General features: G+C 36.7%; 1 pseudogene; it reads left to right on the forward strand.

The window, feature by feature from the left end:
• The first annotated feature begins 704 nt into the window (after positions 1 to 704).
• Positions 705 to 1587, forward strand: LOC110585110 (annotated as a pseudogene).
• Positions 1588 to 72089: the final 70502 nt, after the last annotated feature.

Raw genomic sequence — 72089 nt, forward strand, 5'->3', positions numbered from 1 at the left:
GCAGGGTCTTTGCTAGGCGCTAGGATGAGGTACTAGGCAAGACTAGGAACATACAAGATGCAGGGGTAACTGCATTCCTTCTAGAGGCTCTAGGAGAGAGTCCATTCTTTGCCTTTTTCAGCTTCTAGAAGCTGCCTGCATTCCTTGGCTTATAACTCCCTTCCATCTTCAAATCCAGCAATTTTATCACTCCAAGACCTCTGCTTCTCTGACTCTGACTCCACCCCCCTTACCTCTTTTACTTTTAAGGACCCTTATGATTATACAGGGCCCATCCGAATAATCCAGAATAATCTCTCCATTTCAAAAAACCTCAACTTAATCACATCTGCAAAGTCTCTTGCTATGTAAGGTAACATATGCAGGGATTAGGATGTGGCCATCTTCTGGGGACCATTATTCTGCCTACCACCCCCTTCCCATACCCCCTGAAGCATTGGGATGGTCACAATCAGACTTTGCGAAGGAGATGCTAAAAGCAATAGGTAAACCCAGCTGGGTGCCACATGCCTTTCCTTCCCTCCCTTCTCCCCTCCCCTCTCCCACTCCCCCCCTCCTTTCAGCAGTTCTGCTTCCTGGTGAATTCTGCAGAGTCCAGAGAAAGACTCGCTGGTTGTCACCTCCTCTGTTCAGGCCTTGACCTTCAGGAGCCTGCTCCCTTCCTCTCCTGGGTCTTCCTGTCCTTCAGTTTTGAAGTTGGTGGCATGGTGGCTGCCCTGGCAGGCTCTCTGAGAAATGTGGCAGAGAAGCCGGTCAGCAGCTACCCAGCAGCCTGAGCTGGGCAGCGTGGACTCCAGACTCACCCTGGTCCAGTTCACCATGTGAGGGGGCAGCATTCAGTTCTACAAGTTAACAAGTATCCACAGGCAGTTTTCTTGGAAGTAGATGTGCCTCAGTGTCAGGAAACAGCTGCTACCAACAGTCTATCAGCAACACTAATATTTGTTTTTTCAAAACAAAGTGAGACTTGACCAATATCAAGGAGTGATGCTGTGGGATTAGAAGACAGAAAAAGTTAAGCAGTACTTAGAAAATGACCCTGGAAGCTGTAGGGACCCAGACATTCCAAAGGGCTGTGTGGATTTAATGTCTCCTATTAACATGCTGCTCATGTCTTAATGAAAGCAAAGAGCATGGGTTTGACCACTGATTCCAAAAGGCATGACCTTGGAATGATTGTGATGAACAGCTACTTATTACTGTAGCACTTAATCAACTGCTAAACTCTATTCAATGAGATTGCAAGGGCCAGCTAATAGTCAGGGGCCTAAATATGTAAAAAATCTTACCAATCTACCCCAATCTATGGGTTTTGAAGAAGCAGAAAGAAGTGACTAACTCAACCTCTGGAAATAATGGAGGATAATATTAAAGAAGATGGCATTGTCCCACTTCATTATTATTAATCTTAACAGTGTAACTATAGTTGTTTGGTCCAATCAAGGTGAAGAAACCATAATTTCATATGTTACCTTTATTGGTACTGCAGTCCAAGCAACAAATATGAATGACTTTAAGCCAGTAGTTGGCAAAAAAGGAGAAAGCCGCACAAGACACAAGAAAACCACACTGAAATCAGGTTTATAGCTCCTGGATAATTGCTTGATTCTCCTCAGAGACTGTCAATATTCCGTTCATTGTTATTACCAATAAATCATTGCTTTTGTTCAGGTGGTATCACTAGTATTTTTATTGTAATCTTGATACATCGCGCAATGGCAAATAAAAAGTCACTCATTTTTGCCAAGCTTAAAAAAAAAAGGCAATAGCTAAAGCCCAAACTCTAAGATGAACTGGCAAATTTGCATTGTTTCCCAATACCCCTCTTTTTAGGGAAGAGTTTTCAAAATCAGAGAGGTGGCAAGACTCTTAGCAGAACTGATGAAACCACCCAGTTCCTGGATAGTCAATGGAAAACCATTATTGGAGAACAGTTTTGCAGGTGACAGCAAACAAGTAGGCAATGACGAATGGTGGTAACAGTTTTTTTCTCAGCAACTGGAAATAGGTGTGTGTTTTGTGTGAAATGAGGGCTCAGTAGTACACACCTGTGGGATCTTCCAGCAGTGGCTGGACCCACACGTTCTGGGACATCCCATCCATACTGATAGCCATAAGTAGTGCCCCTTCATACACTCAAAGGACAACACCAAATGCATGAAAATCCCATGTGAAAGGATATTTCTAGACTATGGATTCATATATTATAAAGGGACTCTTCCCAATTTTCTGCTGAATATTTTGAGCAGAAAGGTGGAATTTGTAAGAGATAGAATGTAATCAAAAGAATTAAGGGATCAGAAAGATGTTCCTAACCAGAAACAGGGGAGAGGAATGGATGCCTGAAAGCTTCTACTGTGATCTCCTTCCATTTAGGGCCTAGGATGTGTGAAGTGAGTCCTAGGACTTCTATGGGGACACATCCTGGAAGAGCAGAAACACTTCTTTGGGGAAGGATACTCTTCTACAAACTTGAGAGTACCCTACATTTCTCAGCTCTGTTCAGGAAAATTAAAGGACAGTTTCAGTTTTATTTTGTTCATAAATGTCTATCACCCTCCCCTCACTCCATGAGATTTCAGGAATAATGCTAAATTGCACATCTGAGAAGTTTGACTCAAATCAATTATCTAAATGTGGGATTGATAAAAACAACTATTTAAGTAGCACTGATAACTGATGAGAAGGATTGTATTGCTTCCCTACTTGCCCCCTGGCCTGAGGTAACCTTTTAATTGTCAAAGTATCATGATGAACTATTTCACAAGAAGATTAAAGATTTCACATCTAGTTCCCAATCCTAAATTTATGCATGTTCAGAGTAGAGATCCTTCTCTTTCAGCCAGGAAACAAATTTCACAATAAACAACTTATTACTTTTTAAAGTATGGTATAGGTAATAAGATAGAGCATAAGGTTAATATTTCTCAGTAGTTTAATTCACAGGGCCTGGTCTATTTGGAAAGGAAAAAAAGAAAACTGTTTTCTTTTGTTTGCTAAACCCTCTTTTTTCCAAAATCCTTCTTGTCTGGGAATGGGGAGGTTTAGATCACTAGCAGGTATCAGGGGGAGACACAGTAGTCAATGCTAAATAGGCAATGATTATTACACAGGATATGTTTATATCCTTTCACACTCATTTTCAAATTTACCATTACTCAATTGAAGTAGATTTCTGTTCAACATTTTCCAGGACCATGTTAAGTAAGACCAATGATATTAGCTACCATTTGTCTACCATGTGGCAGGCATTTTATTATTATTATTATTTTTATTTTTATTAACATATAATGTATTATTTGTTTCAGGGGTACAGGTCTGTGATTCAACAGTCTTACACAATTCACAGTGCTCACCATAGCACATACCCTCCCCAGTGTCCATCACCCAGCCACCCCATCCCTCTCATGCCCCTCCACTCCAGCAACCCTCAGTTTGTTTCCTGAGATTAAGCATCTCTTGTGGTTTGGTTTGTCTCCCTCTCTGGTTTCTCTTGTTTCATTTTTTCCTCCCTTCCCCTATGATCCTCTGTCTTGATTCTCAGATTCTTTATAACAGTGAGATCATATGATACTTATCTTTCTCTGATTGACTTATTTCGCTTAGCATAATACCTTCTAGTTCCATCCATGTCATTGCAAATGGCAAGATTTCTTTTTTCGATGGCTGCATAATATTCCATTGTATATATACCACATCTTCTTTATCCATTCATCTGTTGATGGACATCTAGGTTCTTTACATAGTTTGGCTATTGTGGACATTGTTGCTATAAACATTGGGGTGCATGTGCCCCTTCAGATCACTACATTTATATTTTTGGAGTAAATACCCAGTAGTGCAATTGCTGGGTCGTAGGGTAGCTCTATTTTCAACTTTTTTTAAAAAAGATTTTATTTATTTATTTGACAGGGACCGAGATAGCAGGAGCAGGAACACAAGCAGGGGGAGTGGGAGAGGGAGAAGCAGGCTTCCCTCTGAGCAGGGAACCCGATGTGGGACTCGATCCCAGGACCCTGGGATCATGACCTGAGCCAAAGGCAGACGCTTAATGACTGAGCCACCCAGGCACCCTCTATTTTCAATTTTTTGAGGAACTTCCATCCTATTTTCCAGAGTGGCTGCACCAGCTTGCATTCCCACCAATAGTGTAGGAGGGTTCCCCTTTCTTCACATCCCCGCCAATATCTGTCATTTCCTGACTTGTTAATTTTAGCCATTTTGACTGGTATGAGGTGATATCTCATTGAGGTTTTGATTTGGATTTCCCTGATGCCGAGCGATGTTGAGCACTTTTTCATGTGTCTGTTGGCCATTTGGATGTCTTCTTTGTAGAAATGTCTGTTCGTGTCTTCTGCCCATTTCTTGATTGGATTATTTGTTCTTTGGGTGTTGAGTTTGAGAAGTTCTTTATAGATTTTGGATACTAGCCCTTTACCTGATACGTCATTTGCAAATATCTTCTCCCATTCTGTTAGTTGTCTTTTGGTTTTGTTACTGTTTCCTTTACTGTGCAAAAGCTTTTTATCTTGATGAAGTCCCAATAGTTCATTTTTGCCCTTGCTTCCTTGCCTTTGGCGATGTTTCTAGGAAGAAGTTGCTATGGCTGAGGTCGAAGAGGTTGCTGCCTGTGTTCTCCTCAAGGATTTTGATGAATTCCTATCTCACATTGAGGTCTTTCATCCATTTTGAGTCTATTTTTGTGTGTGGTGTAAGGAAATGGTCCAGTTTCATTCTTCTGCATGTGGCTATCCAATTTTCCCAACACCATTTGATGAAGAGACTGTCTTTTTTCCATTGGACATTCTTTCCTGCTTTGTCAAAGATGAGTTGACCACAGAGTTGAGGGTCCATTTCTGGGCTCTCTATTCTGTTCCACTGGTCTATGTGTCTGTTTTTGTGCCAGTACCATACTGTCTTGATGATGACAGCTTTGTAATAGAGCTTGAAGTCCGGAATTGTGATGCCGCCAGCTTTGCTTTTCTTTTTCAACATTCCTCTGGCTATTTGGGGTCTTTTCTGGTTCCATACAAATTTTAGGATTATTTGTTCCATTCCTTTGAAAAGAGTTGGTGTTGATAGGGATGCATTAAATGTGTAGATTGCTCTGGGTAGCATAGAGATCTTCACAATATTTGTTCTTCCAATCCATGAGCATGAAACATTTTTCTATTTCTTTGTGTCTTCCTCAATTTCTTTCATAAATATTCTACAGTTTTCTGAATACAGATTTTTTGCCTCTTTGGTTAGATTTATTTAGGTATCTTATGGTTTTGGGTGCAATTGTAAATGGGATCAACTCCTTAATTTCTCTTTCTTCTGTCTTGTTGTTAGTGTATAGAAATGCCACTGATTTTTGTGCATTGATTTTATATCCTGCCACTCTACTGAATTCCTGTATGAGTTCTAGCAGTTTTGGGGTGGAGTCTTTTGGGTTTTCCACATAAAGTATCATATCATCTGCAAAATGTGAGAGTTTCACTTCTTCTTTGCTGATTTGGATGGCAGGAATTTTTCTTGTGGTATTTTTTATATTCTCAAGAACCCAACTAGATAGTTGATACACTCATCATTTTATTATGAAGAAATCAAGAATGAGTACATTTGTAGTAAATAACTGAGTTGGAATTTCAACCCAGAGAATTTAATCCCAAAGTTTGTCATCTTTCTATAATGATTAGTTGTCTCATTCAAGGTATATCACTGAAAATATTCTCCCTGAGAGAAGTGCAGTCATCAATGAATTATCCAGGTACTGGGACTGAGTTACACAGCTGATGCTCTAAAGCCCCCCCTTTTTTTTCTTCTTCTGGCTACATCCCTTTGGTCTCTAATATTGGACTTCTTTCTCTTACCATTTAATCAGATTTCTTTTATTTTTTTTTAAAGATTTTATTTATTTATTTGAGAGAGAGAGAGAGCATGAGAGAGCACAGCAAGGGGAGGGGCAGAGGGAGAGGGAAAGGCAGACTCCCCACTGAATAGTGAGTCCTCCACGAGGGATCCATCCCAGAACCCCAGGATCATGACCTGAGCTGAAGGCAGATGCTTAGCAGACTGAGCCACCCAGGTGCCCCTAATCAGATTTCATTAAGCAGAACTATTTTCTCCTTTCAGGGAAAATGAGAACAATTAGAACTTAATCATCCAAAGTCATGAGTTTTCATAGCTATACTTTTGCTAATAGAACAGAATAGAAAAGTATTCAGTTATAATTTTGCAATATTATTGTCACCAAATTTTTCTATTTATGGGAATTTTTAAATATGTACAAGTGACTATGCTGGGATCACAAATGTGTAAATGTGCGCACAGATGTGACAACTTCAACTTGTAGATGCATAGAAGAATTCAATAAATTTATCATAGTCTTCTCATTACTTTTCACCCAGTGGTATCATGTACTAACTAGTAATAGAAAGAATTAGCACTTGAATTATTTATTATTTATTTTCTGGGCGGGGGGGGAATGAGCAGGGGAGGGGCAGAGGGAAAGGAGAGAGAGAATCTTAAGCAGGTTCCATGCTTAGCACAGAGCCCAGCACTGGACTTGATCTCAAGATCCTGAGATCATGACCTGAGTGGAAATCAAGTGTCCCATGCTTAACTGACTGAGTCACCCAGGCCTCCCTTAGCACTTGAATTAATAGCTCTTGCCATGCCTGATGTATGTGTGGTCTTCTTACTAAAGTTCATTTATTTGCTAATATATTGGCTAATACATTTGAGCCATGCAAAGGTAATTTCCATACCTAGAAGATACTGAAGAGTGCTCAAGGTTGAGAGGTTTCCAAACCGTGGTCATCAGTAATCTCTTGGGAGCTTGAGAGGAAAGAGGAGCAGGTAGGCTTAACACCTGCAACTTGGCTTTAGACAAAGCAATTCTGCATCTATATAAAAATAGAAAATGAAAAACATATATATATATGAAATTTTAAAAGATATCTATATAATACATATTTTAAATATTTATAGACATCCCTGTAGGATTTTATTTTAAAAATGGTTTTAGCAGTAAAATGGTTATTTTTGTCCATCCCATTGAAAATTCAGATGATCACTCTGATGCTCCAGACACACAGCTACTAAACCTAAGCCAGAATGCACATTTTTAAAATCCTGCTCTTCCCTAGATTGTTATTTGTGAAAATGTTTTATGAAATTTTATTGGTTGAAGTTTATCATTTTCCTAAACACTTAATTTAGTTTTAACTGCAAAGATACTCTTTTTTTCTTCTTTTTGGGGGGACACATTCTTCTCTTTGGAATTGTTCTTGGAAGTTTAGATTATAAAATCGAAATCCTTTCAGAGGATTTCTGAATAGATAGTTTTTTCTAGAAGAGGTTTTTTTTTTTTCATATAAATTTAAAAAAAAAGATAACTGTGGGTTTAAGTCTTGCTGACTTGTTCTTTTATGCAGCTCAGATGTGGTAAGATAGAGTTTTCCCAACCTAAAACTAGAAGTTTACATTTGTCAAGTATGCTTTTGCTCTTGAGTTGTAATATTTTTGCTTCCTTCAGGATGACATCTAGAAAAATCAGTTAAGTTGTGCTCAGAGGGAAATTCTGTGTATAAGTTTTCTTTTATTTTTTAGAACACATAGCCTGTTTAAGTAAGTTTGCTTATTCTTCCAAGTAAGCAAAGTGTTGAGATGAAATATTTGTTTGACTGAAGGATTTAAATAGGTGTCTGTTTTTAGAATCCTTTCCAGATACTACATTGATGTGTACTTTAAACAGCATTTATCCTAGGGGAGCACCGAGGACCTCTTGTTTATAACTAGAGCCGTTCTGATGCCTGCTATTTCTTGCCACATTCTTAGGTTTCCAAACAATTTTTGTGTTTCTCCCCAGAGATGCAAGTACAGAACAGGGAATGGAATATAGAAAAGAAAATAAATACTTGGTTTCAATATTTTCTCCTTTCTTTCCCTTGACTTCCTTCCACTAACATTTATAAACATATTGGGATATCAAAATGGGAGACAGTAGCAAATAATAATAATAATAATAATAATAACAAAAATGGACCTGGGTCAGGATTTGGATTTGAATATCAGTTTCACTATTTATCAACTGTGTGGTTTAGGGCAGATTATTACATCTCTTCAAAGCTTTTTTTTTTCCCTCTTGTAAAATGAGGATTGCAATACATATGTGGAATGGGTATTAAATTCTATGTCTGATAAATAATGGGTATTCAGAAAAATGTTAACTGAATATGAATGTAATATTATAAATAACAAAGGATCAGTTAACTACAAAATATTCTTTTTTACCATTATGGATAGAACTAGAATAAGTCATTTTTTCTGCAATACATGAAAATTACAATATGCATTAAGTTATAATTATCTAGGGAATGAAGTAATGAACATGCAGGACCAAACATACCTTTTATAGGATGGCTGATTTACCACATAAGATAGGAGAGCATATCCCTGAAAAAATGGACACTAGGTCATGTAACTTTTGGCAGAGAAGTGAAAGGTCAAGAACAATGTGGCTTGGAACTGATAGCATCTCAGTGGCTAGATTCATGGCTTGGTAACTAAATCTAAGAATATTAGTTATTTGGAAAGAGCTTACCAAAATGACGAACAGGGTCACTGAAAGGAAAAGCTAACAAGAGCTTTAAGATAAATTATATTAGCTACTTGATTTTTCCCAGGTTCTACCTACGCACTGATGTTTTGGGAAACCATGTAGTAGAGAAACAGAGCAGAAAGGGAATAACACTTCTTGAATTATGTGTTCCAAAAATTGTGTTAAGTATGTTTTGCACGTAAAAATAAAATCATTCTGTAAATCATCTTCTGATCGGTAACAGAAAAAACATCAAACAACAGAACAAAACAACCCAATCCTCTCATGCTACCAGAAGGATGCTATAAGAAATACAAGCCGTTTCATTACATGCGTATTTAAAATGCTAAGGAGCCTAAATTTTATTTATTTTCATTTCACATCCATGGATATAGAAATAAATGTAAGATCGTAGTGAATGAGAATCATAAGTGAAGTGGTATTACTTTGCTAGGGCTGCCATAACGAAGTACCACAGACTGCGTGGCTTAAACAACAGAAATTTATTTTCTCACAGTTCTGAAAGCTAGAAGTCCAAGATCAAGGTGTCGGCAAGGTTGGCTTCTTCTGAAAGTCATGAAAGGTGGATCTCTTCTAGGCCTTTTTTTTAGACTTGTAGATGGACATTTTTCCCCCCTATGTTTTCACATTGTCTTCCCTCTGTATGGGTCTATGTCCAAATCTTCTGGGTCCAAATCTTATAAGAACACCAGTCATACTGGATTGGAGCCCACTCTAGTGATCTCATTTTAACTTACTTAACCTCTGCAAAGACCCTATTTCCAAACCATAATCACATTCTGAGGTATAGGGGCTCAGTTAAGACTTTAACATATGAATTCTGGAGGTGAGGGGACACAACTCAGCCCATAAGAACTACATTCCTCATTTCTCTTCACAATTCCTAGCAGGAATTGACTTGGTTGTAAGAGATGCTCCATAAATATTCACTAACGATAATTCAAGGACTCTTTGCATCAAATACGCAAAATAAAACTTTGTTGTCCTAAAGATACCATAAATATATAGTTTTATAAGTTAAATCAAAACAGAAACCATCCAAATTAGAATACTTTGGGCATTTGAACCAGGCCAGACCACAAAAGCTAATTTAGGTTTGAGGACTGGATGGAATGATCACTCAGATACAGGGTCATTTCCTCTTTGGTTTACAACCAAACCAGAAACATACAATTAAAGATATATACCAAATGAAGACTACAAATGAATGAATATGGCTCTCTGTCACCTCCTTTTATTCCTACCAAAAACATGCCCAAAGTTTGGTGAGCTTATCAGGTAGACTGAAAATCTCTGAGTTCAGAGGATTCCCAACTGTAGTTTACCTACACTCTTTGGAACTGAAGATCATGGGGATGGATGAGAAAGATAGAGGTGTAAAACTTCATTATTCAAGGATCTACCCTATTTCCAAGGAAATTCTTGCTGAGCCACAATTACATACTTCCAAGTTCTATTTCTTATTGTGTAATTGGGTCTCTTGAAGTTTCAGGGAATAGGCGTGCTCTATAGCAATTTTTCAATGAAGTGTAAATTTGAGTATGTATGAAAAGCACTTTGTAAAATGTAAAATACTATGTCAGTCATCCACTTTGAATGTTATAAATAAATAAGTCAGCTACAATTTTTATATATGTATATTTATATTTATGTATGTGTACACACACACACATTGGTACTGGCTATGTTCCAGGTACTTGCTAAGGATTAAGGATACAGAAATAAAAAAAAAAACATGTTATTCCTTTTGCACGGAATATATAGTATAGCAATTTTGACATAATTTTCATAATGCTAGTCTTATCAAGGCTACATACTACCAAAACAGTTGCAAAAAAAGGCTCAGTAAGCCTCCAGAATTTGGCAACACTTTAGTGGGTTGACTTCCATAATTCCAGGATGCTAAATCGAAACATATTTAGTGGTATTCTATACTTCTCTCTTCTTTATATACAGAGTACACACTCTCTCCAAGTTCAAAAAGAGAGGTTTTCTTTGCCATTTTCTGCATTCTTTTCCATGGCTATAGATTGTGGCACTTTTCAATCTCTTTTTCACAGAAATAGGCAATTTGTGGGACTAGTCATTTGAGAAGAACATAATGTCCCTGAGTCTTGGCCTAAGAAGTGCCAACTAGAGAATGCAAGAGTAGGGACCTTGTATCAGGCTGTACCCAGCAGGCAAGAGTGGGGAATACTCAAATTCTCCATCCACTAATACAGCCACACAGGTTCAGGTGTTATGCATAAACTTTCTACTCGTGGATTGAAAAACTGGGATTCTTACTGTTAAGGGTTATAATTTTAAGGGATTAGACAAATTTATCACAGTGTCTCAGAAATCTACAACAAAAGATCAAGGGTAATTCATTGCATTAACTATTTTAATTAAATCCCCAACCTATCTAACATTTAGAAAACATGTCCTCCATGCTTTTGGCCAATTGTTTTTTAATTGAGATCCGATGAGTTCCCTTTTTGTATATCTTCTGTCAGAACAAACTTGTTATAGCTGCAAAGATTGTGTACCAGTGTCATTAACCCTCCTTCCTTGCCAGCTAATTAAAGCTAAAGAACAAAGTCATAATTCCTCAGACACTAAAGGATGGGCTTTAGGTAGAATTGTGTGGGCTGTGAATTATCTTCAGCAGTAAATTATTGTACAAATAGCCCATTAAAGTCCACTAAAATTGGAAAGGTTAGGGTTAGTACCGTTCTTATCCAAGTCTTGAGTTGCACTGCCCTGTGGTAGCCTGAAGGGTACATCATGTGCCTCATGAAAAAAAGGAAAGCTCTTGTGGTTTTTCTCTTTTCCATTGCACTGTAGGCTGAGCTGAGCATCAGTTAAAAATCTTTGTCAAGAATAACTATTGAGAGTTCAAGAGTTCATCTCTAAAGCGCCAAGAAAGAATATCCTGTTTTATTGCTCTTAGCTGGGCATATATTAGAGCTGTTAGAGATTCTGGTTAAGACTCTTGAGTCTTTTGACTTCTGACAAACACTCTCTGTAAAGAGAAATTTTAGCCTACTGTATTCTAATATGTTATATTGGAATTAACACCTCTCTTCTCACATGGACCTCTGTAAGAAAGAAGTTATTATTATATCCCTGGTAGTCTAGATTACATTTAAATGGGTAAACAAGTAGTTACATTTGTTGTGTGAGAAGTTGGTAAGAGAAGGAGCTAGTGCAGTTGTGAATAATAGTCTTCATGCAAAACAATTTTCCCCCAAGTTTCCAAATATTGATTTATCACCCCAAGAATTTTCCAGACAAATACCTACAGTTTCAGGCTATTGTTCGGTTATTCAGGCACTGATCCTACCTTGAACTCCTTCCCCATTTCCCTGTAGTGTCTACCTCTGTCAGGATTTGTCCTTCCCATGGACAACAACTCACTCCAACCACCTTTAGAGCTTTCTAGCTGAGTCAGGGTTGCTCCAATTTCAAGTTCCCCTTGTCACTCATGTCCCTATGGCTATTTGGATTTTTTTCCCCTTTCTGACCCAATTGTTTCTCCCTATTCTCCTGAGTATTTCTGAATTTTGAGTGCTTGCCTAATCTAAGGACCCTCTAGCTTCCTAATTTTTGTCCTGTGAATCTACTTTCCTGGCCTGTCTCCAAAGTCAATTGTCACATGCTGTTCCAACAAGTTAACTATCTGAACTTGAACAAGTCTCTTAATCTTTTTGGACTCAATTTTCTCACTAAAAATAAGAAGTTCAGTGGTACTTTGAGGCCTTTCATTTTAATGTGTCAATGGTTTTGAGTTGCACTTGAGGTATAAATTCACCAGTTTGGGCCCTGGTTATAGTGACTTTCAAATAAATGAATATCATATGTGAAAAGGGATTTAAACAACCTTTTGTTTTTTGTTTTTGTTTTGTTTTTTAAGAAAGTTGGTTTTAGAAAGTGTTTCTAGGGTAGTATTTTATAAAGGGAAAAAATCTAATAGATAGCTATCTCAGTAGCTTTAAATACTCTAAAGAATAAAAAAAGAATATATTTTATTTTGGCATTAATTATTTACAACTTATATGAGTCTTGATTTTACCTAATTATCTATCTCACACAGTATCAGATTCAAAAAAATATATAAATGCAAATTACTAATATTGGTTTGATTTCCTAATATATATTTTACCTCCTTATACATAGATATTATATTAATGTGAGTTTTCAGAAAAACAAAATGTCTAGATGGAAGCCAGAGGGGTGTTCTGAATCTAAAGGTTTCTGTCTTTAGTTTACTTCTTGCTCTAGGAATTCCCTGGATGATGAAAATGAGGGAATATTTGGGCCTGTGTTATGGAGGCAGATGAATCAAAAAGCCAAAGAAGTAAAAAATTTGGCTTCCATCTAGACATTTTGTTTTTCTGAAAACTCACAGTAACATTTCAAAAGATAATGTCTGCTTTGAAAGAAATGTAAGTTATGATTTGATTCCACATATATAAGTTTCTGGCTCACAAGATGAACTGAATTTCTCACTCTCCTCCTGACTGTTTAGGGGATAAGGAAACACAACTAAGGGGGAAGAGATGGCCTAAGACAACGAACTGGTTTGTCTTAGAAGAAAAAGAAAATGGGGCACCTGGGCGGCTCAGTCAAGTGTCTGCCTTCAGCTCAGGTCAGGGTCCCAAGGTCCTGGGATTGAGCCCTGCATCTGGGCTCCCTGCTCAGCAGGGAGCCTGCTTCTCCCTCTCCCTCTGCCTGCCACTCCCCCTGCTTGTGCTCTCTCTCTCTCTCTGTCAAATAAACAAATAAAATCTTTTAAAAAAAAAAGAAGAAAAAGAAAATGAAGAGACCTAGAAATTTGACATTAAATTTTAGAGCCGTAGAGCTTCACTATTTAAAAAGGGCACATTTGAAATCAGTAGCATGACAAAACTTTCTTAAAAATGGTTTGTGAATCTTAGGTGGGCAATTAGCAAAGGACTTATAAAACCAAGTTATAATTTGGGGCGTCTGGGTGGCTCAGATGGTTAAGCGTCCGCCTTTGGCTCAGGTCATGATCTCAGGGTCCTGGGATCGAGCCCCGCATCGGGCTCCCTGCTCCTTGGGAGCCTGCTTCTCCCTCTCCCTCTGCCTCTCTCCCTGCTCATGCTCTCTCTCTCTTTCTCTCTATATCTCTGTACCTCTGTGTCTCAAATGAATAAATAAAATCTTAAAAAAAAACAAGTTATAATTTATAATCTCAAACTGACAATGTTAGTAATTGATTTTATTCTTTCAAACTTTAGAGAATGACTTAATCAGCACCTGCTCATATGTGAGTGTGTGAGCTCATGTTTGCTAATAAAGAGAAGAGTGATAAGTCAAGCTGACTCACCACTGGTACAAGACATTTTTACTTCTGCCTGAGACAAGAATGAACCTCAGATGAGTTTGCTTCTGGACACACTGCTGATTAATCACTATGATAACATTTAAGTAGTCATTCTACATCATGGATGTTTAAAACAAAGCTTTATTTTCTAGAGATGGAACTCAGTTTTTTTGTTTTTGTTTTATTTTATTTTCACATACTCACTGAACTTACAGAGCTTATTAGGAGTTCGACTATTGGGAATAAATTATTAGAGATGCAGGAAAAAAATTTCCAGCTCTAGGGATCTAAACATAATTGGTAGATTAGAAAAATATACATGGGGCGCCTGGGTGGCTCAGATGGTTAAGCGTCTGCCTTCGGCTCAGGTCATGATCCCGGAGTCCTGGGATCGAGTCCCGCATCGGGCTCCCTGCTCCTTGGGAGCCTGCTTCTTGCTCTGCCTCTCTCTCTCTCTCATGAATAAATAAATAAAATCTTTAAAAAAAAAAGAAAAAAGAAAAATATACATGAAAATCAAATACTAATAGAATAATCCAATTCAGTGATACTTTACAGTTCCTGGAAATTTTCTTATCTGGGTAGATAAGATTGCTGGCTTGCTAAGAATAAACAAGAAAAAAAAAAGGCCAAATTAAATGCCAGCTATTAAGTACTTAAACACATATTTTGTGTCTTAGATGCCTCCTCAGATTTTCACTCAGAACCTAGTTCTTAGTTTACATACAACCTGAATAACTTTGGTCATATCTTACTCCAACTGTAAGAAAGTGGAGGGCCATCTACATGCAAGGACTTTAAGGATATGAAGGAATGAAAGTAGACTACTTATCCCATGAGATAATAAGCAGAATAACTAAAGACTTAAATGCTCACAGGAATCACATCCAAAATGCCCTCTCAGCCTCCCCTCGGCTACACAAAATCAATGTTTTAGAGCACAGTCCAGAAATGTGTGGGCGTAACAATGACTGGAATTATCAAGAAAAGATTTAATACATCCTCTATGTATGAATTTATATGAATGGATTTTAATCGAAAATGGTTTAACTATTGATATTTATTTAGTTAAATCTTACTAATCTCAAAGATTGCATTCTCCAAAATGGCTTTTTCATAAAGTCCATTTAAGGCAAAAATATAAGAATATCACAGGACATTGTGTAAGTTAAGAATCAAGTATGTGGCGATCATAGTATTCTTGTTAGAGTCAAAACTGTCTCTAGCAGATGCTGTATCTGGGGTGTATATTTGAAACTAAACACAATTTTTCCAGGTTCCACAGTAGCACTTTCAGGTAACTTAAATACCATAAAACACACACACACACAAACTAAATAGGAGAGGATCTAGGATGAACCTCTTAGGACCAGTTGGGCAATATGAGACTGAAGAAGTTCAGATGCTCCCATAATTCACCTTAGTGGGGAAGGGGGACATTATCTAGAAATATGAAGGCCAGAGCAGATTTAAAAGGTGTGATCTTTAAACTTTAGTAGCTTCCAGAACCGTGTCTCTAATCCTGAACCGTTATTTCAGTGACTACCAGAAGGAATATCTACAATCTGTACCTTTGCCCAAGATGTCAAAGATGATTCATTCTCCTACAAAAGAGAGAGCCAGAGAATTCTAAGCAATAATGGCTCTTTGGCCAGGCTACCACCTGCTGCTCCCAAGGGAGGCTCATGAACAATCATTTCCAGCATCGCCTCTTTGAAGTTTCTGGTATTTATTTTTCCCATAGGACTTTGGGGCCTTGGCAGCTGGCTAGCTGTATGAGTCTGTTTCGATCATCTCAATTAACAGCTTTTATCAGAGGAGCTGTTCAACTTTGTTTTGGCAGCATTGATGGTACACCATTCTTTTTGAGACATACCACTAAAGGAAGTTACATTGAGAACTACATTGAGGCAATAAGATTCTGTCACCCCACACAAATTGTATCCTGCCCATCTCTTTTTCAAGGGAAGTTCAGAGATTAAAGAAGGAATTGCACATTCATGCATTATATGGTACTTTTGGTAGCTATCACAGGACATTGTAAAGTTAACTTCTGTGTCACTGACTCAATTTAGTTAATTTGTTTCTGTTTGTGTGGATATGAATATGGTGCTCTATTTTTCCCTATCAGAAATTCATTTTTGAAGAAGAAATCAAAGAGTTTATGAAAAGAACACACAGAAGAAAAATCTTAAGCTATTAGCTTTTATAAAAATACTGGAGATTTTAGTAAACTTCCATAACTTTTCAGGTTTAATATGAATTTTGGAGAGTGCTTATAATGATTTTACTTGGTATTATTACCTTAATCATAGCTATAAAATTATTCTCATATGAAAAGTGCATCAATTACTAGTTCTCAAATTATTTTCATGTTATTCTTATTTATTTCCCATTTGGTAATATGGTTTACAGGACTAAAGAAAATTTTTTAGCTAATTTAAATTCATATTTGGTGACAATTAGAATGGTATAATTGATATTTTAATAGACAATTATTTTCCTTTTATATTTTCTCAAGAGAATATTCTATATTCCTAATTTTTATATTAGCATATTTGAGAACCAAGTTTATTGTCTAAAATAACACAGTTTTGCTTACATAATAAAAGTCAATGGATAGATGAAATTTAAAAAATAAAATATATGGAAAATGTATTATAAGTAATATACTTATGATGTGGGAATATATTTTTATTTAGTTATTGTGTCTGTTGCATTATTAGTTTATTGTTTTATAGGGGCACATAAGTATTTGGGGAGCATATTTTTAGGATTTTTTTTAAAGATGTTATTTATTTATTTGACAGAGAGAGAGAGACAGAGAAAGAGAGCATAAGCAGGGGGAGTGGCAGGCAAAGGGAGAGGGAGAAGCAGGCTCCCCACTGAGCAGGGAGTCCAATGCAGGGCTCGATCCCAGCAATTCCAGGACCCCGGGATCATGATCTGATCTGAAGGTAGATGCTTAACCGACTGAGCCACTTAGGTACCCCTCTAGGATTTTCAACAAGCAACTCAAACTCTTTGAAGGCTGAGAAATGCCTTTTATTTCTCTGGAATCCAGTACCAAGTATAGTACTTGATAGATTATATGAACCAATAAGATGGCTGTATTTCCAATGGATATAATTGCCAAGGTAATTTAAAAATAAATAGATTCAGAGTCCATAGTCTCTCATGGTTCGTCTCCCCCTCCAATTTCCTCCCCTTCATTCTTCCCCTTCTGCCATCTTCTTCCTTTTTTTTTTTTTTAACATATAATGTATTATTTGTTTCAGAGGTACAGGTCTGTGATTCAACAGTCTTACACAACTCACAGCGCTCACCATAGCACATACCCTCCCCAATGTCTATCACCCAGCCACCCCATCCCTCCCACCCCCCACCACTCCAGCAACCCTCAGTTTGTTTCCTGAGATTAAGAATTCCTCATATCAGTGAGATCATATGATACATGTCTTTCTCTGATTGACTTATTTCACGCAGCGTAACACCCTCCAGTTACATCCACGTCATTGCAAATGGCAAGATTTCATTCCTTTTGATGGCTGCATAAAATTCCATTGTATATATACACCACGTCTTCTTTATCCATTCATCTGTTGATGGACATCTTGGCTCTTTCCACAGTTTGGCCATTGTGGACATTGCTGCTATAAACATCGGGGTACACGTACCCTTTCAGATCCTTACATTTGTATCTTTGGGGTAAATACCCAGTAGTGCAATTGCTGGATCGTATGGTAGCTCTATTTTCAACTTTTTGAGGAACCTCCATACTGTTTTCCAGAGTGGCTGAGGGTTCTAGAGGGGAGGGGGTGGGGGGATGGGTTAGCCTGGTAATGGGTATTAAAGAGGGCACATTCTGCATGGAGCACTGGGTGTTATACACAAACAATGAATCATGGAACACTACATCAAAAACTAATGATGTAATGTATGGTGATTAACATAACATAGTAAAAAAATTTTTTTTAAATAATTAAAAATAAATAGATTCATTTATTCGTTCACTCATCCATTCTTTTATCCATGAACATATATTTCTTGAATACTTACTCTATGCCATATATTGTATTTTATGTTAGAGTAGAAAAATCAATAAGGATGTATCCAATGTTTAAACTGCTCAGAATTCTTAAAATGATAACAAAAAAAAAGAGTCTGTTTTTCTAAGCCATTCTAATAGTCTAGCATAATTCTGATACAAAAACAAGGTAATAGCATAAACAAAAGGGAAATTATAAATCTACCTCATTCAATATATATATTTATATATATAATTAAACAATAATGTATTGAATGAAAAATTTATCATGGACACAGTGAGTTCATCCTAAAAATGGAAGCATGGTTCAACATTAGAAAATCTATTACTGCAACTTACTGACTTATGACAGGAAAAAAAATTTATATAATGCAGTCTGGGTAGATTAAAGATCTGTATTATTTATTTATTTTTTATTTTTAAAGATTTTATTTATTCATTTGAGACACAGAAATACAGAAAGAGAGAGAGAGAGCATGAGCAGGGGGAGAGGAAGAAGCAGGCTCCTCGCTGAGCCAGGAGCCCGACGTGGGGCTCGATTCCAGGACCCCGGGATCATGACCTGAGCCGAAGGCAGACGCTTAACCATCTGAGCCACCCAGGTGCCCCAAGATCTGTATTTTTTAAATCTGTGAGTGAATTAGGAGAAAAAAAGAAAAGAAAAGGTGCTTAAAAATTGTGATGGAAAACATACACTAATACTATATTCTGAAGACATAAAGGAGAAGATAGACTTACTTGCTTAAGACTTACTTGCTTAAAATTTAAAAACAAAAGATAGTTTTTATACAGAAAGATACCATAAGTAGAAAATACAAGTTATAGAGTTTTGGTTCTGGACAAGATGGAGTCAGTGCCCCTTTATCTTCCATTGAACTCAATTATAAAACCTGGACAGATGTATGGCCAGCTATTTGAGAACTCTAAGAAGTAAATATAAGAAGGCAGATTGGGGAAGAACACCAGAATTCAAAGGACCACTGAGCCAGCTGTGTGTTTGCCATTGGTATGCCCTGGTATGCACTAGCTGGAACTCAGCACATTGCACAATCCAGAATAAGCACTGTGAAGAAGACAAAGATCTCTCTAGTTCTAGCTCAAGAAACTGAAAAGGAAACTCCTAAAACTCAGAGACAGTTGGGGAGATTTCTTGGATTTTTTTCCCTTTTTTCCCCCTCCATTATCTTGGGAGGAATGGTAGTGGCAAGAGCTTTCCCCCCCCTATTTTTTTTTTATTGCTATTAATTTTTCTTTGGAGAAAAACATTCTTTCCTTGAAGGAAAAAAAAAAAGGTTGCATAAAATCTACTTTGTTCTAGAAATATAAGTGGCCTTTCCAATACATAACACTTCAAATATCAAAGTATATGGGAAACATACAAATAAGAAGGTAACATACCTCCTATATATAGTATGCTATTTTAAATCATAAAATTAGCTCCAGAAAGTACAACTGGCAAGTCAGAAACCAACCAAAACCTAGAAGACCGGGAAGCATCCCCTCCTTCAATCCAGCTGCAGCTTCAAGAATGTGTCACTGGACCTGCTGTGTTTGTTTTCCTTCTCTCCCTTCCTGCTGTGTATAACCCTGAACTGGGTGGGAAGGGGCAGTTTCTGGTTGGAAGGCTGGAAAGAGCAGCCTGTGGAACTGGAAAGTTCTTGGCAGATAATAAAGAGGAGGCATTCAGGAAGGCCTCGCTCTAAAGCTGTTTATGAAATCCTGGGCTCACCCCCAATCTGTGCTATACCAGAAGGAAGTGGCATGACATCTTTAAAGTGCTGAAGAAATGAGCTGTCCCCTCGGAATCTGGTAGAGGTGACAATGTCCTTCAGCACTTTAGGGGAATGAGAGACATTCTCAGATGAAAGGAAGCTAAGAGTAGTTGTTGGCAGCAGAACTGCTTTGAAAGAACTGCTAAAGGAAGTCTTCAGATTGAAGGGAAATGATACCAGAAGGAAACCTGGAACACCGGGAGTGAAAAAAAGGGAACAAAGGGAAAATATCTAGGTGTATACAATACTTTATTTTTCTCCTCTTGAATTTTGTAAAACATGTTCAGTGGTTGAAAGCACAAAATAGAACATTCTTTGATGGGAGTTTTCATGTACAAAGAGGAAATAAAAAAGACAGCTGAAGCATAAAGGAGAGAAGTTATAGTGGTGACATTTCCACATTCCAATTAGGTGGTAAAATACTGATTCTAAACAAACTGGGAAAAATCAGCATGTATTTTGTAATTCCTAGAGTAATTACATACAGTCAAAAGGACTAGGAGGTATTTAGAACACTGAATAAGAAAAGTATCAAAAGAAAAGATAAAAACACCAATGGCCAAATGATGTTAAATTTAGACAAAAGTATAGTCTTTCTTCAGAGTCCCTGTGGAATTTTTCCATAATATATCCTTGATATTTAAAAAGAGGTTATCTGGGACACCTGGGTGGCTCCAACGGTTAAGCATCTGCCTTCTGCTCAGGTCATGATCCCAAAGTCTTGGGATTGAGTCCCGCAATGGGATTCCTACTGAGCAGGGAGCCTGCTTCTCCCTCTGCCTGCAGCTCCCCCTGCTCATGCTCTCTCTCTGTCAAATAAATGAATAAAATCTAAAAAACAAAAAAACCAAGAGGTTATCCAATATATCTTTAGGGATATGTTGTGTTGAACACACACACACACACACACAGAGCAAAGAGCAGTGAAACCAGTTGAATGAAATAGCTGTAGAATTTTTAAAAATTTTTCTGTTACAGCCATTTAATTTATGAAAAAAGACAACTGCTATCATTTTGCCATCAATCAGTCACATTAAATAATAAATAATCATTACTAGTTCCCTTGAATGACCAATTGCTAAAATTTGAGCTGCACATGTGTTTGGCTAAATTTGAGAAGTGGTTATTATAATTTATTAAAATCATCTTTGTTTTACATGAGAAATGCTACATTTCACTTTTAGTTTTATTTCATTAATGATTAATAGATATTAAATAGGCAAATTTCTACTGGATGCTTTATATTCTGTGACTACACTAAAAGCAACATGTGTTGATTTTTTTTTTTTAATTTATGCATTTGAGAGAGAGAGAGAGAGAGAGGGAGTGCGAGGGAGAAGTAGACTCCCCACTGAGCAGAGAGCCCAACATAAGGCTTGATCCCAGGACCCTGAGATCATGACCCAAGCTGAAGGCAGACACTTAACCGACTGAGCCACCCAGGCGCCCCAACATGAGTTGATTTTATAGAGCAACTAGAACTCTCATACACTGCTGGTGAGAATATAAACTGGTATTCTGAAGAACTGTTAGCAGCATCTACTAAAACAAATACATGCAAACTCTATGCATTAGTTTTTTATTGCTGAGTAACACATTACCCCAAATTTAGTGGCTTAAAACAAAACCATCATTAGCTAATAGTTCTGTGGTTCAGAAGCCCACAGTATGGCTGGGTTATCTGCTCAGGGTTTCACAAGGCTGAAATCAAGCTGTTGGGAGGACTGAGTCAACATCTGGAGGCGCTGGAGAGAAATCCACACCCTAGATTATTCAGGTTGAGGGCAAAATTTCAGTTGTCGAGGCTGTAGGACTAAGGTCCTGTTTCCTTGCTGTCAGCTGGAGGCCACCATCAGCTACTAGGGGCTGCTCTTCAGTCCTTGCATGTGGACCCCTGTATTATCAAGCCAGCCGTAATGCAGCAAGTCTGCCCTGTGCTTCAGATTTCTCTGACTTCATCTTCTGCTCCCAGCAAGAGAAAAATCTCTGCTTTTAAAGTGGCTGGTGTGATTAGATTAGGCCCATCTGGAGATCTGTCTATGATAAAACCCATCTGGATATCTCCCTTTCATTAGGCATTGGATCCAGGAGGCCATTTTTAGTATTCTGCCTACCTCCTCCCATGACTGAGCAGTTCCTATCCTAGATAATACCCAACAGAAATGCATATATAAGTTTGCCAAAATACACACATAAGAATGTTAATAGAAGGAGCACTCATATTAGCCAAAATTGGAGAAATTATTCAACAACAATAGGATAAACTGTGGTATATTCTTATAATTGATATATAAAAACAAGAATGAGCAAACTCCAACTACTTACAACAACATGAATAATCTCCCAGACATAATGAGGAGTAAATAAATAACAGTGTTTATGGCAGCAAATGGAGGGGTACCTAACCCAGCCCAGAAAGTCATAGAAAGCTTCCTGGGGAGAGTACAGCTTTCACTGCAAAAAATTAGAATATGAGATGGGGAATGGGAAATAAGGACTGAATTTTAAATTGAGATAATATGAACCAAAGTAAAAATCTGTAAAAATTATAAGCAGATAGGTGTTATGAACGGATGGCAAAATTGTGGAAAAAAAGGGTGTGCCTAGAGATTTGACAGAGGTCAGAACATGGCAAACCTTCCAAGCTATATTTAGTTTGACCTTAATCCTTTGGGTCAGGGGGACATGAGAGATCCTTGCAAAAGGAAAGATATGGACATATTTATGTTTGGGATAACTGACACTGCAAAGTAGAAGACAAAGAGGAAAATGTCAAGGAAATTGGACTCGTTCGGAAGCTATCCAAGGAGTACAGGTGAGAGATGGTGGGAGCCCCAGTTAGCTGGAATAAAGAGCAAAAGGGAACAAAGTAGGAAGAATGGATGCCTTGTATCTGCCTCCCTTTCAAAAATCTCTTCTTAAAGTCTTAATTCATGCCAAAGTACAATTGACTAGTAATACAGTTGCTGAATATTTCTATGTCTAACAAGAGAAGGTGAAATTACCAATTAAATAGGGATCAAGGCTTTAAGTTGAAAAGACGACTTCTAGGGCGCCTGCGTGGCTCAGTTGGTTAAGCGACTGCCTTCGGCTCAGGTCATGATCCCAGGGTCCTGGGATCGAGTCCCACATCGGGCTCCTGGCTCAGCGGGGAGCCTGCTTCTCCCTCTGACCCTCTCCTCTCTCATGCTGTTTCTCTCTCGCTCGCTCTCTAATAAATAAATAAATAAAATCTTTAAAAAAAAAAAAAGAAAAGATGACTTCTAGCTGTGCAATGTCAAATATTTTCCTGAGTAACTTTTTAATTCTTTGTTTGTTTCTTTGTTTCTAAGTCATCAGGACTTTTCCAAATGCACCACATCTATGAATAAAGGAACCAGGCTGAGGTGACTCAGCAAAATCTACGCGTTAATTCTGTAACTTTCACCAAGTCAACAACAACAGAGATCTGGGACAGAAATTCTTCAGGACTTTCCATACTACTATGACCTGGGTTGGCGGGGCAAGCTGTGTGAAGGAAATTTCCCAAGCCATAGATTTACTATATCTGCCAAAAAAGCCTCACAAAGTCAATTCCTATAGACTCATAGTAGGCCAACAGAGAGGCCAAGGACATCTGCATAAATGTGTGCTTGTATATACAACTTGTATATACAAGTAGAAATGTCCTTTTCTTTTTAAGTTTCTATTGTGATTGTGTTTTATAAAGGCTTCCCCAAGGTTTTAACCCTAATTAGCTTACAAAGAGAATGGACTTGACTTTTGAAATAAAGTGTATGTGCTGATATGATTAATTTCACTCAAATTCTATATAAATTTAATTGTAACTTTCCAATAGAGAAATAAAGAACTAATTTTCTGTTACTTTAATTGAACTAAAATTAGTCTAGAATTAGTATTTAGGTTATTTCTTTGGATTTCCGCTTCCCTTCCTATCAGACACACACACACACTCACACACATACACTCACATACACATATGTACACATATTTTGCCATGAATTATTTGACAAGCAACCCTTTCATCAGGCAAATATTCCAAACTTTATTTGTAAATAATTTCCCTACTCACAACAGGACTTCTACATTTTTTTAAAGAGGGAAAAAAATAACAATGTCTTTTAGCAGAAAATTACTCTTTTGAAAGTTTTAATTTTTCTCACATTTTTCATCATGGTTTAATTAAGCTATCTTAATAAATCTTTTGGTCTAGGTTTAGACTTTTATATAAGAAGGCAAAAAATAACTTAAAAATTGATTACAATATTCCAGATATTCCATATTTCTGAACTCCTTTTGGAGGTAATAAATGTGACTAAAAAGTGACTTGAAGGCTGGGGCTTTTCTAATTATCATTTTTTCCTTATTGGCAGATACTGATTAGGTGCTCAATAAATGTCAAATTTAGCTCATTACTGCACCCTGTTAAGAATTGTTAAATTCTGAGTCTGTCATCCCCGCTCTTGAGATCCCACCAAGCTTCATATCATCTTCATTCTTAAAGATGTCTTCTATTCTTCTAAGTCATTGGTGGATTTGTTGAACTTCGAAAGATTAAGAACTGAATACTGTGATATAACACTTGAAACCTCTCTTCAGGCTTGTAAAAGGATTTCTTTATGTTTAAAAGTAATCATTTAGCAAGGTGCTAATACACATAATTCTACTAACATCCTCTGCAACTTATTATCATATGGGGCTATAATAATACATTGAGAGCTCTTTCCAAATGCCTCACTAAAGTCTATGTTCTCTATGTGAACGAAATTTTCTTGAATTATTATTAATCTAATATTATTAATAAAGATGTGTTTGCTCTTAAATTGAAAGATTCCTGGCTCTTAGTAGACATTAGGAGTCAGAATAACGTCTTTTCTCTTTGCTGCTTACAAACCATCTATGTGTTCTGTAGCAGATAATATCTTGAAATATTAGCACTTTTATATCTATCTGGAAATTACTTTTTACCCTAGGACATGTTCTTCATTTAAAACCGGACCTTGAGGCTAAGAAATCCATTGCCTTAGTACTGGGTTGTGCAGGAATTAAAAGAAAAGGCAAGGAAGTTAATTTTTGCTTTGATTTTCAAAATATGTGGCTAAAGCACATTTATAAGACAACTCCTAGAATGGTTTGAGGGTTTAAGGATAGCAAGGACCATTCTGAAATGGTCTGAAACTAGATTCAGATCTTAAAAGTAGACACAAGGCCACAAAATAGTACATGGAGACACAGATGCCATATTATCTTTGGATAGAGCTGATAAAGTGGAGGTGGTGGTGGTGATGGATTCTTTTCTTTGGGACCTAGAACATGTAGAGAAACATGATAATGGAAATATTTCAGAGGTTGCAAATTTGGGTAAATCTTTATGATATAGAACCAGATGAATTTTTTTCATTGATGCCCTACTTCTGTAAAAACAGGTACCCTGAACTTGGATGTCACCTTAGTGAAAAATGGGAATGAAGAAAATTATCAATAGGAAAATTCTGGAATTATCAAGGATAAAGATTGAAATAAAATTTGTCACTTATTTTTGGACTACTTTATTTTTATTTTTTAATTGAAATATAGTTGACACACAATGTTACATTCATTTCAGGTGTACAACATAATGATTTGACAAGTCTGTATGTTATGCTATGCTCACGGCCAGTGTAGCTCCCGTCTGTCACCATACAATGCTATAACAGTATTATTGACTATATCCCCTATGTTGTACCTTTTATTCCCATGACTTATTCATTCTGTAACTGGAGCCTGTATCTCCCATTCCCCTTCACCTATTTTGTTTATCCCCTCCCCACCCTTTGGCAACCATAGTTTGTTCTCTGTATTTATGGGTCTGTTTCTGCTGTTTGACTGTTTATTTGTTTTGCTTTTTTATATTCCACATATAAGAGAAATCATATGGTATTTGTCTTTCTCTATTTATTTTATTTCTTGTCTCTCTCTTTATTTCACTTAGCATAATACCCTATAGGTCCATCCATATTGTTGTCACAAATGGCAAGATCTCATCCTTTTTTATGGTTGAGGACATTTATAGATATTTTTACACATCCAATTTTATTAATCTGTGACCTGTGAAATTTGAAATTTGCACCAGTCATTCTAGAATCAAGCCTGAAACCACTCATATTTCTCACCACTTGTTGATTTCAAAACTGTATTTACCCGCCTTCAGTCTTCTAATACTTCTTCCATTCTTTAAAATTCTTCAAAGTTCACCAAAAATAACTCTATCATGATAGTTAAAATTTCCTAGGAAATTCAAACTTATTTGGAGCAGGCAAGATTCTTTCTTATATGCTTAAAAAAAGCTTGTTATGAGAATAGTTGAAAGAATAGTTTGAAAGGGTTTCACAGTGAACACCCATATATTCACTACCTAGATTCTACAATTAACATCTTATATTTGCCCTATGATCTATTCTTTCCCCACCTCTCCATCAATCTATTTTATTTTTGATGCTTTAAAAAACATATATTAGTATATTTATATATATTAGTATATTCTCCTTTAAATACTTTAGCACCATACTATTAACTTGAGTAAAAACTTTTTTGTGGTTACTTTTTTCTGTTGGTGTAAAATCTATGTACAATGAAATGTGACTTTTAAGTATAACATTAGATAAATTTGATAGATATTTATATTCTGATAAATAAACAGGATATTTTATTGTCTCAGAAAATTCTTCCATGCCCCTTTCCAGTGAATTTTTACCTACACCGCTCAGAGGCAACCACTGTTCTGATTTTTTTTTTCACCATAAAGTATTTTCTCTATTTTAGTTGGAGTCATGCTGCATGTCCTCTGTGGATCAGGCTCTTTTTCACTTGGGATGGCTTCAGATTTATCCATTTGTTGTGCATTCGTAGTCTGTTCCTTTTTATTGATGTATTCCATTGAATTAATATACCATTTATGTATCTATTTTTTTGATAGACATGTAGGCTGTTTCAATTTTTGACTGTTATTAATAAAGCAGCTGCTATATTCTTGCCCACATATTTTTGTGGACATTTGTTTTAATTTCTTGAGTAACTTTCTAGAAATAGAATTACTGGTTCATAGGAACAATGTAAGTTTATTTTTGCAATGAACTGCCAGACCTTTTCTAAAGTGGTATCTTATTGTGGTTTTTACAAGCTTTTAAACTACACTGTGCTTTGTGTTTGTGTAAACACCATTCCTTTCACTAGAGAAGTTGAAAAAAATAGAAAATAAAATTTTTCAGCTTAATAACAAAGATATTTGTTCCTCTTTGTCTAAATATAACATTTAAAACCAATCCCCCTTAATAATTGTTCTTCATACTGTATCTAAATTCTGTTTCAGTTTTGAACTCTGCTTAGGGGCATTTTATGTCATTAATTTTAAGTTCAAAAAGCATTTGTGAGTATCTAACAAGGTCTAGAAAAATTCTTAAACTTGATGGTTAAATAAATAAGTCATAATTTCTGCCTTCAGTGGTCTTAACAAGAGGCAAATGTGTAAATAGCTATGTTTAAGGATTATAGATACTATTTTGGTTGCATATATATATATGTATATATATATGATACAGGAGGGCAAGAGGAAAGAACGAACTGTAAAATTTGCCTGGTGAAATGAGAGAAAAGCCATCTTTGAGGGGGGAGATGCTTATACTTAATTTTTTATACAGGTCTTTGAAGATACTATGTGGTTTAAATCCTTCATTACTTGAAGGATTGTTGTTTTTATAGTTTTGTGAATGTATTGGCTTTCTTCCTCTGCAGACAATATTGTAGACAGTGAGCTGGACCAAAGATGCTCATTCTGGCCCCATCTCTGTCTCTTGGCCTGTGATTTTCAAAGTCCTTAGTTCCTAATCTGTTTCCCTGACAACCTCAACAACACTGGGGTGGGGGGAAGTATGGCAACTTTCTTTCTTGAAACCTAAGCAAATGTGAGCATTGTGAAGGTATATTGTCAGTTATAATTACTTTTTCTTTGCACTTTTCTCAGATGCTCTTCAAAACACTTCCATGTTCAGTGTCTTGATCCACACAAGTACATATCTACATGAAATAATGCACAATTGCTTCTTAATATGTCTGTTTCCTTGATCCAGAACTCTCTTCCATCACCTTATTTCTGTTATTAGTCTTATCTCTTCAGGTTTGCATCATATCCATAGAGTTAGAGTTACCAAAGTGTGTTCTAATCTCAAATGTCCCTTGTTTATTATTCCTACTCTGTTTATTAGTGTATGGAGATATTCAGAAAACCAGTTGTTTTAGTTTCTTATTGCTGTTGTAATAAATTACCACAAATGGAGTGGCTTAAAACAATACACATTTGTAATCTTTTAGTTCTGGAGGTTAAAAGTCTGAAATGGGTCTCACTGGGTCAAAGTCAAGGTTTCTGCAGGGCTCTTTTCCTTCCTAGAGTCTTTAGAGAATTCTTTTCCTTGTCTCTTCTAGCTTCTACAGGCCATCTGTAATTCATGGTTCACATTCTCTTCCTCTGTCTTTAAAGCCAACAGGGTAGCATCTTCAGATCTCTCTTTGACTCTGCTCTTTTGCCTCCCTCATCCACATTCAAAGGACCCTTTGATTATACTGGGCCCACTGGATACTTCAGGATAATGTCTTTATCTTAAGGTCAGCTGATTAGCAATCTTAATTTCATCTGCAACTTTAATTCTTTCTTGCCATATAACATAACTTAAACATAGGTTCTGGAAATTAGAACATGGACATCTTTGGGAGTCAATTATTCTGCCTACCGTACTGGTATTAATTTTTTTATTTTTTTGTTTTGTTTTTACTTAACAAAATTCCTATTAGAAACCCTGGACGTCTCCCTCACTGTTGGCCCTTTGTTCCTGCCACAACATGTTCTTCATGGTCACTTGCTGCCCAACATTGTTTGGAATCTTCTCTCTCCTTTGCATTTAAACATCCTTTGGACAAATGACTTGCTCCCAGAGCTTGAGAGATCTCAGTCCTAAGAAGGGCCCTGGGCTTCAGTCTTGCATTTGGCCATGCATTTATTTCTCTTGCAATCCATTCTCCTTTCTTGTTAAAGTGCTAATGGTTAGTGAAAAATAAAAATAACATTTTTATTATTCCTTGCCATTTTTCCATTTCTTTTTCAGGAGTTCAGAAGCTCTTAATAACTTCATGATTAAATGATTTATTTTTGGTAAGTGTCAGTCATGAGTCTACAAATAAGAAGTAATGGGACACACACAAATTTTAGTTAACTGACAATCTACTTACTGTCATGTTCTATTTTTTCATTCCAAGTGGATTCTGTGTGTATGTTTGTATGGGGAGGGGGTGTATAATACTAACTTTTGTAATAAATAACCCTCAAAATTTTATTGTCTCAACATTAGAATTTTATATCTCACTAGCAAATAATCCAGTGTGATTGTTGCTGATTGGCAAATAACTTTTCTCCATTTGGTAATTCAGGGACTCACATTTCTTCCCCATGGAGGTCTGTCAGTCTATAAGGCCTTGAAGTCATCTGTGAAAGCAACAGAAGAGGAAACTGGTGATTTGATACATGGGAGTTTTTTAATGAACCTGGCCTAGGAGCAACGCATTTAATTTCTAATCAGTTTCTATTGGTATGAACTAGTCCTATGACCACAGATAGAGTACTGAGAAATAGAGTTTGTGGGTGGACAGCTGCTTGCCAGTGACTCCACACTGTGGAAGTGAGAGCAGGAACATGGGCAGATCTCTAATCACGTTACAGCCATAGCGTATTTCTTGATTGGCTCTGTTATCTCTCATACCTTCCCTTCCATATCCACTACTCACCATCAGGATCTTCCTTAGTTTTCCATGATTTTTCCCCAGAAATTCTGCATTCTCCTCATATGAGTGGAGAGAGGCTCATGCCCATGAGGTGGTTTCAGACGCGTGGATTACATGTATCCCTCCTCCATGACATAGCCTATAACATATCATACAAAGTATCTCGCTTTCATTCTTATCTCTCTCCCCAGTATCGCCCCATAGAATGTTAGGTTTCTGCTTTCTTTAAATTCAGAAGGCTGAACTGCTCCATTGAGAGACCTTCATGCTTATCTTATAACTCCAACAAAGTTGCCTTTCCTTCTCTTCTTTCTGCTACCATTGCTCACCTTAACATAGGTTTCAGTCTTCACCAGATTCTTCAAACTCTCATGCCTCTTAATTTTTTGTATTGCTTTATATTGTATATCTAATATCAGTTCATCCACTCGGGCAAATAAGATAGTAAAAGCATTTTCTTAAGACCTTACCTCTCCTCCCTATAAAGAACAGCAGCCAATTTGAATAAACACACTAAAGGTTCAAGATTGTCTCCGTAGGAGACTTTGGAATAATTCCCTGGGCTTCTATGTGGTCAAGTCTGATTTCTCAACTATTTCCTACAGGATAACTCTTTTGGTCAGTGACATGCTGCATATAATTGCTAAAAATGCATGTGGGTGGTCAATCCCAGAGTTGGCCATTCTCTGGATTAAAATAAATGAACTGAGAAAACAACAGTTACAAAATAGTTTAGGTTCCCATTTTCTGGGATAAAAAACACAAAGTAGAGTTGCTTATTATATTGTTTACTTGAATGAAGATAATAAACTCTTTATTAGGGACTATAAATTTTATTGTTCTAGATTTTTCCATAAAACTGATCAAAGCTATGGCTCATCACTACAAAATCCCAACCTCACTCCAATCAAATATTTATAGGTAGAGTTGTACAAGATTCTTTGTACAAATTCAGGGGATTTCAAGATTTTTGAAAGCACATGAAACCTTATTTTATACTCATCTCGAGGAAGTATAGCACAGGGATCAAGATCATGGCCTCTGGAGTAAGACTGTCAGCACACAGGCTTTCTGATCTTGAGTAAGTTTCTTAACTCTTAGATGCCTCAATATTGTCTTCTTTTAAATTAGGTAAAAATACTAGACCCTATCTAATAGGGTTGTTACAAGGTTTAAATTAGTTAATATTTCTAAAATAATGCCTGCTACATGGTAGACACTATAATTACTAATTAAATAAATTTATAATAAATTAATTTATCAGTTATTTATCGTCTTCAGTTCAAGGGCTCCAAAATAGAACAGGTCATCACTATGTTCTTCTTCATCCAAATTTCTGATTACTAAACTCTTAATGAAGCTATTAAAAAATCTATTCAAGTTATTATACTGGCTAATATGGACTTTCCTATTTTTTAAAGTGTTATATTCTTACACTGATTAAGAATCAATGTGTGAATTCCGTAATAAAAAAATCACTTAATTTATAATATTGGAGTATAATCTTATTTTTAGAATAAATGAACTAAAAAAATCTAAGAGAAATTCTACTTTAATAATTTACATATGCTTTCCCAAGAGATGGATTAATTAGGCCCTGGTTGTGAAAGGTAGAGGAGAGGAGAATATTCCAAAAGAATTAGAAATACGGGTGCCTGGGTGGCTTAGTCATTTAGCCATCTGCCTTCAGCTCAGGTCATGATCCCAGGGTTCTGGGATCGAGCCCCTCATTGGGCTTCCTGCTCAGCGGGGAGCCTGCTTCTCCTCCCTCTGCCCCTCTCCTGCTCAGGAGCTCTCTCTCAAATAAATAAATAATTTTTTTAAAAAAGAATTAGAATTAAAAAAGAGAAAAACAGATTGTGCTATATTTTATTTTCCCTCTAGTTCCAGTCTTGTCTTTCTCTTTAGTATCTTTTATTCCCACCTGGTTTTTAATAATAAAAACATAAACACTATGTCTGTAAACCTGTAAGGCAAACCATACTTGCCAATGGGTCTGATTTTCTCAATTTTTTCTTTTCTTATCTTTCTCTCTCTTTTCTACGATTGATGTGTTTTTTGGAGTAGTGTTGTTGGGGTCCAGAGCTGATGGCCAAGAAAGAATTCCTGAGACATCTTAGGTGCAAAAAAGGTGGTTTTATTAAAGCACAGGGACGGGACCCGGGGGCAGAAAGAGCTGCTGCCTCCAGATTCTGAGGAGCAAGTTATTATATACTTTGGGATTGGGGAAAGTAAAGAGGAAGGGATGTTCCAAAAGGACTTTCGTATGCTAAAGAAGACTCACAGGATACTGGAAGACCAGGCTATTGTCAAGCTAAGGTAGTTTTTCCCTCTAGCAGGGCATTAACATCAAGACAGTTGGGAGTTTCCTGGAGGAAGGTTATACTCTGCCTGCCCCAAATACTTGTCAACGGGCAGCAGGTTATAAGGACATTTAATATTATCTACATTTCTTTCTGCCTTTGTTTCCCACGTCACTATTACTTTTTCATTTAGCCTTTAACCCCAAATGCACTAAAACTTAAAGTTTTGGGGTTTTTTTCTTGCAAGTAGAAGGAGTGTGTTTGCATGTGTGTCTGTATGTGTATTGGCTCCAGGGAGGTCTCAAAACACAATTTATAATCGGAAGGTGAAAGAAAACTTTGACATAGAATGCAGTGAATTAGCTGTGGTTAGCACTAAAGAAATAAGTTGTAAAACTTATGGGGCTAAACTAGAAGCAGTTCACAGGTGAAACTTAGAAAATTCTAATTCCTCTAAGAGGAAAAAACTCTCCTGATGTCCAAGTATTCTTGTTTATGGAAACAAAACAAAACAAAAATCTGTATCCTGAATGCTAAATGGCCATTTTAATACTCCACTTCTTAATTCAAATTACCACAATTCTGCTGAAAAAAACAAAACAGAACAAAACAAAAAACACAGTTCACCTTTTTGCATCAGTCATTTAAGCAAGCTAGTTCCTTCTACAATTAGGAAAAGGAATCAAGGTTGGACATGGCACTTGAGTTCCTTCTTGAATGTTTCTGTGGGTCTTACTTAGTGACTTCTATTTTGTAAGTGATTTCCAGACCCTCATCTGTTCCTGTCCTGATTTTAGCCTCCCTAAATTGCTATCACATTTGCTGTGAAAAGAGTTTAAACCAGAATCTTGAGAAAAACATATTTTATCCACATTGACATTCAACAAAATTAATTAAACTAGAAGCACATTTTTGGCTGTAATACTGCCAGCCCAACAGATTAAATAGACATTAATTTAGCATTAAATTCATGCTCTTTTAAAATAGTGGTTTGACAATATTTTGTTTGGTTTCTACTTTTTTAAGGATCTGAAAAGCTGTTTTAAACATGTATTATCATTTCCCATAGAAAAACTGGAGTCATCTGATAGGATCTATAAAGAACAGAGCACTGGGTATGGCATTAGAGATGCAGGTCCTCCTTCCCCATAAATCCTGGCTCTATTGACAGATGTCGAAAGATAATCCACTTATCCCTCTACCAACAAGGGTCAAAAGCAAGGCACCCTTAAGACTTAGAGCATGCCTTCCCCAGGGTATAGCACTGTACATGGAGGAGGGCTCAGTATCCCCTTTGCTCCTCATAAGCATTTTTTGGCCATTCTCCCTTCATTTTCACAGTATCCGTGAAAGCAAATACAAAAGAAAAAAATACAAAACCCACCAACCAAAAATGCAGCTTGAATCTCTTGTCATCAGACTAAATTCCTCTCAATCCTGTAATATTGTCTTTCATTCTATTTTAGCCATTCCCTCCACTATATTCTAAGCCTAGTCATGAACAGTAAGTGCCACACATTATAATTTCAATTTTGACAACTACTTCCTAAATTTTCAATTTATGACCTCAAAGTGTCAGTCCTTCACATGCTTCATTGATATTATCACTGCTTCAATATTCTTCATCCACTTGATACACTCTCTTCGCTTTCTTTAGCAAGCTTCAGTTCCATGGCCAATCATCATAATTTTTCTCTTGCACATTCTGTTGACTCCAGGGTAACTCTTTTCCTTTGCCTTACTTGGCAACACCACAACCCTGGTTCAATCCAGCTCCTAACCCCTGTGTAGCTTGACCTTGTGGAGAAATACACAACCATGCTGAGCTTGTTTCACTTCATATTCATGAGCATGAAACTCACAGTGGGCCCTTAATATTTTCAGGAAATCATTTTAGTGTCCTCTGATCTTTTCAGTGTCTTATTCTCTTCAAGGATTATTTCGTATCTTCTCATTTCTCTAGAAACTCCCAAAACCTCATCCCCTATTCTTACTCTCAGCTGATTATCTTACTTCTTACCTAACTGAGAAAATTGAAGCAAATCATATCTACCCTCTAACTGCCATCTGCTCCCACAGGCTCAGCCTTCCCATTGATAAACTATCCCTAAGCCTACCTAAAGCTACTTCTCACCATCTCCCTTGCTGCCATCATCAGTTATCTGAGCCATCATCATTGTATGGATTCTAGCCTGACCTCCCTCATCTCCCTGCTTTTACCCTTGCCTGCTACACTTATCTGGTCTCATTACAAACTAATACTTTCAATACATAAGTCAGATCATGGAACTCTCCTGCTCAAATCCTTTCAATGGTTCCCCATTCTACTCAGATTAAAACCAGTTATAATGGTCCACAAACTACTGTATTGTCTGAGCCCCTATTACAAGTCACCCCATTATCTTTCTCCTTTACTCACTCCTCTCCAGCCACCCTTTCCTTCTTTTTGTTTCTGGAATACTAGAGGAACACTCCAACATTAGGACTTTGTATGTGCTTTGCCCTCTGTCCAGACCAACCTTCCTTGATATATGCACATGGCTCACTCTCTCACCTTCTTCAAGTGTTTTGCAAATGTCCTCTTCTCAGTGAGACCTTCCTTGACTATGTTATTCAAATTACATTTCCATGCTCCTCAACATTCTTCACACTCTTAACTTGCTCTAGCTTTATAGAACTCGTTGAATTCTAACATACTTTTTATGTATAATGTTCATTGCTTATTTATGGTTTCTGCCCACCAGAATATTAGTTCCATAAGGAAGATGTCATTGGTTTTCTTTGGAGATGGATTTCAACTGCTAAGAGTATTGTGCTGACACATAGATATATTGTCATATCACACAGATATTTGGATAAATGATAACTATTCATAAAGATTTGATACTGGCATTTATGAATGAAATTCAATATCAAATTTCTAGATGTGTATATTTGATGGAAATATTCAGAAGCATTTAAATTAGCCATCTAAGATGGAAAATATAAATTATATGCAAGATTTCATATACACACATACTCATAAACACAATAACCAAAAAAATTTAGTGGAGAACTTCTTTCATTTCCACATATTAATGGACTATTAAGCCTGAGAAAGAGGACAGCCCTCTCATGTAAGCCCTCTGAATAATATCTTGTTCTTTAACTAAATTGTTCTTTTGTGGAACTTGCCATAAGGACACTAACTTTGGAGGAATGAAACAACTTATATAATTTGCATCTATTACACTGTGCTTCCAGGTGTCAGGTATGGTTAAGACATACCAATATATTATGACATGATAAATCTCATGCTGAAGAAGTGCAGTTAGTAAAATAATAACCTTAAGTAAAAGTCACCAATCTCCTATTTTAGTCTCTTGGTACATGTGTAGCATTAAAATTATAAATTAGAAAATATATGATAACACTGTAGAAAAGAGTTTGGAAAAAAATGTCAACTCTTGTAAAAATGAGAACTTCTTAATCTCTCCCTCATGAATATGTTGGGCAATGCGACAAAGAACAAAAATTCAATCCCAAAAATGCTATTTTGAAATCAAATTTGGTCTACATCTTGATATTTGTAGGAATGTTGCATATCTTTTTCCCTATGATTATGTGGTTGGGTTAGATCTTAAAATTAAGTGAAGTATTTAATGTTGATGTACCAATGGAGAAAGATGCTCCAGAAAAAAAAAATTGTGCCATAAGAAAACATACTTTTCTACCTTTAGAAAATTTGACTTAAAGATTTGGGACCACAGATCTTACTATGATGGTGAAAGTTTCAGAAATTCTAGTCAGACTGAAGTAGAATTTTTAAAGGAATTGAATTCTTTTTAACTCTACTACTTGACTCAATTTACAACCATGAATTCCAGAACCATGCCCAGGGCCTGAGCCAGAGTCTAAGCTTTCTTCTCTGTTTTAAGCAAACCAACCAGCCTAGCCCTGAGTGTTGGCAATAGAACAAAGTGCAGGATAAACTGATTTTAAATAATGGTGCTTTATTGAAGTCTCAAACTGTCCTTGGACCCTTCTTTAGTGCAATTTATAATTATGGAAGTTCATGAGGTCCAAGCACCACTAGATTCAAAGGAATCCAAACATACTGATTGCACCACAGCACTATTAGCAGGTTCCAAAAGAGGCAGGTCCATGTGTTAATCCCTGGGCCTCTGCCTGGGATTCTGGCCCCACCCTCCATGCATAAGCCAAGGCCAGCACAGGGAAGAGGAAGGGGCCAAAGTTCACAGCTGAAAGTCTCACCCCTCTCGACATTTCTTTAATCAAGGAGGAGAGGTAAAGATTAAGGCAGAAGGTTGAAAGCAAGAGACAGGACACAATAGGATGGGGGAAAATGAAGAAACAATAAATGTGTATCATCTGCACAGAAGTAAGTTAAAATTTTCCAGAAAGAAGCAACATGCCTCTTCAAGCCACTTCATCCATCACAGTCTTCTTAAGGCAGCCATGTGAACCTAATGGAAAGTGGGTAACCATATGAATATACACATCTATTTGCCAAGTATTTGTGTATGAAAGACTTACCTACCCTTCAAGGCGCTGCCCAGCTCTCTGGCTGATCCTAAGAAGTACACCAGGATTTGGAAAGGAGAGTCACAATGAATAATGCAAAAATAAAAAGTGACAAAGACTTACAGGTTGAGGTTGTATGGGGGTGCAGCAATAGGGTCAAAGTCAAATATTAAAATGTTTTCACAAGTTTGGGGCATTTGGAAAAAAATGAAATTTAGTTAAGAGTTGTTCCTCTGAATCGACACTTTTTTTTTTTTTTTGGCATTGAGGAATATTTTACTTGTATTCTCTTCTGTATATAGTAAGATTTGTTTTCCTTTTTTATTATAGATTGACTACTAACCCTCAAATTATAGATTATACCACTGAGATAATAAAATTTAATCACATCTTTTCTTTGGAATTTAGTAACAATATAAAAAAACAAACATAAAAACTCATGAAATCTAATTAATCCTTAGATATGCTAATATACCTGCAACTTCCTTGGAAAATTAGGCCAAGGTAAACTCAAGTTACTCTTAAGATGTTTATTTCCTTTAGTTTTCCCAAAGTTCAGATGCTCCAAAGTAGAGTTACATTGCAGACTTGGAAACAAATTATTTTAGATTTGTGCTGCATAAAGCAGCCAAAGGAGCCTTTAGCAGTACTAATAATGAGAAGCAAATTAAACTAAAATTTAAGGAACAGAAATATGATATTATTAAAAAAAATATTACAGGGCACCTGGGTGGCTCAGTCCTTAAGTGTCTGCCTTCTGCTCAGGTCATGATCCCAGGGTCCTGGGATTGAGCCCCGCATCGGGCTCCCTGCTGGGCGGGGAGCCTGCTTCTCCCTCTTCCCCTCCCTCTGCTTGTGTTCCTCTCTCACTATCTCTCTCTCTATCAAATAAATAGACAAAATCTAAAAAAAAAAATTACAATAAAAATAATAATGATTCTGATTTTTTTAAAGATTTTATTTATTTGTCAGAGAGAGAGAGAGCACAAGCAGGGGGAGTGGCAGGCAGAGGGAGAAGCAGGCTCCCCACTGAGCAGGGAACCCAACACAGAACTCGATCCCAGGACCCTGGGATCATGACCTGAGCTGAAGGCAGACACTTAACCAACTGAGCCACCCAAGTGCCCCTGATTCTGATTTTTATCCAAGAAAGTGTTCATAAATGTCATTAATGTTATTTAAATAATGCTGAGAATAAAACATGATAAAGGGAAAAATCTTCTGTTTCCAAATATTTCCTACTAGAGGAGAAATAGTGCATTGAGCCTGACTCTGGGACCAAGCAGTATCTAGGACAGATAGGGTGAAGGGGAAATCAAAACACCGCTTTATTAGCTATTTTTATGTAAATTATTTCACTTCTCAAGGTCCTTGTTTTCTATTGTATAAAACAAGAAGTTTGGAAGATAAACTTTGGGATCCTTTTCCCCTTTGAGTTTCTGTTAAGTTTAAGGAAGGACTGGAAGTGGGGCAGGGGAGTTATCTTCCATCTGAGTGTCTCCTTTGAAGGAAAGTGAAGCTCAGAGAGTTGAGTTTAATCACAGTGAATATGGTTCGGACCTTGTATTCAAGTCCAGATGAGTTATTATATGGAATCCCAGTTCTATGTCCCTTCTCTTGTTTTAAGTCAGTATTAATATCTTATTACATTTTATTCTTCTCACAGAGACAAATAGTCAACTGATAAAGAAGTTAAGGAGCCTTGTATTGTAAGTTGCTCTTTGACAAGGCTCCTTGTCAAGCTCCTCTTCCTCCACCCTTGATACCTAATCAAGTTCCTGTTTACTAATTTCCCATCTTCTCTTTCACCATGCCCCCTGGTTATGAATCTGCACTGGTCCCTGCTATATTCAGAGTTTAATTAAATCTCTATCCTTTATTACAAGTTTTGAGCTTTCTTGTCATTGTCTTGAGCAGTGTCTTCCTTGACATTTTTAACAAGCGTCTGGTACATAATTTTTCTTTAACATTATTAAACAAAGAGTAACACAGTAAAGGTCAGGCAACGCCAGAGTGTCTCTCCTCCGTCTCTTCTAGAAAAGCAGAGGCACTAGGAAAAATGAACCTGAGTCTATTCCTTCCCATGCAGAGGGAAGGAGTGGAGTAGAGAAATGAAGATCAAGAACTCTGGAGCCAGACACATCAGAAATCAAGTTCTATTAACCAGTGCTTAGTGGCTGTGTGACTTTGGACAAACCTTTATTTCCTCACCTATAAAATGAGCACAATAATAGCACCTACTTCAAAGATTATTATGGGGATTGAGATAAATGTTAAACTCTTACTGTTAACTTTATACGTTTTCAATAAATGTTAATAAAAATCACAAAACTTTCCTCAGAGTAGGCTCTCTCTCCTACTGACCACCAGGCCCTCATTCTAGCCCAGCTTCGACTTACAAGAACTGGGCAGACCAAAAGAACCATATGTGATTTGCAAAACCGAACTCTGGTTTTAGACTAACTTTGAAAGCTGCATTTATATTCTGACCCACTAAGGTTGGCACTGTCTCTAAGGTAGCGGACTTCTCAACGTGGTGCAGCTTAGTTGTAGAGATATGACTAAATAAAATGGTAAAGAGGATGTTCTGGATGCTCTGGGTATCCTGCATCCTTAGGGAAATGCTCTATCTCAGGAATAAATGAAGCATTTATAAAAATCTCTTAGCAATGGAGGAATCTGAAGCACAAAGGCAAGAAGGTAGGTATGTAGCCGAAAAACAGAGACAAAATTTCAATTAGAGTAAGGGGCTAAGTTAATTTAGCATGCTTCAGGCACTGCCTAAGCTTTATGTGTTTCCATGGTATTTACCAGACAGCAAACATGGCCATTGTAGTGACAAGTAGAGAAATGCTATTTTTGAACACTATATTTTCTGTGTCTATGTGGAAATGTTTTTCTCTCCAAGATCTGATACTTAATGAAATTCTCAAGATTTTTTCCATTATCTTTATGCCACAATAGAATTAGAACCACAAATGTGGAAAGTGGTGGTACAACCAGCAAAGAAATACTGATAAGGCATTTTAAGCCCTGAAAGATTGCGTAAAACATTACTCCCTATTCTATGAGCCTCTGTTTTTTTTCTGTGTGTATGTGTAATCAAAAAGTCTATGAAAGAAATCTATAACTTCTCACATATAATAATGTATCAGTGTTCTCTTTTTAATAAGTAGTCCTATCAGTTTTTATCAGAAGATATTTATTAAAAGTCTACTATATAAAGCATTATGTTAGGCAAAACGATTCATAGGAAAGATTACCACCTTCAAGGAGCTTACAACCTAATTAAAAAGAGAAAACACTACAGGGTGTGAGTCACATAATTTTTGTCCTCCCCTCCCTTCCTTCAGTCTGGCACACACTCATCCTCTTTGCCAGAGCCTGACAAACTCTGAGCCAAGGCCTCAACTGGGAATATGAGTTGATGATATTTAGAACAGGGGGAGGGAAGATATTCTTTTAGAATAAGACCCAGGAGCCATATAAAGAGAAGTATCAAGGTTTGTTTTTCTTATATTCTCTACATACAAAATCTAAGTAGTTTACTACCTCTAATCTCAGACCTATCTGTGGTGAAGCAAGATGGAGATAATTAATTCACAATTGTCCCAGAGGCTGGGAAGAAGTGGCACCTGATGGGTCAAGCAGAGATATTCAAGTTACTTAAAAACCATGAAGAGAAAAGCGGAAGGAGAAAAAGTCTCAAAGGCAGAGGGCTGTTAGTTAATGACCACAAAGTAATGGTCATGGATATGGTACCAAATCCCAGTTTGAAGAATTCAAACCTGGAACGAAGTGGAGATTATGTTGACTGGAGGAGGTATCCATCTCTCTGTATGGACTGGGACATATGAGGGAGGCAAAAGTCTTGAACATTTTTCTGAATTAGATATGACTATCTAACCATAAAGTTGTTTAAAACAGTCCATACCAGGGGCGCCTGGGTGGCTCAGTTGGTGAAGCATCCGACTCTTGATTTCAGCTCAGGTCATGATTTCAGGGGTGTGAGATTGAGCCCCACATTGGGCTCCATGCTGGGTGTGGAGCCTGCTTGGGATTCTCTCTCTCTCTCTTCCCTCTCTCTCTGCCCCTCCTTACCCCCTCTCTCCCTCTCTAAAACAAAAAACAAAACAAACCAGTCTGTACCAACCTTCCCTTTCACTATTAAAGGACATACCACCAGTAATAAAATAATAGAAAAACAAAACTTAAAAGTATGCAGCCAATATATAAGCCATAAATGTTCAGAGAAGGAAAAAACCTGTGTGTTATAGTCAGAAATATCATCAGGGAAAAAAATGTAACTGAGCCTTGAAAGATGAGAAAGATTTAGATAAATTGAATGGGATGGAGATAGAGGCATGGTTTATGTTAACAGTACAAATAAAGACTTGGGAATGGAAATGAAGTTGGCATAGGTAGAGGATAGTGAGGAAACCAGCACAACTGAATGCCAAGATTTCTTTCTATATAAACAATATCAGAAATAAGACTGGCTGGGAAGTACTATGTTCTAAAGCCATGTAGATTTGGGTAGAGGACTTTACACTTGTTAAAATAATTGGTAGAAAGCCTTTGGAAATTCTTGAACATTGGAGAGTGATGATGGAAGTTATATTATAGAAAGATTGGTAATTATAGTTAGGACAAATTTGTGCAGGAAGACAAACATTGGAAAAGAGGCCACAGCAAATCAGGTACGAAAGGAGAGGAATAGACTACCCCGATAGACATTTCAAAGGAATAAGCAACCAGGGTTGGTGCTAGGTAATATGTAAGAAATAGCAGAGAAAGTTCAAAGATGACTTGCAAACTGGTAGACTAGAACAGTGTTGGGGTTGCCTGTTCCTAGGGCTTAAATGGGAGGTAAGGGTATCAAGTTGAAGTTCTGTCTTTTCTACTAACCAAATGTAGGACCTACTCAGGCAGCTTAATCTATTTAGTTAATTAAATTAAATCTATTTTCTCATCGGTAAAATGAGACCAGCTTAGTTGATCTCTGAAGCCTTGAAAACTTGCTGTTCTTATGACTTCCACTTTAATTGTGTCGAATTAGTGCACATACTGAAAATCATAATGTTGAGTGAGGCTTAGAAAACACCTTATCTCTAGCCAGCCAATACTTCTACTTTCTTTAATCTCTTGCTGTACATGATGGAGCGACTTATGATGGTATCAGCTGCTGTGACCTTATAGGGCTGTTTAATATTCTAACCAAGCAACAAAATTAACTTGAGTTTAAATATACAAACAGCCCTTTTCCAACTCTTTTGATTGTTTTCTTCTTCAATTCAGGGGAATTTTATAACATGGTACCTAAGCAAGAATGTAGAGTTCATTCCCAACTCACTGAGTCCAAGGCAGTGGGAATAAAAACAATATCACCAGAACAACAGTAACTAACACTTGGTTAAATTGGAAAGCAGTTTACATACATTGGATCTTTTAATATTCAGACCTTCTTCTGAGGGTTACATACTAATTTTACCCTATTGTTATAGCTGATAAAGTTGAGATTTAACAAAGTTATAATTTTTCTAGCCACAAAGTACTTAGTAGTGGAGTTAGAACTATGTCTTGAGTCTTTCTGATTCCCAAATCGAGTTTCTTAACTTCTAGATCATATTGTGAGGGAATTAAAACAGATTGTGAATTCTTCCAAAGGATGAGTGAGGTTTCTTCATTGACTGAATGAAACTCAAGAAATTAGAGACATAAAAAAGTTGCTAGATACTGGATTAGCATCCATTCACCTTCCACCGGGCTGGCTTGGTAGAAAAGAAGAATACTTTGGAGTTCACATTTGAGAGTGGAAAGTAAAGAAAGAAATTAGAACCCTTACTCTCTACTCTTTCCCTTACAGCTGAATAAAGCAGGCAAAGGAAGATTTAGTCTTGACTAACCTCTGCAACAGAGAAATTTAACATTTCTTGCACCTTCTTCTTCAGTAGTCAGAATACTAGGCATGGAGTTGTAATTCACTGTGACATACTTGAAATCTGAAAACATTCGGTTTGACAATCATACAGAGTTTATAGGAAAGGCTGTCAGAAAAAACTTTCTCTAACTAAAAATGTCGTTGTGACTTAGTAGGTAATTACCAGTATTTTTACCCACATGTCATAAAGAATTTAAAAAGTTGCTCAAGCTATGGTATCAGTTTGGGGCTAGTGATATGAAGAAGAAAGAAAAATCAATATATTCCTCATTAACAGCTTCTGCGTCATGATAGATTCTTAATAATTGTGTATCATGTGCCTTTCCTTTAACTTGTAAAGTATTGATTTAGTGCAAAGGGTATGCTAAAGCGATAGCTTTCAGGTGAAAGAAAAAAAAAAGGGCTGAGACAGAACGTTTGTTCAAAATATAATGGAAAAAAAATCATGTTACTAAGAAAGGATTAGGACAGAAAACTCCTTCTGTCTGTCAGCCCAAACTTAGATTGTTATTTTTCTTCATCATCTATCTTTTGAAGTGTTTGTCCATTTTCAGTCAGGTTTAGAATACATGGACTAAACACATATAATAAGCATGTGAAAGACATATACCTGGAGGTCTCCTTAGCAGCTTTCGGCTGACAATGCAAAACTGAAGGAGTCATCAACCCATTTGTTGTCAAATTTGCTGAAAGTGTGTTGTGCACTTGGCCATGGGGCCAAGTGCAGGCCATCAAAAAGTGGTGCACAACCATACATCGCTCTTGTAGACTTTCCAATCTAGTGGCTGAGAAATGCATGAAATAAGAAAGCAGACAAAATGTTATCTAATTGTATAGTACAGTAAGTGCTTGGAGAACAGAAAACAAGGAGCAATCCAAGAGGCTAGCAATGGAAGCTACATTAAGTGGTCAGGGAAGACTTCAGTGAATAAGAGACATGAAGACAAGAAGGTAGCTTAACAAGGAGAGGGAGCTACAGCACTGCAGGCAAGGGGAAAAATAAACAGATGTAAAAAGTTCCGAGGAGAGAAAGTGCTGGAAGAAGGCCAGTATGGCTAAAATGCCCAGACCACAAAGAGCCAAACAAGGGATGAAGGGGGAGAGGAAGCCAAGACCAGGTCATACAGGGTCTTGTAGACTACAGTAAGAATTCTGAATGAACTGAATGCAAGAGAATAACAAAACCGAATTTATATTTTGGAAAGATCTTTCAATTTGCTATGTGAAAAATGCACTGAACGGGAGTACCGGTTGGATGTAAGGGAAATGTTTGCAATGCTTTTGTAGAGGTCTAGCAAAGCAAAGGGGATAATGAGAGGAACAAGAGAAAAAAAAATGAAAACTGATTTCAGATAGACTTGGTCAGGCTTGTCATTGTGTTTTATGTGGGAGGTGAGAAAAACAGAAGGTTTAAAAAGGCTCAGTAAAAACATAGGAGATCAGAACGTCTGTAATGTTCTATATCTTGATGATAGTTTGGGTTACACAGCATATGCATTAGTCAAAACTCAGCCAAAGTACTCTTATGACTTATGAATTCTTCTATTAAAAGAAAAAACTATAAATAGACATTGAACACTAGTTAATTATGTATGCTGAAGTATTTAGGAAAAAGTGTACTGATGTCTGCAATTTACTTTGAAATACTTAATAAAATAAGGTGGATTTGATGTGAGAAACAGAGGCAGAAGGAAATGCAGATAAAATTAAATGTCCATATAACCTGCAGCCCATTGACAGATACTTGAGGCAGGCAGAGCATAACGTTCTTCCAGGAAACTCCCAGCTTTCTTCATGTTAATGCCTTACTAGAGGGAAAAAGTACCTTAGTTTGACAATAGCAAGGCCTCCTGTATCCTGTAAGCATATGAAAACCCTTTGGAACTTCCCTTATCTCTACTTCCCCCTACCCCAAAGTATATTATCTCTACTGCCCATCATCTGGGGGCATCATCTGGGGGCAGCTCCTTCTGCCCACGAGTCCTGTGTCCATGCTTTAATAAAACCACCATTTTGCACCAAAGACATCTCAAGAATTCTTCCTTGGCCATAGGCTCTGGACCTCACCCTACCAAACCTCACCCTACCAAACCTCACCTATATTCTGAAACTACATCAGATTGATGGAAAAGATAGAAGGATGAATAGATGAACAGATACAGTACAGATAAAATAAGCAGAGTAAATATCAATGAAATTGCTAAATTGTCATATAGTTGGTGATAATGGTACCTTTGGAGAGGTGTTTGGAAATGTGTATCAAAAGCATCAAAAATGTAGATTTCTTTGACCTCGTCAGTCTAATTCTAGAAATATGTCTTGTGAAATAATCAGAAATGCACACAAAGATTTACTATGTAATGTTTAAAGACAGTGAAAAATAAAGATTGATAAAAAAAGGGCATGGGTTAAATATATTATATCTATATATGATTAAATTCTATATCCTTAGTATCATTCTGTGGGAGAAAATTTAAGCAGCCGTGAAAAAAAATCAAAATAAATGTCCTAGTGAAAAAAGTAAGTTTGTAATACATGATCCATATTTTATAAACAGTATTTGAAATGTTAGGTATTTTACCAAATTGTTAACAATTCCATTATTTTATCTTTATATTTTCTCTATTTTCCACATTTTCTACAATATTGAATATATGTTTACTTCCTTAATTAAAAAAAAAGAATTTTACCATGTTGTTTAAAATTAACTTAAATACCAAGATGAGAAATATTTATCTATTACAGTAAAATAAGACTAAAATGTAAAGGTGGATTATGGCTTAGAACTTCTAAAATGTAATCAGAATATTATATGGGGACTTCGTTAATTTTTGGTTCTCTTAATTATCTGTAGTATGGGGAAGCAGTCTCCATGAAGTTTTAGAAATGGCCAAAGGGAGTTGGTGCCAGAAAAAGAAGCCAAGAAGATTGTTGGCTGACATTTAAAATCTCAAAGCAGACAGGAAAATCACTATTTGCGTAGAACAAGCCTTGATGTGTCTGAAGAAAACTGTTTATGTTTTGTTTTGCCATGTCTTTGGGTTTTTGTGTTTTTGTTTCTTTTCATTTGGGCTTGGTTTCTTTGTTTAAGGTAATGGAAGTGCTGTGACCCACTAACCTTCTTATACCATTAAGTTAACCTTTGACTAAAAAATGGTAGATTCTTTCCCTGGGGCTAGCATAGGCCTTCTAAATCTCAGGCTTTCTGGAATTTTTTCAGGAACCTAGAAAGTCTCTCATGATAGTCTCTAGTATAAGTGGTGAAAAATGCAATTTAGATGAGTTCTGTTAGACTACTTTCTGGATAGTTAACTGCCCCCCTCTCCCCAAAAAACCCCCAAACCAAACAACATTAAATTATCTATTGACATCAGTCTGGATAGTTCTCAAATTTATGTTTAGTCCTGTGCTATTTGATGTCTTAATAGATAATTTTAATTAATATCAGAATAAGTTAATTTTTTAAAAGAATAGAGTGATTGGCAATGCCTTCAATAATAGAATGAGGGGTGTCTGGGTGGCTCAGTTGGTTAAGCATTCAATTCTTGATTTTGGTTCAGGTCATGATCTTTGGGTTGTGAGATCAAACCCCATGTCCGGGTCCATGCTCAGTGCAGAGTCTGCTTGAGATTCTCTCCCTCTCCCTCTGCCCCTCCCCTGCTCATGTGTGTGCGTGCGTGCTCTCTCCCTCTCAAATAAATAAAATCTTTAAAAAAAATAGAATGAAAAGTCTAGAGATCAACACAGTTTGGAATGATGATATAAACTGAGATGAAATGTAAAATAAATAAGCAAGAAGTCATGTATTTTCATTGCAAATATCAACTGCATATGACCAAGATTGAAGACTATTGGCTTAAAAGTTGTATATAAAATCCAAGGATAGGTGACTATAATCTCATTATTTGCCAACATCAAGATTCAGTTGCCCAAAAAAGCTTATCCATTTTAATATGATCTGAGATCATTTGGGTCTAGATTATCTATTCTGTTCTTATGAGATTATAATTAGGAGTATTTTCCACTCTTGTCACATTTTAAGAGCTCACTATACAGAAGATTTACCTAGCTAATGAAAGATTTGTTTTCCACATTGAATACCTTAAAATTTTGCATGGTTGTCAGAAGAATCAAATGGAAGCATAATAGATATCTTCAAATATTGAAGAGCTACAATTTTTGGAGTGAATTAACTTTATTCAGTGAGGAATTGGAAGGCAAAATGAGCACTAAAGAGAGTGATTATTAATGTCTTTTCTGTATATACTATTGTCTCTTTGAAGTCTAGGACTATGTCTTATTCTTCTGTTTCCAACACTTAGCCCAGTGTCTGTAATATTTAGTCAGCATTTGTGATTATTGGGGGAATGAAAAAATGAATAGAAAAAGAGAGAGTCTCCTATGCATAAGATATTATTTTAACAATTAAAACTGTCCATGAGGAATATTTTGGTCCTATAAGGAATATTTTGTTGCTATCTTTTCATCTTTTATTTTTAAAAATTGTACATATTTTAAGGTGTAGAATATGATGATTTGATGTACATATACATAGTGAAATAATTGATACAGTCAAGTGGATTAACATATCCATCTCCTCACCTGGTACCTTGTCTGTGTGGTGAGAGCACTGGAAATCTACTCTCTTGATATATTTCCAGTATTCAACACAGTAGTCACTGTGGTCACCACGCTGTACATTAGATCTCTAGACTTATTCATCCTACGTAACTACCACTTTGTACCAGAATAAAACTTTTTTAAAGTTAAAAATAAAACAAAACAGGGGCACCTGGGTGGCATCTGACTCTTGATCTCAGCTCAGGTCTTGATCTCAGGGTTGTAAGTTCAAACCCCCCTACTTTAAAGAAAAAAAAAAAGGATAAGAATAAAACAAAATGAAGTGTCCAAAAAATGCAAATGGCAACAATGTAATCACAGAATGACATGAGAAAATCTACATTACCATTTTCAGAAGCATCAGAGAGAAATTTTCTGCTTTTACAGGCACCTTGTTTTATTCTGCATCCTCCCCATCTTCTTTATCTATAAGCAGCTATTTCCCATTATCATTTAAATTTGCTCTCATCTTTTCTACCTTAAAAAATCCTGTTTTTGCTACTATCCTATATCTCACCTTCCCTTTGTAGCCATTGTCTGAAATTACTTTTACATTATTATATTATTATTCTACTTCACATCCCCTTAACTCTTCAACTCAATGCTTCTTTCCTCACCACTCCACTGAAACTATACTCAGCATGGTGTCTAACAAATTCCTTAGTTTTAAATCTAATGGACATAAGTGCTCAGCAACATTTGACAATCTTGACTGCTTGCTTCCTTTGAGACATTCTCTTTCTTTGGTTTCCATGGTAACACAATATGCTGTTTCTGCTTTTTCAAAATACCATCTTTATGCCCATACTTTCCATCCTCCTTTTGGGGTTCCCATCTTCCCCCTCATTTGCATTCTAACTAGAGCTTGCTTTTCTTCTCATTCTACCATTCTCCTTCACGACTCATCCAATCTTTTATTTTAATTAGTGCATATATACTAATTACTCACAGATCTATTTTTTTTTTAAATCCCAGTTCAGCTAACTAATTTCCAAACCCATATATGTATCTTCTTATTGACCATCCACATTTGAATGACCCATAGGAATACAAATCCAACTTGTCTAAAACTAATCCCTTATTGTTATTGCATTCTGAACCTGATTCTTCTTTTAGTGAGTGATACAACTAAAACATTTTTCCAAAACAGAAAGTTAGTTATTATTCTTCACTTTCCTAGACCATAGTTAATCCACCCATACATGAGTGCCTAAGTCTATCAATTCTATCAGCCAAATGTCATGTAATATAACAAATGTGTCCTCATAACGTATGTCCTTATATCTCTTAGGTCTTTCAAACAAACCAATTTCTTAATTTAAGCCACCACGATCTTGTGCCTAGAGAGCTGGTATAATTTCTTATCTTATTTCCCTGATTTGAGTGTATATTTCACATAGCAGGCAGAGTAATTTTTCTAAAATGTAAGAATGATTGTGTCACTCCCTTCCATCAAACCCTTCAATGGCTACCAATTTCTTTCAGGTTATAGTGCCAACTCTTTCAGAATTTGGTATCTACTTATAGTCCTAGAGTCATCTCCCTTTAATATCAATAGATCATGCATAAGCTCTACCTTTTCTTATCTATCAGTCTTAGAAAACACCATGCTCAGCCTCATGTCTGGCTCTTTAGATAAGAAGTTTCTCTGCTTGAACTATTCCTCCGTTCCTGCCTCATACCTGCTTCAAAAACCTCGCTAAACTATCTCATTTATACTCCAATAACACCCTTAGTACCCCTTTAGAGAACTTACAGTAATTTGTAATTGATTAGCTTGTTACTTCTTTTAGTTGCCCTTAGATTATAACTGTGAACAAGGCAGGGGCCATGATATGTAATCCAGCATTGTCTCCCCACTAACTAGCAGAGTGACTGGCATTTAGCAGATTTTCAAAAAATTTTTTTAAAGAAACAAATGAATATAGAGGAGGAATGTTTATCAGATAAGAATAAATAAAATTAAGTTACACTTTCATGAAACAAATAATATTTTAAGAGCATAGCAGGCACACATTGAAGACTAAGAGTTTTTAATTGGAATTATGGCAAATAAATATTGACATATAAGAAGTGGTCAGAGCAATAAGAAAGGGTCACCTTCATCTGAATAGGACCTAGTTTGAAGGAGAAGGAAGGATTGTCATTTCCGTGTATCTTAGGATGGACTTTGAGTTATGGTATTCTGTTCTTTGTATGACTTATTAGAAGAAATGTTTGAAAAGCTGTAGTGATGGGGAGAGCACGCAGGACAGTAAGAAGTCTTAAAACCTTTATTAGCAGAAATGGTTGAAATAATTGGAGCTAATTAACCTAGGGAAGACAAATAATTGAAGACTGACTCCAATATTTGGCTGAAATATGATTGCTTCAAATATTTGAAAGGCTCTCCTAAGGGAAAGGGATATCTGCGTCATATGGCTCAGAGGTTAAAACTAGTATGAATGGGTCTGCATGGAGATTAACATCCTCAATATAGAGGGAAATGTCATATGATCTAGAGCTTTACAGAGAGCTTTTAGAGGTAAGACTTCCATGTTCTTAAAGGTGTACAAACATAGTATAGAGGACTACAAAGAGTTCAGGCGTAAGGGAGTGTAGGAAAGGTTCATGAGAGATGATCACTGATCATATGTGAAGGTTTGTCAGTATGTAAGAGGTGGACAAAGGTGTGAGGCTAGAGTCATGTACTCTGTTCCATAAAGGTCAAGAACATAACATAAAAACCAAGTCAAAATCAGGGAACCACAGGACATTGTAGCACTATGCAGCTCAAAAAAGAGAATCATGCAGGCCAAGCTGGGTCCACTAGAGAGACTCATGCTCTTAATTAATGTGGGACCATTAATAAATGTGAGGACCGTGCTTCCCAAACTGAGCCTTTAATCCCAAAGAGTATGCTGACAGTCATCTGACACTTCCAAACATTTGATTATTCTCTTCAAATGTTAGACAGCATGAATGACAAACCTTAGCAAAGACAAGAGAGACAAACCTCCCTTCTGCAACTAGGTCTTCTGGTTCCAACAAGAGGATGTGGAGTCCCTCCATGGTTTAAAGCAACATAATTTTTCTCGAATTCTTTAAAAGCTGCAGATTGAGGGATGCCAGAGAGAGAAACAGGGGCCTCTGAATTTGAAGGGAAGTTCCTGGATATGTGGACTACCAAGATCCTCCCAATTTGTCCTCAGCCAGATCCATTCTGGAGTTTTGTTTTCAGATACTCCCCAGACCTCATGTCAGTAAGAGCAGTAGGCAGGGTCATCATTTGCCCTTCCAGTAGGACTTCCTTATGAAGAGCACTGTCCCTTTAGCTCCTCAATATCTAAAAATTAATCTGTGGAAATACTTTTGGCACCAAATATTCCTGGGAAATATAACCCCTCAAGAACTTCATAACATTGTGTAATAAATTTATTGGTCTTTTCCCTGAGACTAAATTTTGGTATTGGGGAAAAGAAAGGGATGTCACTATGAGGGAAAGTGTGTGAAAGGGAAGTGTGCAGATGACAGTTTCCTCCTCAAAACTTGCCCAGAGAAAGTATTCCTGCAGCAAGAGGGCTGGTGTGTCACCTCTGCTTCGGACTACCTTGAGAAGATTTTGACTTTGTTTTCTAAAGTTGTCCAGAAGCTACATGGGTTATGAATGCTTCAATCTGCTCCAACTGCAAGGGCACATAGTGCCCTATTTTAGGTGCCAAGTTTGTGTTCTGTTGGAAACAGCGTTGAATAGTTTGGCAGTATCAATGCTAAATCGAGCAGAGAGATTTCCCATTTTTATGAAACACCCACAAAAGTCAACATTCTGTTTTTTAACATCTATCCACCAAATAACAGAGTAATAAAAACAACATTGGAAAGACCTGAAAGTATTCACATTATTTTATTCTGCCATCCAATATGATTTCCACGAAATATTCAGTGGCTTAGTTAATAAAAAATGAACAAGAAAATAAGTATTTATTGAACATCTATCTTGTTCTTAGAAATGTAAGGAAAATATAGAGTACATATAAAAAAATTGATCCTATTCTGAAGAGTTAGTAATTTGGTAGATGAGAGAAGGCAAGCATACCAAAAATTTTATTTAATTATACCCCAAATAATTCATATTAGAAAACATATTTTTCCTTATTCTTGTTCAATACCTGACAATCTCTTCTCTAAAATACATCTTGAATCTGTTCTTTTCTTTCTTAGTGGAGGTTACCAATCATCTTATGGCTGAACAACCTCTTTTAAACTAGTCCCCACATCCCCATCTCCAAACAAATCTCCACATGGTAAACTAATCATTTTAAAGCAAACTCAATTATGCCATTCTTTTGCATAAGATCTTTCGAGGAATTTTCATTACACACATGAAAAAAGCCACAATGCTCACTATGCTACAAGGTCCAGCATGAGGCAGCCTTGCCCATCCCTCCAACCTCCCCTTGGGCACTGTCCTTCTCTATAACTCACTTAGATGAGGGGTGTTTTCCATACCTAGCCCTCTTCCCAAAATACTCTCCTCCCAGCCTTCCTTGGAGCTAGGTCCTTTCCATCATTTAGGACTCCACTTATGTATCTCCTTCCCCGAGAGCACTTCCTTGAACACTGGGTTTGAAGTCCGTCTCTGTTATTCTCCACCTCGACAACCTATTTCATTCTCAGCACACTATGCAGCTTTCAATTTTTGCATCTTTAAAAAAATCAAATAGCATGCTCGTGTGTACCCCATCCCTTGCCCCACATAAGCTCTGTGAAACAGGATCCATAGTAGTCTTATGCGTATGGCTTCCAGCCCAAGTAACTGCTTTGGAGTAAGTGTTTTAATACATTTTTTTAAATGAATGATTAAATAAAAGAATGCTCCATTTTTAAAAAGTAGACTGATGTTTTCCAATTTGTGCAATACTTCACATAAATATACATCAAGTCATAAAGTAGAGAAGAGAAGAACCGGGCCAGGAATTCCATCATCAGTGAAAGAGAATGAAGCAAACAGATGTATGTGGTTAAATATACTATCTGCTCAGTGTGTGAAGCAGCAGTTTGGAAATACTGGCAGACTCCATTTTGCTTTTAACGAAGTTGTAGAAAAGTAAAGCTTCACACAGCCTGACAGACTCAGGGACAGTTTAATGTAGGAGAGAGGGCTTGGCATACCAACTTGAAGGAAAGATGGAATTTGAGTTGGGATAGAAGGGTGAAGAGGAAGCGATGAACAAACCACGCAAAGCCATAAATGCAAGAAAGCCAGGAATACACGGCTTGCTGGGTACTGAGGAAGCCTAACTCCCTGCTTTTTAGATACCAACATTCCATGGAATTAGATTTCTGAATTCTCTGTTCGCCCACTTAAATATCCTGATTTATTTCAAAGCAGTTCTTCCCTTTTTTAAAAGTGTTTCATACAGCATGGCTTCCTTTAACAAATGCATAAGAAGTGAAAGAAACCAGAATATTTTACTCTGTAATGCTTCCTGATATTTAGATTTTATTATAGATTATGTAATACTTTTATCCCTATCCATTTTATTGAAGAATTGGCGACATTTCAGAACATGCTTGCATTTGAGAACAACTCATGGCCAAAGAGACCCATTCATGAGGGCTCTGTAGTAATGAAGCCAAGTGGGAAGAAAATGTCTGACTTTGTTATTTGGTTATTTGATTAACCCTCCTCATCCAGTGTCATGTTGTACATCTTGAGCAGAGACTACCTCAGCGGCCAGGAATATCAGAAAGTGCCTTGTCTGGTGTATCTGACACCGCTTTTTATTTCCTTCACACATCTGTGTTTTCCTCTACCTCCTGCTCCTCTTTGCTGGAAATACAAGGTTTTTTGGGTTTTTTAAGCCAAATATGTGCATAATCATCCAGGGTTTGTAACATCCACTTCGTTCTCCTTATTTTTAAAAATTTTTTATTTAAACTCAATTAGCCAACAGACAGTACATCATTAGTTTCAGATGTAATGTTCAATATTTATCAGTTGCATATAACATCCAGTGCTCACTCCATTCTCTTTAGCAAACACTTCAGTCCTAAGCTTTAAGGTTTTCAAAAACATCTTAAAAAGTCAGCACTTAGCCTATTTTCCTATCCCAACCACTGACAAACACATTGATTATGTTGTGGTTGATGTTGAGGACAACCCCCTGTTGGGCTCACTAGGACTTGAGATTTTAAAAGGCTTGCTCTTGCCTCTTAAGTTAAGCTAATAGTTTTTCTTGATATTGCTAAAATTTCTTTTATTATTCTTATTCTTATTACTATTTAAACAGCTTGATGTTCTGAGCACCTTGAGTATCTCCCACAATGTACTTTTCCCTAGGTAAATCTGATACTTTACAATACTTCTGTTAAATATTTAAAAGCAAATTTAGTACATTCCCATTCTATGGGAAACAGTGATAAAACTAAATTTTCCCATTAATATTACGTAACTAGTTCATCTAAGGGGCCCCAACAGTTCAAAGCTCACATAAATATTAACTTTAATCCCTTACATCTAGGGCTTCCCGTTGTTAGTTTAACCCAGAGACCAATAACTTGCCTCCCCTGAGGCAAATCCTCGGGAGCACTATCCAGTTTTAAAATCAGTTTGCAGCTCCTGAATCATTTCTTAGACTCTGACTTTGCTTCCCTTGCCCATCCTGGTTTTGCTATTGTCACTTGTTTTGTTTTATCTCACAAATATGTATGTGAAATGGATCAGCATAGAAGTTTGAATATTTGTGGCCATCATATTTTTCATTTGATTGCTAAGTCTATTTTGACTAATGCAAGAAAAACTCCAACTTACAGAGTCAGCAAGTATTTTGCAAAAGTTCTTTCCAAATGGAAATGGTAGAAGAGTCTAAAATGATTTGACCACTGAGTCAGTTTTTATTATATTCTAAATAAAAAACTTCAGATCTTTGAGTACCTTAAATCCAAAGAGTTTAATCTAGCAAATGAATATTCATTACGCAGTAGAAGCTTGCTGACAAATGTGGAAAATAAGCTAATAGGAAAACAAGGAGCATGTAAAATATGTTATTTTCATATTATTTCCTGATGAATGGTTGATTCAATAAGCATTCCCAAATTCTGTCTCCATACCTTTCTTTATAGAATTAGCCAAATACTTGTTTATCCAGCCTCCTTTACTTTCCTAATGAAAGGGACCGTTGTGGTTGGCATCACCACTCTCTCCTTTGGCCTATCAAAAATAAAAGGAAATCTACCTCCAGACTTTTTGTAATTAAAGAAAAAATTAAGTTCATTTGTCTGATCCACTATCAGCTGGGTTCTGTTATTGTATGTATTTAAACACATCCAAACTGCTACACCACCATATTCAAGATATGTGCTGCCAGGACCAGTGTTTGCTCTTAAGTATCATTGTCCTTCACAGACTAATATGCAAAAGGAAGCCACAGACAACTATCACTGCCTAATAATGGAATAGAAATATTCTCCTAACAAAGTATTCTATAATGAGTGAGTGTTACTTTATTCAAATAGCATCAATTAGTTTTGTACTGATTATGATGAAGAAGCAGTACAGAGATTTTTGTCAATAATTAAGCCTTTTGTTTGTTTGCTTATTTGTCTTTGCTGCAATACAGTTCTCCTGAGCTTAAGTAATAGTTCTTCTTTGATTGTTGGGGAGTGCTAAGAAAAATAACTACCCTGAAGTACGTTGGCAGTTAGAAAAAAGATGTTGAATTATAAATTTAAATGAGGACACTCTGCTTGAGAAGACTGGGACCTCAGTTCTTATTATATTCCACTCTTACCAATTTCTCTCCTTTCCCCCTGAATAGAAGTGAAGTAAGAGATAGCTTGATCCCTTTAGCTTGGATTCCTTGCAGAAATATAACTTTTATACAGAGACAAATATCATCATTGGTCCTATTACTTCAGTAGAAAGGGGAGATATGAAGGAAATTAGAAATTCAGTTATTATTATCCAAACAAATGTACCATTCTTCTAGAACTACCACTATTTGTACAAATAAAGTGACATGTAGACTCTGTTCTTAGAATGTTCCCTTTTTAAAAAAAGATTTTATTTATTTATTTATTTGAGAGAGAGAGAGAGTGAGAAACAGCATGAAAAGGGAGAGGGTCAGAGGGGAAAGCAGGCTCCCTGCTGAGCCTGGAGCCTGATGTGGGACTCAATCCCAGAACTCTGGGATCATGACCTGAGCTGAAGGCAGTCGCTTAACCAACTGAGTCACCCAGGCGCCCCTAGAATGTTCCCTTTTATCTAACCAGATGAGGCATTGTTCATAGATCTAATACTAGCCTAGAGACCAAAGCAATTGAGAAGGCACGTCTCTACAGGACCATTGATATTAGGGCTCAGGGCTCAGAGATCCTTGGCATAAGACTTGCTACATTCAAGACCACATAGACATCTTTTCTTTCAAGAGCATTGGAAGCCAAACCATGAATCCGGATAAAGGGTTTAAGTTGAGTCTATATTAAGTACATTTTTGTGTCTAAGCTTAATGAGCTTTTGAGAATAAATGAAGGAATAATACTCCCAAGAATGAGGTAAGAGATAAAGAGAAGGCTCTAGGTGAAGTTTCCTATCTTCATGTAAGAAGAAAGAACAACAATAAAAGGACTTAATTATTCTTATCCTCATTCCTGTTTTAAAAAAAATTCCTAAAAATTCAAACCTTTAGGTTGAATTGGGACAATAAGCCAAAACTGAATGTCCTTTCTCACCATGAGAAAAAGAAACACTCCCAACTAGATTTGTCAGGTTCCTAGAACTGTCATAACAATGTACCCCAAATGGTGGCATAAAAAATAGACATTTATTGTCTCACAGCTCTGGCAGCTTGAAATCTGTGCTCCAAGTGTCAGCAGGTTTGGTTCCTCCTGAGGACTATGAGGACAAATCTGTTCCATGACTCTCTCCTAGTTTCTTGTGTTGTTTGGCAATCATTGGTATTCTTTGACTTGTAGGTGCTTTGCCCTGATCTTGACTTTCATCATCACATGGCATTCCTATGTGCATATCTGTCACTATGTCCAAATTTCCCTGTCTACAAGGATACAGTCACAGTGCATTAGACTCCACCCTAATGACCTTGTCTTAACTTGATCATGTTGAAATAGGTTTCTAACTAAGGTCACATTCACAGGGACTGAGGGTTAGGACTTCAACATCTTTTGGAAGACATAATTCAACCCATAACATTAACTGAGAGCTCTCAACAAAGTAATGAAGAACAAGAAAATTTCAAGTTCTCAACAAAGACTCCACAAAATTCCAGATAATCTCCCAATCCTGCTCCTTCAGGCTTGAGTGAAGTGTTTAGAGGCAATATTTGTTCCTTATATTCCATGTTCAAGATCTTAGAAAAGGAGTAAAGGAGTCAAGGAGAGGTCATTAAAATGAAATAAAAGTAAATGGAATGTTTGGGTGGGCAAGATATAAAGAACTGTCACTGCAAACATGAACATTTTACAGCAAAAATTGGTAACATATTAAGCAAAAGATAGATGAAGAACTCAGTCTGGAAGAAATTCTAATCTAAACATCATAAGAAAACCTCCATGGGGGATGCCTGGGTGGCTCAGTTGGTTGAGCGTCTGCCTTCAGCTCAGGTCATGATCCCAGGGTCCTGGGATTGAGCCCCACATTGGGCTCCCTGCTCGGCGGGGAGTCTGCTTCTCCCTCTCCCACTCCCCCTGCTTGTGTTCTCTCTCTCTCTCTATCAAATAAATAAATAAAATCTTTAAAAAAAAAAAGAAAACCTCCATGACTGCCCCATATTAAAGGAGAATTTAGTGAAGACATAAATTTTGAGGGAAATGTATTCAAAGATAAGATTATTAAAAATAACAGAGTAACATTAAAATAAATATTACTAAAGGAAAAAAATCAAGAATTAAAATGGCATTATTATAAACCAATAAATTGAATAGCATCCAAGAGAATAGAAGAGCTCAATTTTAATTATCTGGGGAGAAAAATCATTGCAATAAATGTAGAGAAGTACAAAATAGGAGAGAGGGGAAAAGATGGTGGAGGAGTAGGGGACCAGTCCCCGGAATTGAGCTAGATATCTACCAGACCACTCTGAACACCCACGAAATCAGCCTGAGATGTAAGAAGATAGATCTGGATTTCCACTAACAGAATATTGCAGGTGGTTGGTTTCAAGGTACAAAGCAGGGAGTCGTGATTCCCCGGGCAGATACTGGAGGATAAACAGCAGTGGGAGGGAGCCTGGCCATGGAGATCCTACACCACCGGTGAGCAATAGCCTCCTGTGCTGGGGACAGGGCACAGACTCACAGACCGGTAGTGGTGAGGAAAGGATTTTAGGGTAGCCCCCCTGACGGAAACCTGGAGCAGCGGGGCTGTGCCTGCAAACTGGGGGCAGCTGGTGGTTTCAGAAACACAAAGGGCAGAGATGTGCCCCGACCTGGAGGCCAGGACTGGGAGCACTGTGGAGGGGTGCACAACCTAGGATGCTACAGTTTATAGCAGCACGGACAGAAACGGAGACGGTGTGGCCTGGAGAGCTCACTGAAGAACAGACAGCAATCTCTCTGCTCTGAGGCAGAGGGTTGGAAATGGTCTCTTCTGCTCTGACTCTCAGAAGAGATGTGGAAAGCCACCAGGGAAAGCTGCCAGAGAATAAAAGCCCCCAAAACCGGTTTTCACTGAGCCCATCCCCTGCCACAGGGGAAGGGGCAACTCTGCCAAAACAGGGTTGCCTGTGTAACAGCGCGGCAAGCCCCTCCCCCAGAAGATGGCTGGGAAAACAAGAGGCCAACAACACTAAAGTCCCTAGAAAACAGGTGCATCTTGCTTGGGTTGTGGTCAATAATTTGGACTTTATACATTCCCTCAACCACCCCTCAACAGAATGGCTAGGAGGAGGAACCCCCAAAATAGGAAAGACTCAGAGACTATGACTTACACCACAGATCTACAAATGGATTCAGATATAACCAAGATGTCGGAGATGGAATTCAGGCTAGCAATTGTGAAGACAATAGCTAGAATGGAGAAATCAATTAATGGCAACATAGAATCTCTAACGGCAGAAATGAAAGCTGAATTGGCAGAACTTAAAAATGCTATCAATGAGATCCAATCCAATCTAGATAATCTAACAGCTAAGGTAGTGAGGCAGAAGAACAAATCAGTGACCTGGAAGACCATTTAATAGATAAAAGGGAAAAAAAAGAGGCCAGGGAAAAACAACTCAGAATCCATGAAAATAGAATCAGAGAAATAAGTGACACCATGAAACGTTCCAATGTCAGAATTATTGGAATCCCAGAGGGGGTGGAGAGAGAGAGAGGACTAGAAGATATATTTGAGCAAATCGTAGCTGAGTACTTCCCTAATCTGGGGAATGAAACAAACATTCATGTCCTAGAGGCAGAGAGGACCCCTCCTAAGATCAAGGAAAACAGGCCAACACCCCGGCATGTAATAGTAAAACTTGCAAATCTTAGAACCAAGGAAACCATCTTAAGGGCAGTTAGGGGGAAGAGATTCCTTAAGGACAGAGGGAGGAACATCAGAAACGTCAGGCCTATCCACAAAGACCTGGCAAGCCAGAAAGGCCTGGCAAGACATATTCAGGGTACTAAATGAGAAGAACATGCAACCAAGAATACTTTATCCGGCAAAGCTGTCATTTAGAATGGATGAAGAGATGCAGAGCTTCCAAGACCGGCAGAAACTGAAAGAATATGTGATCAGTAAGCCAGCCCTACAAGAATTATTAAGGGGGGTTCTATAAAAGGAGAAAGACCCCAAGAGTGATATAGAAAAGAAATTTACAGGGACAATCTATAAAAACAACATCTTCACAGGCAACATGATGACAATAAATTCATATCTTTCAATAATCACTCTCAACGTGAATGGCCTAAATGCTCCCATAAAATGGCACAGGCTTGCAGACTGGATAAAAAGACAGGACCCATCCATATACTGTCTACAAGAGACTCATTTTGAACCTAAAGACACATCCAGACTGAAAGTAAAGGGATGGAGATCCATCTTCCATGCCAACAGACCTCAAAAGAAAGCTGGGGTAGCAATTCTTATATCAGACTAATTAGATTTTAAACTAAAGACTCTAGTTAGAGACACAGAAGGACACTATATCATTCTTAAAGGGTCTATCCAACAAGAAGATCTAACAATTTTAAATATATACGCCCCCAACATGGGAGCAACCATCTACATAAGCCAACTGTTAACCAAAATAGAGTCATATTGATAACAATACGTTAATTGTAGGAGACCTCAATACTCCACTCTCAGCAATAGACAGATCATCTAAGCAGAAAATCAACAAAGAAACAAGAGCTTTGAATGACACACTGGACCAGATGGACCTCATAGATATTTACAGAACATTCCACCCTAAAACAACAGAATACTCATTCTTCTCGAGCGCACATGGAACTTTCTCCATAATAGACCACATACTGGGTCACAAATCAGGTCTCAACCGATACCAAAAGATTGAGATTACTCCCTGCATGTTCTCAGACCATAATGCTTTAAAACTGGAACTCAATCACAAGAAAAAATTTGGAAGAAATGCAAACACTTGGAAGCTAAAGACCACTCTGCTCGGAATGTTTGGGTCAACCAGGAAATCAAAGAACTTAAACAATTCATGGAAACCAATGAGAACAAAAACACATCAGTCCAAAACCTATGGGATACTGCAAATGAGGTCCTAAGGGGGAAATACATAGCCATCCAAGCCTCACTCAAAAAAAATAGAAAAATCCTGAATTCACCAACTAACTTTACACCTTAAAGAACTAGAGAAAAAGCAACAAACAATGCCTAAGCCATGCATTAGAAGAGAAATAATTAAGATTAGAGCAGAGATCAATGAATTAGAAACCAGAAACACAGTAGATCAGATCAATGAAGCTAGAAGCTGGTTCTTTGAAAGAATTAATAAGATCGATAAACCACTGGCCAGACCTAGCCAAAGGAAGAGAAAGGACCCAAATTAATAAAATTATGAATGAAAGGGGAGAGATCACGACTAACACCAAGGAAATAGAAACAATTATTAGAAATTATTATCAACAACTATATGCCAATAAGCTGAGCAACCTGGATGAAATAGATGTCTTCCTGGAAACCTATAAACTGCCAAGACTGAAACAGGAAGAAATTGACAACTTGAATAGGCCAATAACCAGTAATAAAATTGAAGCAGTGATAAAAAGCCTCCCCAAAACAAGAGACCAGGGCCTGATAGATTCCCTGGGGAATTCTACCAAACATTCAAAGAAGAAATAATACCTATTCTACTGAAGCTGTTTCAAAAAATAGAAACAGAAGGAAAGCTTCCAGACTCATTCTGTGAGGCCAGCATTACCTTAATCCCCAAACCAGGCAAAGATCCCATCAAAAAGGAGAATTTTAGACTGATATCCCTGATGAATATGGATTCCAAAATCCTCAACAAAATCCTAGCTAATAGGGTCCAACAATACATTAAAAGGATCATCCACCACAACCAAGTGGGATTTATCCTTGGGATGCAAGGGTGGTTCAACATTCGCAAATCAATCAATGTGATAGAACACATTATAAGAGGAGAGAGAAGAACCATATGGTCCTCTCAGTTGATGCAGAAAAAGCATTTGACAAAATACAGCGTCCTTTCCTGATTAAAACTCTTCAGAGTATAGGGATAGAGGGAACATTCCTCAAGTTCATAAAATCCATCTATGAAAAACCCACAGGAACATCATTCTTAATGGGGAAAAGCTGAGAGCCTTTCCCTTAAGATCAGGAACACATCAAGGATGTCCATTCTCGCCACTATTGTTCAACATAGTACTAGAAGTCCTAGCAACAGCAATCAGACAACAAAAAGATAAAAAATGTATTCAAATTGGCAAAGAAGAAGTCAAACTCTCTCTCTTCACAGATGACGTGATACTTTATGTGGAAAACCCAAAAGATTCCACCCCCAAATTACTAGAATTCATACAGCAATTCAGTAATGTGGCAGGATACAAAATCAATGCACAGAAATCAGTTGCTTTCTTATACACTCGCAATGCAACTGTAGAAAGAGAAATTAGAGAAATGATTCCATTTAAAAAAGCACCAAAAACCATAAGATACCTCAGAATAAACCAACCAAAGAGGTAAAGGATCTATACTCTAGGAACTACAGAACACTCATGAAAGAAATTGAAGAAGACACAAAAAGATGGAAAAAACATTCCATGCTCATGGATTGGAAGAATAAACATTGTTAAAATGTCTATGCTGCCCAGAGCAATCTATACCTCCAATGCCATCCCAATCAAAATTCCAATGACATTTTTCAAAGTGCTGGAACAAACAATCCTAAAATTTGTATGGAATCAGAAAAGACCCCGAATCGCCAAGGAAATATTGAAAAAGAAAAACAAAGCTGGGGGCATCACGTTGCCTGATTTCAAGCTATATTACAAAGCCGTGATCACCAAGACAGCATGGTACTGGCACAAAAACAGACATATAGACCAATAGAACAGAAGAGAGAGCCCAGATGTGGACCCTCAACTGTGGTCAAATAATCTTCAATAAACCAGGAAAAAATATGCAATGGAAAAAAGACAGTCTCTTCGATAAATGGTGCTGGGAAAATTGGACAGCCACATGCAGAAGAATGAAACTCGACCATTCTCTAACACCATACACAAAGATAAACTCAAAATGGATGAAAGACCTCAATGTGAGACAGGAATCCATCAAAATTCTAGAGGAGAACATAGGCAGTAACCTCTTTGACATCGGCCACAGCAACTCCTTTCAAGATACATCTCCAAAGGCTAGTGAAACAAAAGCAAAAATGAACTTTTGGGACTTCATCAAGATAAAAATCTTATGCACAGCAAAGGAAACAGTCAACAAAACAAAGAGGCAACCCACAGAATGGGAGAAGATTTGCAAATGACACTACAGATAAGGGGCTGGTATCCAAGATCTATAAAGAACTTCTCAAACTCAACACCCAAAATCAATTAATCAAGTCAAAAAATGGGCAGAATACATGAACAGACACTTCTCCTAAGAAGACATACAAATGGCTAACAGACACATGAAAAAATGTTCGTCATCATTAGCCATCAGGGAAATTCAAATCAAAACCACATTGAGATACCACCTTACACCATTTAGAATGGCAAAAATTGACAAGGCAAGAAACAACAAATGTTGGAGAGGTTGTGGAGAAAGGGGAACCCTCTTACACTGTTGGTGGGAATGCAAGTTGGTACAGCCACTTTGGAAAACAGTGTGGAGGTTCCTCAAAAATTTAAAAATAGAGCTACCCTATGATCAGCAATTGCACTACTGGGTATTTACCCCAAAGACACAGATGTAGTGAAAAGAAGGGCCATATGGACCCCAATGTTCATAGCAGCAATGTCCGCAATAGCCAAACTGTGGAAAGAGCTGAGATTCCCTTCAACAGATGAATGGATAAAGAAGAAATGGTCCATATATACAATGGAATATTACTCAGCCATCAGAAAGGATGAATACCCAACTTTTACATCAACATGGATGGGACTGGAGGAGATTATGCTAAGTGAAATAAGTCAAGCAGAGAAAGTCAATTAAGGAATAGCATGGAGGACATAAGGAGAAGGAAGGGATAAATGAAGGGGGGGAATTGGAAGGAGAGATGACTCACGAGAGACTTTGGACTCTGAGAAACAAATTGAGGGTTTTAGAAGGGGGGGTTGGGGAGATGGGTTAGCCCAGTGAAGGGTATTAAGGAGGGCACATACTGCATGGAGCACTGGGTGTTGTATGAAAACAATGAATCGTGAATCACTGCATCGAAAACTGGTGATGTATGGTGATTAACATAACACAATAAAATAAAATAAAATAAAAAGTATGAAATAGAGACAAATGAAATTCATCAAGAGAAAAAGGACAGAAATGAAGGACAAAGACCCCCAACACAAGTGTAATTGGTATGCTTTAAAACCATTCAATGATAACAATAGCTAAAAAACTTTTTGAAATGAATTTATAGGTCACACATAGGTATATGAAAAGAGGTAAATATATGTTTGTGATGAGTCATAGCTTAGAAAATAATAATTTATTTAAGTATATAGATGGAAATTTGAGTAGCTTATATAAGAAGGAATTAGGGTGGCCTTAGACATCTTTCTACCATCATGTTGTGCCAGAGAACAATAAAATAGTATCTATATTTATGAAAGTCTTAAGAAATAGAAAGTATAACAAGAAATTTATACCTAGCATTGTTCTTCATTAAGTCACAGACTTATTATTAAAATTACAGATTTTCTCAAGCATGAAAAAATTGAGGAAATACAGCACCCAAAATCCTTTCTTTCAAAAATTGATTGATTAAAAAAAATTGATGACCAAATCTAGACAGCAAAGATAAAAAAATACATAAATTATCTGATAATAGATAATCTTTGCTAAAATACCAATGTTGAACATTTGAATACAGATTTAAGAATAAATAACCATGGGGCTTATATAGCATAGTAACTTAACAGTATAATTAACAAAACTAAGAATAATAGAGAGGTGGAAAAAGTGTAGCGTGTACTAATTCACTTTACTTCCAAAGCAGGGAGACAATTGGTAGTAATTGGTAGTTAAAAAGAAAAAGAAAAAATTGTGTTTTTAAAATTTTCATTTTTTATTCTTTTTGGGGAAACTTTCATAGCTACCATCTTCTGAAATTAAAAAAAAAGAATCTGACCTTCACCATTTCTTTCATTTTTCAGTTTGGTTTCTTTCATTCTGTTAAATATAATTTAAAAATACATTTTAATACTTTTTGTTAAAAATAGCATGTAGGGTGTGATTTTATTTTTATAAAAGTTCTTTCTTTGTTCATGGGTCTATCCTTCTCTCCATATTTTTAGAGATGCTTGGAATAATGTCCACCTCATATCTGTCATGATTAGTTCTAGGTGGAGAAATGTGGGAATTTTTTAATCTTTTATTTTTCTGTATTTCTGCATTTCTTCTTTGAATTTGTAACATTAAAGCAATAACAAGTCAATTTTCAAAATAACAGAAATGGCCATTTATATAGAACACTAAGCAGCTAAATAGAGAACCACTAACCATTTCTATATCCTTATTCATGTTAACAATCAAGATTTATTTCCCCATCTTTAGTTCCATAGCTCCATACACTTTGAATTTTGAAGAATATTATTAGGATGTTTATTAACTTAGGAGCCCAAGCATATAGAAATTCTGTCATAGTATAGTATTAAATATTCTTAGGTTATTGATTCTACACAGAAAAAGAGTTCATATTCTCAATTTCCTCAAAGGGAACATTGTTACCTGAACTTAATTTAGCCTTATTTTTGTAAATGTTGTTGTTGGCATAATGAAATATTGTTAACCTTCAGCTCACTAAGCATATAATCCCATCGACTATTAGCTGGCTTCCTCAGGGAGTGCAAACACATTGCTAAGGATCTGTCATCTTACCAAGCCATAACTTCTAACCTCCAGCAGAATATACAAATGAAAAAGGACACAGTTTTAAAGAAGCAGTATAGAGTAAATAATGTCTCTGTATGAACAGAGAGGGGCAATCTTATGAGAACACTGTCTACTACTTTGTCAAAACTAAAAGAATGCTAGAACTCCGTATGGCATGTTTACATGTAGTTTTATTTCCAACTTTCTTCTCCTTCAAGTTTTGGGCAAATGTTCAATTCATTCTGGTTCAACTAGAATTGATTCATATTTATCAATATAAGCTTGACATTGCAAAAGTTTACCTTTCCTTTCATTGTTCATCTACCTTAAGTAGATTGTTCTGAAGGAATTATGGGTTCATATGAGGTCAGTATGTATTTTTGATTGCTAAGGGGCTGATCACCTGGTGACCTGATTACTTTATTCATCAATGTTGGATAAAGTCTCCAAAGCATTGGATATTCCATCATGTGGATTCAATAAACAGAAGTTTTGAATATCCAGTATTGACAAAGCTTCATGCTGAGATGGAGAAGTAATTAAAGATAAAATCCAGGTGATCTCCTGTGTCAATTTAGATTTTAACTTTTCCATAATTTACACACACACACACACACACACAATGATAAAATGAGCCATCTACCTGTTAAAAGTAAAACATTTAAAACTTTATAAAATGTATTTATTAACCATGTTCTATATGGATGACTCTGCTAACTATAATATTTTGGATAATGTGACTCATAGCAAGACTAGTTTCTTACAAGAGGCTCAGTACAGGGAAAGTGGTAGCAGAATAGAAAACAAGGGAAGGATTTCTGGATATAGCCAGAGTTGAGCAAGGATGGAAGAAGAACTTTATAGCACAGTTGTATCTTTAAAACAGAGTACAAGATAACCAGCAAAAAGAAGAAAAAAGAGGGGCACCTGGATGGCTGACTCAGTTAAGCATCTGGCTCTTGATCTCAGCTCCGGGTTTGGTCTCAGGGTTGTGAATTCAAGCCCTTACTTTAAAAAATTAAAAAAAGAAGAAAAGAAAAAAGAAAGGGTCACATAAACCAATTGTTGGCACGTTTGACTTTGTATCAGTAGAAATGCTTGATTTAGTATAAGGATTTTAGGAAAGAAGAAAGGCCATGCATTCATACAGCATAATAACACAAATATTGAACTGAGCAACTGACATTACCAGGCAGATCAAAATTGAAAAAGCCACCATCCTATCTCCAAGGTGCCTTCCATCTAGTAGGTAGGGTAATATAAATAAATAGATAACAATGATATAAAAATGATAAATTGTGAATTTTCAAAGGAAGTATGGTGGCCACTGTGATGCACCATGCACATCCCCTTCAGGAATGAAAGATTCGTTCACCCACTGCTGGAAGAAAACCTTTAGGGGTCACCCCCAGAAGAATTGCCTCAGCTGAAGAGACATACTTCCTTGCTAGTTAGCTGCACCTAATGATTAACTGATGTGGGGGTATAAATGCCAGTTCCCTATCCTGATTTCAGGACACTCCACAGAATTATCTGAGGCCCTCATTGAAACTAAATCAACTACTCTTGCTGTCCAGTCCTGCCTTTTTTATCTTTCCTTCCATCGGTGTTGATCTCAAGATTATTCCCTGGGGAACCATCTACATGTTAATTGCTGTATCAGTGTCTGCTTCCTGAGGAACCAATTCTGTAGCACTTCATATCACTAATAGTTCAAGAACACAGACGGTGGGATGGAATTCTGAGACTGGACCACTTACCAGTTGGTGAGCAGTAAGATCCCAGGCGCTGGTGGTAGGTGGAACATAGCCCCTGGTAGAAGGTGGCAGTGTCATTGTTAGATCTTGCACTGGTGAGCTGGGATGCAATAGTGGTGGAGGAGAATTCACTAGCTGGTATGGTATTATCAGGCTTTTGAGAAATAAAGCAGAGATAGGATCTATAAGGACTATTAAGGTAGTTGACTCTTGCTAAATTTTATTGATATGCAGGACCAGCAGGCAAAAGATGAGTTACTATTTTGGCTTGGGTGTTTGATACTGGGCAAGGCTGCTGTCGTAAAAGGGGTCAGGGAGGAATGAGTTTGGTACCAGATGGTATGGTTGGGATCCTCTTGATGGCTGCTTACCCCATTTTGACAGTAAATGACAGTTGTTCTCTCTCCTATCATGGAAGCAATGTTGCTTTAGAAGCCAGAAGCCAGAAGACCCAGCTGAATTCTAATTTGAGCTAAGTATTAATTATCTATGTGAGTTACTACATATCTCTGGTTTTCAGTTTCCTATGTGTGAAACGAGGAGGCTAGACAGCTGATATCAAAGTTTTTCTTCAGCATTATTATTATAAAAGAAAAAAGTGGGCAAATATAACATTTAAAAGAAGCCACAGATTTCATGTGTTTTTTTTTTTTTTTAAATATAGCATTTTCTGTATAGTCTAGAGAAGAGAACATATAACCTTGTGTTTTTCACTCTTTTAGTATGGTAAATGGAACAAGTCATTTTGTGATGTGAGGAATGATCAATAAAAGACAAATTCACCAAATAGAAGTTAAAGGGCATATTAAAGCAGATACCGTTAGAATATCTCTACAATTTAAAGTATGTTGTGCTTCTATTATACACATGGAAAGGATTAAAATGGAATACTGATAGAGATAGAAAGCCCGGCTTCAGAGTTGGGATGAAGCATTCATGTGAAGGAGGGTAGGTTCCACTTGATTTCTGGAAGCTGATTCAAAAAAATTTACAAAAAGTTTTAATGCTTTAGCATTCTACTGCTCACTTATAATTTTAGAATGTTTAGTTTAAAAAAAAATTTATCCAAAAAAACTAATAGAGCTTTTCTGGATCTGGTTTAGAGATGGTCTCTGTAGTAGTAAAATTTTTAAAATCCAGTTAATATAGTGATACAGAAGAGGGTGCGTGATACAAGCATTCACACATTTCCTTTTAACCACCTGCTAAGATTACTCAGGAAGCTGTAGATTATATGGAAATATGTCATATTAAAGTCAGAAATTCCTAATACAAATTACATTCACTTTGTGAGTCAGGCAAACTACTTAAACTTTCTGCACTAGTATTCTATTAAATTGATTTTTTTAATGTGTGTGTATGTGATCCATAGTGGAAACTCAGAACAGTGAGCATTACTGATATGTCAGTTGTTGCTTCTTTAATTCATTTAACTTTATTAGTCAAAGAATATCTTGTAGATAATTCGAAACAACTATGAAGTCATTTTGCCCTTCAAAAATGTTGGTTTTCTTTATAATAAGTTATCTTAATAAACTTCCATTACCAGGCTTACAGAGATAATAAAAACTTCAACTGGTATATAGTATTAATAACGCGATGTATCCTCATGACTTAGAATGTTGTAGGAAACAGAAATATCAGGAAGGGAATCCAGTTCAGTACCTTCACTGACCGTCATTGTTCCTCATTAGTCAAGCCAGCAATAGATCTGGTTTTGCCATAATAGCAGTGGGTAAGAGATAATTATATTAACTTCCAAACAGAAACCTAATTGTAAGCATAATCTTAGCATTTTTTTTTTAGGATAAGACTAGACTTAGTTTCTAGAAATTTTATTTTACTCATCATTCTTTTATCTTACGTATTAACCACATACACATACAGTGCTATGATATGCCATTTACATAACAAAATGGTTACTGCTTTGCAGGTTTGGCTTTACACTCTATCTAATAAAGCATTCTGATTATAGAGCTTTCTCAAGATCTTTGATCTTTTGTTCCATAAGAATTGTGTATGGTCTAAATACATCATAGAAGCCATGCCTACATTTTCTAACTTTCCCTTTCTCTACCTATTTTCCCCTGCTCTGTTTCCTACTGTGCCGTTCATTTTCATTACTCATTCATTTCTAAAAATAGATGTAATGACCATTCATTCTTCTGAAAATTTCTGAAACAAATAAAAAAAATACTATGTCCATGAATTGGGAAGATTCAATATTGCTAAAGTATCAATTTTCCTCAAATTAATCTATAGATTTGAAATAAACCCAGTCATAATCCCATCAGGCTTTTTTAGTAGAAACTGATAATCTGATTCTAAAATTTACATGGAAATTCAAGGGGCCTAAAATAGGCAAAACAATATTTTTTTTTTTTAAGGTTTATTTATTTTAGAGCAAGAGAGGGAGAGAGAACGTGCACATGAGTGGTGGGGAGGGGTAGAGGGAGAGGGAGAGAAAGAATCCCAAGCAGACTCCCTGCAGAGCGTGGAGCCTGACGCAGGGCTTGATCCCACGACCCCGAGATCATGACCTGAGCTGAAATCAAGAGTTGGACACCCAACCATAAACATAAAAAGTAAAAATATGATGATGTTTTTAGAAGAAAACAGAAGGTCTTTAGGATTGGAAGAAAGCAAAGGTTTTTTATTTATTTATTTATTTATTTATTTATTTATTTATTTATTTTAAGATTTTATTTATTTATCTGACAGAGAGAGACACAGTGAGAGAGGGAACACAAGCAGGGGGAGTGAGAGAGGGAGAAGCAGGCTTCCCGCTGAGCAGGGAGCCATATGCAGAGCTTGATCCCAGGATGCTGGGATCATGACCTGAGCCTAAGGCAGACGCTTAACGCCTGAGCCACCCAGGCGCCCTGAAAGCAAAGGTTTTTTAGAAAGTCACAACAATCAATAACCATAAAAGAAAAATCATTTTATTTTTATGATGAATAAATTACTCTTCATCAGAATTAACATTTGTTCATCAAAAGACACAATTAAGAAAATGAAAAGGCAAGCCAAATAAATCCCAGGGGAAAATATTCACAAACTATATATCTGGCAAAGGCGTATATATTTCTGGAGAGGTCACTTACATCATTAGTCATCAGAGAAATTAAAATTAAAATCACAATAAGATGCCACTACATACCTACCAGAATGTCTAAAATTTAAAAAGACACAACATAGGGGCGCCTGGGTGGCTCAGTTTGTTAAGCGACTGCCTTCGGCTCAGGTCATGATCCTGGAGTCCCGGGATGGAGTCCCGCATCGGGCTCCCTGCTCGGCGAGGAGCCTGCTTCTCTCTCTGACCCTCCCCCCTCTCATGTACTCTCTCTCATTCTCGCTCTCTCAAATAAATAAATAAAATCTTAAAAAAAAATAAATAAATAAAATAAAATAAAATAAAATAAAAAGACACAACATAGAATGTTTGTGAGTATATTAACCAACTAGAATTCTCAAACCCTGTTAGTTGGAGTGTAAAATGGTATAAAAATCTTAGGAAAACTTTTGGTAGATTCTCATAAAACTAGACATACACTTTACTTTATAACCCCGCAATCCTGCTCCTAGGTAGTCACCAAACAGAAATTAAAACATATGTTCATAAAGACCTAAAACAAATGTTCATAGCAGCTTTATTTATGTCAGAAAAAAACTGGAAGCAGTCCAAGTGTCCGTGAAAAAAAGTAAATAAACTCTGGTGTACTCAGCTAATGGAATACTATTAAGCAATATGAAGGAACATGATACTAATACATAAAACATTGATATTCCTAAAAAATTTTGATGAGAAAAAGATACCTTACCCAGAAATGTACATATTATATTTTTCTATTTACATGAAGTTCTGTAATAGGTAAAACTAATCTCTGGTGGGAAAAATAATTAAAAGAGTAGTTGTCTTTGGGGGATATGCAAAAGGATTGATCAGGAAGGGGCACAAGAAAACTTTCTGGAGAGATGATATTCTTTATCTTGGCAAATCTTTGGGTTACATAGATATTCATATTTATCAAAATTTATCACATGGTGCACTTAAGATTTGTGCAATTCGCAGTATGGCAATTTAAACTAAAAAAAGAAAGAGAGAACTATAAACAAAATTGAACCCTAGTTAATGTTATGCATCCTGAAGTGTTCAGGAGTGAAGGGTACAGATATCAGCAACTTTAAAATGTATCAATAATGATACAGATTGATGAAAGATCAGAGAAATGGATAGTTGGATAGATATGTGATAAAGCAAATAGAGCAAAATGTTTATTTTAGCATCTAGATTGTGTTTAAGTCCAAGTTTCTTATATTTTTGAAAATTTTCATAATTAAATATGGGATAAAAGGAATAAATAAATATGAAAGTTGATTTTATAAAATTTAATGGTGCTTATACTAAATAGCTTCTAATTTGAAATTATCTGACTCAATATATTGTCTGTTTTACAAGAATATATTTTTTTTTAAATGGCAAGCCGAAGAGAGAACCATGAATGAAGAAACTGTTTTTAAAGTGCTATGAGGATATTGAGTGCCATGGGATTGAGTTTGATGTTTTAGTCAAATTTTCAGTAAAACACTTATAGCCATGAGAGCATATTTGATCTTACCATATAGAATAAGATTTGCGCTTAAATTAGTAGGTAAAATTTTAAAATTGAAAGAGACCTTAGCAATCATCTTCTAATCCACTTGAATAGCAGTGTGTTTACCAACAAGACTGGGAAATCTGACTCATTGCCCTCTGAAGTTCTCTTGTGCTATTTTGAGAACCAGTCAGACAAGCATCTGGACTACCAGGAAAAGCCATCTGTGAAATGGGCACAATAATGCCTGCTCTGATATTTAAGACCTTACAGAACATACCAACTCTTTGGATTGTTCATAACACTGTGAGAAACTTAAATACCACTTGTGATTTTCGATTTTATGTGTACTACATCAAGGAGATAGACATTTCAGGTCAGAGGATTTCAAAAGGCGAGATTTACCAGCTGTAATTTAACCCTTGATTTCCCATAAAGCATGCATCAGTCAGAATGCAGTAATCCAAGTGACCACGAGAGACAAACACATTTGAAAGTAGAGCAAGTAGCGGTGAGAACACGTTTAGATAGCTATAAGGTTCACCACTCTTCACCATAAATTAAATTCTCCAAGTGAAGGAGAATTTACAAGTTTTATTTTTATATACTCTTCAAAGATATTTAGAATAAAACAAATGTATTCAAATGCATAAATGTGAGCTTTCCTCAAAGTAAATCATTAAATCTGAAGAAATACATTGTTTGATAGGGACATAGCAATAAAATATTTAACAAAACAAACCAGTTTCTAAAGGATTTTCATTTCACGTGGATTCAAAGTATTCCATTTTTAAAAATGCTCACTTTCAATATACGTCAATATAACCTTTACTGCATCTTGCCCCTAGAGAGAAGGCTAAGAAAGGAAATGTGCTCAATAATTAGTTTCCTCATAATAAAATTCCCAGAAGAGCATTATAAAAAATAAATTTCCAGGTTGCCATAGATGTATAAGAAACTTCTGAGAGCTCTGGGGAACACTATTTGTTAATATGCTAAATAAGTATGTTTTAATTTATCTCTTAAATGGCTGAATGAGTGGAGAGAATAATAAATTTCCATAGTATTTTATAGTTTTCAGGATATTTTGCTTTCTTTATCTGATTTGATCTTCACTGTATCAAACTAGGAAGTATCAGAAGATGGAGTGGGTGTTAATACCTTTATTTCACCTGTTAAGCAATTGAGGCTCAAATAATAGTCTAAAAAATAGTAATGTGCTATTAATAAAATCAGATAATAAAAAACATATAGTAATTGGTCAAGTTCTCAGAGTAAATAAGTACCA

The sequence above is a fragment of the Neomonachus schauinslandi genome, chromosome 7 (assembly GCF_002201575.2).
Source record: "Neomonachus schauinslandi chromosome 7, ASM220157v2, whole genome shotgun sequence".
Classification (NCBI taxonomy): Eukaryota; Metazoa; Chordata; class Mammalia; order Carnivora; family Phocidae; genus Neomonachus; species Neomonachus schauinslandi.